The 72089-nt window shown below is 41.3% G+C and overlaps 1 protein-coding gene across 2 annotated transcripts; it reads right to left on the bottom strand.

Annotated features, from left to right (window-relative positions):
* Positions 1 to 45267: 45267 nt before the first annotated feature.
* On the bottom strand, positions 45268 to 71528 carry LOC130453556 (H-2 class II histocompatibility antigen, E-S beta chain-like). Of its 2 annotated transcripts, XM_056818238.1 has the most exons (6): positions 71236 to 71435; positions 48353 to 48622; positions 47416 to 47697; positions 46843 to 46953; positions 46372 to 46395; positions 45268 to 46202 (listed from the first exon to the last, which is right to left on the bottom strand). In XM_056818238.1, the coding sequence occupies exons 1-6, from the start codon at positions 71333 to 71335 to the stop codon at positions 46189 to 46191; spliced, it is 801 nt and encodes a 266-aa protein (XP_056674216.1). In that variant the 5' UTR covers positions 71336 to 71435; the 3' UTR covers positions 45268 to 46188. The 2 variants fall into 2 exon arrangements, 1 of the variants encoding a protein (XP_056674216.1); XR_008916549.1 differs by lacking the exon at positions 45268 to 46202 and having other exon boundaries at positions 46368 to 46395; positions 71236 to 71528.
* Positions 71529 to 72089: the final 561 nt, after the last annotated feature.

The raw sequence follows: 72089 nt of genomic DNA, 5'->3' as shown, positions 1-72089 counted from the left end.
CCAGGGAAATAATGAAAAAAAACACATATGACGGGGGCCTTGCAGTCCCTGACCTAAAACTATATTACAAAGCAGCAGTCATCAAAACAATTTGGTACTGACTAAGAAACAGAAAGGAAGATCAGTGGAATAGACTGGGGGAAAGCGACCTCAGCAAGACAGTATATGATAAACCCAAAGATCCCAGCTTTTGGGACAAAAATCCACTATTCGATAAAAACTGCTGGGAAAATTGGAAGACAGTGTGGGAGAGACTAGGAATAGATCAACACCTCACACCCTACACCAAGATAAATTCAAAATGGGTGAGTGACTTAAACATAAAGAAGGAAACCATAAGTAAATTGGGTAAACACAGAATAGTATACATGTCAGACCTTTGGGAGGGGAAAGGCTTTAAAACCAAGCAAGATATAGAAAGAATCACAAAATGTAAAATAAATAATTTTGACTACATCAAACTAAAAAGCTTTTGTACAAACAAAACCAATATAACTAAAATCAGAAGGGAAACAACAAATTGGGAAAAAATCTTCATAGAAACCTCTGACAAAGGTTTAATTACTCATATTTATAATGAGCTAAATCAATTGTACAAAAAATCAAGCCATTCTCCAATTGATAAATGGGCAAGGGAAATGGATAGGCAGTTCTCAGATAAAGAAATCAAAACTATTAACAAGCACATGAAGAAGTGTTCTAAATCTCTTATAATCAGAGAGATGCAAATCAAAACAACTCTGAGGTATCACCTCACACCTAGCAGATTGGCTAACATAACAGCAAAGGAAAGTAATGAATGCTGGAGGGGATGTGGCAAAGTAGGGACATTAATTCATTGCTGGTGGAGTTGTGAATTGATCCAACCATTCTGGAGGGCAATTTGGAACTATGCCCAAAGGGCGACAAAAGAATATCTACCCTTTGACCCAGCCATAGCACTGCTGGGTCTGTACCCCAAAGAGATAATGGACACAAAGACTTATACAAAAATATTCATAGCTGCGCTCTTTGTGGTGGCCCAAAACTGGAAAACGAGGGGATGCCCATCAATTGGGGAATGGCTGAACAAACTGTGGTATATGTTGGTGATGGAATACTATTGTGCTAAAAGGAATAATAAAGTGGAGAAGTTTCATGGAGACTGGAACAACCTCCAGGAAGTGATGCAGAGCGAGAGGAGCAGAACCAGGAGAACATTGTATACAGAGACTAATACACTGTGGTATAATCGAACGTAATGGACTTCTCCATTAGTGGCAGTGTAATCTCCCTGAACAACTTGCAGGGATCCAGGAGAAAAAAACACCATTCATAAGCAAAGGATAAACTATGGGAGTGGAAACACTGAGAAAAAGCAACTGCCTGAATACAGAGGTTATGCGGACATGACAGAGGAGAGACTCTAAATGAACACTCTAATGCAAATACTATCAACAAAGCAATGGGTTCAAATCAAGAAAACATCTAATGCCCAGTGGACTTACGCGTCGGCTATGGGGGGTGGGGGGGAGGAAAAGAAAATGATCTATGTCTTTAACGAATAATGCTTGGAAATGATCAAATAAAATATATTTTAAAAAAAAATAAAAAAAAAGTTACAATCTCTCCCTGACCTTCCTCTATAAGGTCCTGTCTAGTATTTAGTTTTTCCATTTGTTGAATATGAGAGGGAGCAATTGGTTGGTTTGACTGAGAATTGAGTTCTTCAAGGAAATACAATATTAAAATTACAACAATCAAAAACTCAAGGGAAAGTAGTATGTTGATTAGATTTTGCCATAAGTTCCATGTGATGAGCCCTTTCAGAGAAACAAGGAATTCTGTATTTATAAGATTGGTCATGGGGCTGATGAGCCAGCTGCTAAGTAAGCTGCAGACCAATGGTTGTACTAAGAAAAGAACAAAGTACTTACTGAAACTCCAGTTAACTAAGTTCTGAACTGTCTGTGACTCCATATTTCTAAAGTAAAAATGTGGGAAGCAGGCAAGGCCAAAAAGTTTCCCCAGGTTTTTCTAGTCTTAATTTAGGCAATTGCTAGCCAGGACCTTAGGGCCCTGTTGCTAAGATCTAAAACAGCTTAATTTAAGGGGAATCAAAAAGGTTTTGTACTCACCCGTTCTTGCAGCTGTAATTTGAAGTCAAGTTAAAAAAGAAAACAAAACTGACTGATAGACATGTAATAAGGCAAAGAGATAAAGGAAAGAGATTTCAGAGAAGTCCTTTGAGGGTTTCTCACCAACTTCGTAAGGTTGCCATAAACTGTGAGATTTAAAAATGGTTGAGGTCTTAAACTGTAGTGATTAAAATAGTGGAAGATATAAATTGTGATAGATATAAGAGAGGGTGAGTAAAATTGACCGCAGAAATATGTTTCACTACAGTGTCTTGGGTTTTAAAATCAAATATAAGGTGGTCGCCAGGGAAATATTCCCAATTATTCAAATACCCAAGTCAATTGGGTTTTATAGAGATTTTAATTAACAATACAATGAGTAATCAAAGAAAGAGAGAGAAAGAAAGGAATAAGTATGAAGGGCCTCAAGCCAATATGGCCTAGACCTGAGTCTTAAAAGAGAAATCAGTCAGTTTTTTAACACTCACCATAAGATCTGTCTAAGTAAGGATTTCTAATGAAACCAGGCCAGCAGCATCTCAGCTGCTTTCACCAGCTTCCTCCTCCATCTGAATGTTTCAGAATCAGTCTCCTCAGAATGAGTCTCTCCGATCTGAATGTTTCAGAATGACTTCCCAGCTCTTCCCTGAGCTCTTATTTTTAAAGGCAAAATTTCTTCTCTGTCACCTCCCCTAAGTCCTTACATCTACCAATCACTGTAGATGTTTCTAAAGGACCGCCCATTCTTAGTCCACACCTAAGAAGATGTGGATTTTTGAGTAATTCCACCAGGAAAGCTCTGAGTAAGTTTTCCAGTTCTTTGTTCCTTGTAAATTCACAAGTTGCTTGACCTTTATAGGTACTTAGCTTAAGAAAAGTATGGGTTTAAGTACTTTTCATTGTTCAGAAAAGAGTTTACAACTTTATCTTCCCCTAGGGCAGACCCAAGTAGGTAAAGTAGAATTCTCACATTCCTGCTTTAAGTAGAATTCACTGCCCAAATGGGGAATGGTCTTAATCCAATCTTATAAAGTAGGGTCTGGGAAATTTTAAGGTTTACAATAGGACAGAAATATATTTTGTCAGTATATTGTTCATAGTCCTATATATAGTTATGTATACTTTGTGAAAGAGAGGAATTGGGGAAGCATGCAAAAGGAAGAAGCAGTGACTGAATGGGGACCTGTCAATCAAACCAAAGTTCCATTTGGAATGTTACCAGGAAACAGTTGAAGGCAAAAACCAACTGCTGGCTGGACTCTGAGGTTACTTGACTTCTGCTGGCTGTCATATACCAGGGAAGGAGGAGCTGATTTATCTCTTGGACTTGGATAATATCCTTGGCTTGCTCTGTTTTATGATAGTGAGTGAACTGCCAGACCTATCAATCATTCCTCTCAAGTTGAACTCTCTCTCTCCATATCCTCGAGCTGGAGGCCAACCTGTAATCTAGGGAAACCCTTAACCCTCTTACCTCCATTCTGTATCTTTTCCTGGCTTCCCCAAATAAACCTCTTAAAGCAGACAAAGTGGCTTCATTGGAGACATCATACATTCAGCCTGATTGATTTAGAAAACCAGAAGGAGATTCACCAAAAGGGGGGAGGCATGAGGGAGGAAGAGGGAGAAAGGGAGGTATAGAGGGAGGAAGGTAGACAAAAGAAAGAAGATAACTGCCTGACCTGTTAGTTATCAATTAACAACCAAATATACCCCCTTATTATTATCTATTACAACTTGTAACATAGATGTCTTGTAATTGTGCATATATTTCTTGTATGTGTCACATTTGTAGAAAGACCATGTACAACATGGGATAAAGAATTTAGTTATAAAATTATTGTAACAAGTTAACTATAGGGTTAAGATTAATATAAAGTCTAGGGTGAGTTTGTTAAAATTGTTTCAGAGTAGAAATTTAAACTGCACTAGCAGAAAGTTTTTTCCTTAAATGAAGTTTTCTTGTGAAAACTACAGATGAAATTGTGTTTACTAGAAGATTTTACACATTGAATGTTGTTGTAATATATTAGTAGTGATAGAAAGATTTGTGTATTACTTTAGTATTATAGGAATAGTTATTATTTGCATTAGGATTAGTTATGCTTGTATTCTAATGTTCTAAGAAGCTGCAATTTGTAATCATTATGTAAACTCTACCCCTACCCTATTTCTTTCCTGTGAGAATCCAAGATATGAAACAGTAAGTTAGCAAATACCATTAAGCATAGTGTAGAGGGTTTTCTTATTTTGTGATATTAGTTAATAGAATAGAATTTAAAAGGTAAATATTAAGATTCACGACATTAAACTCTACGAGTTCAAAATCGTGAAAGGAGACAACCTGTGAAGGAAAGATTTTGGAAAGGAAAAAAGATTGCAAGCAGAGTGACATGGAGTGCAATTAAACCAGGAGAAGCAAAAGCAAACCCTTTAAGAATCTTGAGGGGAAAGGAATCCTGGGAAACCAACAGCCAGCCAGGAGAGTTGGATCTTTACTCTGGAGACAGAAACATCTCCCAAAACCCAGCTCCAACCTTCTGTTAATAGAAAATTGTTCTTTTTTTTTAAAACCCTTACCTTTCATCTTGGAGTCAATAGTATTGACTCCAAGGCAGAAGAGTTTTATGGGCTAGGAAATGGGGGTCAAGTGACTTGCCCAGGGTCACATAGCTGGGAAGTGTCTGAGGCCAGATTTGAACCTAGGACCTCCCATCTCTAGGCCTAACTCTCAATCCACTGAGCTACCCAGATGCCCCCTAGAAAATTGTTCTTAAAAGATATTTAACAATATCCTGAAGACAGTTGAAGCTCCTGACTCTGCTGTTACACTTAGAAGACCAAATCTCAAAGGGAGTTGATTGAACTGCTTAGTTTACCTTGGTAGGGGCATTACCCTCCCCTGGAGTAGATTTAATCACTCCTCATACCTGACTTCATCTTTGTTCTATCTATACTCTAGAGACTTATTCCTCTTTGGGTTTTAGCCTAGAAATAGATTAGAACAGAAGGGAAATCACTTAGACAGAGAGAGTATTATCTGCAGTCTCAGCATTGCTGAGGACCAAAGAAACTTTAAAGCAAAGTCAGACTGGTGGGTAATAAGATAGCTCTATTAGTCATAGGAAAAACTAACAAAATCACATTCCTAACCCCATCTCTAATTTACAACTTTACAACTTGTTATTTTGAAAAGCAGTCAGATTGGATACATATTGGCTTGAGTCAGTGAGCACTCATTTTTTTCACTGTCTCTGTGGAGACCACCTGACAGATTGGGTACATCATATCCCAGTCATCCATTTATAACCATCTTTACAAGAAAATCCCACATACTTAAAATATGTTAGCCAGAATTCTAACCTTCAAAAGTCACTTGGTTGCATGGGATATAGAATGTTCACACTTTCATTTTAAAATTTTCCATTATGTGCTGATTATAGGAATTTATCATTAAAGGGAAAAGCAGGAAAAGGATTATGGCAATTGTAACATTAGATTTGGAAGGTGGCCATAGCTTTTCATTTGCTCATGCAATAAAAGTTTCACTCAGAAATCTCAGAATCAGGCCTCCCCAGGCAGAAGGATACCATCCCAGGTGACATTATACTTTCAGTTTATATAAAGACCTTCACCTGTAACAATTCACATTCTTCTGAGCACCTTGTAGTTTTTCTAGTGAATGGTGGATTAATCATTAGACAGTTATATTTGAATTCCAAGCTCAATAACATGAGTGGAGATCCCAAAAGATTTTACCTTAAATGGCAAATCTCACCAATTGCAACTCAGTCTCAGTAAAATTCCATTATCTTGAAATTCTTTTAACCAAACAAGCTTTTTATTTTTACCTGACTGATTACTTTGCTCCTTCTGATGACTTCTTAATTCCTTACATGTTTACAGATAAAATGTGTTTTGCTTTATCTTCCCCATATAGTAAATATCACTCTGTATTTTCTTCATTCTTTTTGTGACTATTTTAGTCCTCACAGACTCTATAATAGACCTAACTGAAAAGATTTTATCCCCACCTATTACAATTTATTTACTTTTCTGAGAGTGCTCAGGGCCATGAAGCCTACTTTTTGTTCTTAAACATTATCCTTTTTGTAGTGAAGAAACAAGATAGTTCTTGAATTCCAATTAAAAGAATTACAAATTATATAGGAGATTCATATTCTTCACAGTAAATAAGATCCAATGCCAGATCAACCCTAAGCAATATTGATGGTTCAGTAGTTAACTTGCTTCTCAACATCAATACATTCACCCTCTTCCTTTAGTAAACTTCACTGGGTATTGAAACTGAACCAGTGCTCTTGGATACCAGGTTGATCAGAACTAATTTTATACTTCAGCTGGTGCACAGAAGGAAAAGAGGACGTTTTTGTGTACATAATATAAGAAAGTAATGCCATGTGTTCTTCTGTTTGTTAGTGGTGAGCTCATCCTTCTGGATTACTCTTGTAAGTCATTTTCAGAAGCTATTGTCATTTTAACTGGAACTTAACACATGGTGCCAGAAATATACATTGTTAAATAATTTATTTTTATAAACAATAAACTCTTTTTACTCAAGAAAAAATTAAATTAAATTTTTAAAAAATTCAATGAAAACTGTAGCATTGTTTTGTCATTCCTCAATTCACATATTTTTTCTTTTCATTATGCCAGGAAAAGGTTAGGAAATCTATAGACAGTTTTAACTTCTTAGTACCACTATCTCAAATCTGTCTTTCTATTATTTATGATGACTTCATCTCCCAGTTTTACTGCACTGGAAAATGGGAAATTATTCTTTATTGCTTCAAGTTGACAATAGTTTTAAAACAGCTCTTTTCCTTCAAAACCTCTAATAGACAACTTTTTTGTGTATTGATTCTTCACATTTCACTTTCAAATGGACTTTGAGTAAAGTTCCCTTTTTTACATATTTCACATTCTTCTTACTTTTACTTCTTTTCATCATCATTATTCAAATAAACTAAAATTAGTAGCCCCAAAGAATTCAGATTATTCTTCTTCTTAAAGATTCCCTCATTTAAACACTATATCTTAGCATTGTTTCATTTAATTCATCTCAGATATTAATTTAGTCCATAATAGAAATTCATAAATCATTTATGATTAAACAAAAATTCATATGTGCAGTTTGTATCAAGCACATGTTTACTTTTAAACAATGAAATCAATGTTACCCTAAAAGTACATATTTAAGTAGCAATCCATATAACAGTTAGCCATATTTCATAAGCATTTACCAGTATTCCAAACTACTGAAATATGTTCCATTTCAATTTACAAATTCAAAACTCTCTTTCGCAGTGCTCAAAACTCTCTTATCACTGCTCATAGCATTTTCATTTGTTTGTACAAAATCTTTGTGCTTAATCACCTCTTTCAACTACAATGCTGATTCTAAATTTTTGATACTATGTTATTGAATCATTGAATTTTATTAAACAGCCAGTAATTATTATGAGTTTGCTTCTCATCTATTTACTGTTTAGATGATTCTTGGCCTTTAAAGCAATTCTTTCTGACAAGCAGGCTGGCTACCTGTTTTCAACATTAGGAAACACATTAGTCAATTCTCAATTTAAATTTACTAAGATGAAAATCATTCATGATATGTTAAAAAGTTTAAATAATTTAACTATTTTATTCACTTTAAACATCAATGATAACAGCATGCTTTCCCTCTACTTAAATTGGTACAGAAGAACAATGCTCAAAAAATCCTATTGTAATCTATTGCAAATAGACAGTTTGCAATACTCAATCCTGAACCTTTATATTCAAAATCTGAAAGTTTACTTGGTTCAACAAGCACAATGAAGAATTAGGATGTAATTTTTCAAAACCACATATACACATATTCCAACTTTAAATAAACATCATTTAGGGAAACACAAGTGTGAGATTAAATATCTCTTTCTATCCTTTTTCCACCTTCCCTCTCCATGGCCAACAGAGAAGAAAGGTGGAGGTGCCAAACAGGGCTTTTTCCCTGCCCCCACCTTTGCCAAAACACAAGGTAAAACCTAATCAATCATTCCTTTTCACTTGTTAAGCTATCCTGGAGTTTATGAAACTCACAATTCACACATAAATTCTTTTTCACTTCTAAAATCACTGTCTTGCCCACCTAACATCCTCAAGATTCAAGAATTCAGGGAGAGTTTGAAAGAGAGAGAATTAACACATAAATCATATATACTTGTTCCAAACTTCTCTCTTGTGCACAAATGACAACACAGGTTTATATAGATAGACAACAAGCAGTTAAATAATTTTGCTTCAGGTTTCAAGCAGTCCTAGGGAATCTTCCTCCACATTCCATCTTGAATCTGCTCATTTCCAACCCCCCACTCCAAGATCTGTGGGAGGGGGAGTCAGGACTTGGGCTTTTCTTTCAATAATGGTCATTTGGTGGTACAACAGAAAAATCATTCACTTCTTTTTATATCATTCCAGTTCTCTACCTTAGGTACTTTTTATCTTAATCTCTGTTACTTGACCCTTCCTAAGGGTTTCCCCAATTTGTATCTTATTCAAAATGTCTTACAGACAAGAGCAATAGCCGGTTTACAAAAGTCAATAGACCTTAGGAAGGGGAAACTTTTAGAGATGGAGCACCAGGCCCCCCACCCTCAGTCCTCCCCAAGACTGAGTGCCTGACCACTGTGAGATTTAAAATAGTGAAGCCCATAAACTGTAGTGAGTTAAAATGGTGGAAGTTATAAATTGTGATAGATATAAGAGAGGGTGAGTAAATTTGACCACAGAAAATATGTTTCACTACAGTGTCTCGGTTTTTAAATCAAATATAAGGTGGTCGCCAGGGAAATATTCCCAATTATTCAAATATCCAAGTCAACTGGGTTTTATAGAGATTTTTAATTAATAATATAATGAGGAATTAGAGAAAGAGAGAAAGAGTAGGAAAGGAATAATTATGAAGGGCCTTAAGCCAACATGGCCTAGACCTGAGTCTTAAGAGAGAGAGATCAGTCAGTCAGTCTTTTAACACTCACCACAAGGTCTGCCTAAGCAAGGATTCTAGTGACACCAGGCCAGCATCATCTCAGCTGCTTTCACCAGCTCCCTCCTCCATCTGAATGTTTCAGAATCAGTCCTTCCTCAATCTGAATGTTTCAGAATGAGTCCTCCTCAATCTGAATGTTTCAGAATCACCTCCTCAATCTGAATGTTTCAGAATGACCTCCTCAATCTGAATGTTTCAGAATGACTTCTAGCTCTTCTCTGAGCTCTTATTTTTAAGGGCAAAATCTCCTATGTCACCTCCCCTAGTTCTTCCATCTACCAATCACTGTAGATGTTTTCCAAAAGACAGACCATTTTGAATTCACAGATGAGTAGATTAATCTCTTTAGTAAGTCAGAAAAAAAATGCTGCTGTGTCGACTAATTTCATTAAGAGAAAACCTCTGAGTAAGTTTTCACCTTTTAGGTCTAAGTAGTTTACAAGTTGCCCCACCTTTATAGGCACCTAGCATCCCATTGTATCAATTCCAAAAACAGGCATGGCTCAAAGAACTCCTTTCCTTTATAAGTATGGTTTTCAAGTACTTTCATTGTTTAGCAAGGAGTTTTCTGCCCTAAAGCAGTCTTAAGTACGGGTAGAATCAAGGTCCTCCCATAGCAAGGAGTTTTCTCCCCTAAAGCAGTCTTAAGTAGGGGTGGAGTAGGGATACTCCCATAGCAAGGAGTTTTCACATTCAAGTAGAGTTCTCACTATCTGGTAGGGAATTATTTCAAGTAGGGAATTGGAGAATTCCTCAATGTGGAGTAAAATTTTTAACATTCATAAGTCTGTGAAATTTTAAGGTTTACACCACCTCTCCCAGAGACTATGTGCCATGCCCTACTCCCTCACTAACAGCTGGGAATGTCCTTCCCTTCACAGGCAAGAGAGGAAGGGCTTCATTAGGCTTCTGGGTGGAGGGGTAGGTGAAGTGAGGAATGTCCTCAGGGAATGGAGGGAGGGTAAGAAGAGTGACCCAAGCTCACAGCTCCCTTCCTGCTCTGCTGCCTGTGAGCCACCCACCTCACCCTCTGTGTGCTCACATTGAACTGCTGGGTGGAGGGGTGGGGGGGATGGGAAAAATGTCATGAGGCAAGGTGGAGAAAGAGAGGGGAGCAGTTCCTCCCTAGTCCCTCTGCATTTCTAGTAATGAACTGAGGGTTAAGGCAAATGCTTTACTTTGAGAATCACATAATTTTTATTTCACTCTGGGAAATAAGACTTTATAAGACACAGGAGAAAGACACAGGAGAAATAACAAGATAATCTCCTCTCAGCCTTCTCCACCCTGGTATGGATGAAGTTGTGGAGACAAAGAAGACAAGAAAGAAAGGAGAATCTAGGACATTGTAAACTAGAAAGACATGAAATTTATATGTGAAATGTCATATCTTTACTATAAATTTCCAAATTGCAGTTTGACTAATTTGGTTGATACTGAAATATCTTCAGAGAGAATTGTTTAGTTTGGTGTTTGAGTATTTGGGATTTCAGTTCTCCAGGATTATGGTTATATGTAAATATCATTTAAGATCTTTTTATTGCTTTTTTCTCTGGAGATTGATAGATTCATGTCAATGTGACTGATGGGATGGGTTGACCCAAGAAAAATGAGACCAGGGTAAAGTAATATAGCAAGGCTTATTTGAAGTAACAGAGACCAACACCAGTAAAAATGGCTGCCAAATCTCACCCAAGTGGGGAAGGACATGGTATCTAATAGGGTTGAGAGGATAAGAGGGTGCAGGGGATAAAGTGACTTGGATATTGAAGTAAAGGAAAAAGGACACAGGACCTCCAACCCATCTGATAAACACATCCTCCAGCTATGTATGCTGCCTAGTTGCAAACATTTCAGCAGATAGCTGACCGTAGGGTGTTCCAGGACCGTTGCAACATTTCAGAGAAATAACTAGCCATAAAGTGCTCCAACTAGCCATAAGGTTCTCTAGGGTTTAAACAATCATCCAGGTTAAGTAATATTGTGAGGTATATATGTAGGGTCCCAACTCTGGGAGGACAGAACTCCTTTGTTGAGCTTTCCCCTAGCATGCTAGTGATAGCGTGCTAGTAATAAAGGCTTTCCCTTGCTTGAATTGCATTGTCTTCATGTGCTCCTTGGGTGGTCTGCAACTCAGACCCTAACATTTGGGGGCTCATCAGTGTGACCCCCTGAGGACCACCGTGACAAGGGAAGCTCTTTTTCCAGGTCCTGTGACAATTCTCAAGAGGTGAGACTGGGGAAGTGTGAATGGTTGTATGAATGTGTATAGGGGGATTTGGACTCTGGTTGGACATAAGGCTTAGTGGACAAGAGATCTCGTACCCCCGCATTGTAGGGGTTGTCCTATGCCAAGCCCCCAGGAAAAAGTCCTAATCCTCACTTGTTTCTGAGTGTGGACCACCGAGTATATGCATTTCCTGTTTTTTCTGAGAGGAACCAGGTCGGGAAAGGTGGGAAGTGATTGCAGTGAGAAGGGTGGGGAGAATTGTCCGGTGCCTTGAAATCTCATCTGGAACATGAGGGGGTTTGAGTCCTTCTGCCCTGACATTGTGTTGGGGGCGCCAGAGTTCAAGTCTCTGGTGGTCCAGGGTTCAAGTCCCTGAGACTGGGGTTTGAGTCCCCAACAAGGTAAGTCCCGTAGTGGACGCATTAGAGCACAGATTGGGCACAGGACAAGTAAAAGGAGGGAGTTGAAGGAGAATTTTTCATTTGTCTCTTTGTCTGTCTTGTTCTCTTTGTTTTTGAACTACAGAAAAATCCTCTGTTTGGCACTCTGCCTAACACTTCTCTGTCTTGTTCTCTTTCTCTTCTTTTTTTTTTTTTGCCCTTGCTCCTTTCCTACATCCCACTCATGGGTCAGGGGCAGTCCGTCCCCCTGGACTTGGTCCTGAGCCATTATCTGGACTTTAAAGCCCATGCCCATAAATTGGGAATGAAGGTAAGGCAGGGAATGTAGTGGCTGTTCCTCCATTTACCCCACCTGCATCTCAACGGAGTAGGTTATGGGGGAGGGGCTGTGCCTGCTCCGGCAGCAAGCTCCTAAGCAGGAGAGGGAGTCTGAATAGGAGGAGATTTAAAAGTTCCTTCCTTGAAAAAGCCAGCGAGCCTCAGGAATAGCCCACCTCCAACTCAATTTGCCAGATACTCCAAGAGCATTTTGTTCAGAAATCTCAGTCAAAAAGAGTCAGTTTTTGATAAGATCAGTTCAGAGAGAGATCGGGAACAAGAACGTCAGCTCAGCCAATCAGATGGCTTAGCTCCTCACAGCTTCCCCGAGTACGCTGAAACTGTTTTAATGAAGTTTCTCCCTGCAAATATTTTTTCCTTAAGAATGGATCCTAAAAACACCTATTTTTTTTTCTCTCAAAGCATGCTTGTCACAGGTTTGTATGTTACTGTTTATCTTTGTCTTTGTCACAGTCTCGTCTCTATGTAAAAAGGGGGGAGTTGCAAGCTTGAACTTTCCACTGTCAAAAAATCCTTAGCAGAGGACAAAAGCAAATACCTGTTCAATGATATTTCCCTCTTTCTTCCCTTGGATGGGCCCCCAAAGGAGCGAAAGAGAGAAATTCTGAGCAGAAAAGGGAGATTTTTTACTCCACAGTTAACAATTTTCATTTAAAATTAATTCTCAACTTGGGAGGATTGCTAATGATTTTGATATGGCACAAATGTAATATATTGTGATTACTGTTTGTCAGTACATGTGAAATGTTAGCCAGATTTTATTCAGAAAAAAAAAACATATGTTTTGTTAGATCTTGCAATGCATAATGGTTTCAGTGAATGTTTGAGAATTGTCCAAATGTGATTGCCTGACATAGAGAAGAAATGTTTATTCTATGAGGACAGAAATTGTATGGTTACTTTATAGATGTAAAAGTCATCCAGAAGAAACTGTTATGTTGTTGAGAAGAACTTACTCTAGAATTTAAAATTGGGAATCTTTCAAATCAGTTTTATTTTAATGCATGTGCTGTAAGAACTAGAAATCATGTAACACAAGAAGTTTTTAAAGTGGGTAATCTGTCCATAGGAATTAATATTCCCAGTACTGAACTAAACAGTATTTTCTTTGACTAAGGTTATCTGAATTGTTTTAAACATGTGCAAAATGCATAGAAAGGAATTTGTGATCTGGAGATGAACATGTATTCAGATATAAATTATGTGTGCATTTGTACTATATTTGTTCCACCTAAAAAGGTTAAAGGCTTATGATATGCAAACTGTATGTCCTTAACAAGACAAATTTAACCAGCCCTGAAATTGAGAGGGCTTGTCATGAGGATTAAATACAGTCTTGTGCCTTTCCTCTACTTACAATAATGGTAAAGAAGAGAAGCCAGAAGAAATAATGAAGTAGTCTCCCAATAAGAGAAGACAATTAAATTGAAGTAGATAAAGTAGATCTATTTCTTCCTACATTCTTCTTAGGAAACAGACCCAGTCCCCTTCCCCGCAGGAGGTCAAGCAGGTAGGCAGGCCACAGAATGGACTATCATTAGCCAAAGGATAAGAATTAGGAGGGTCCGGAAACAAAAGGAATTTCAGGAATATCAAAGAGGACAGGCTGGAATGCCGGGTAACATGCAGCTAACTAGAAGTGATTAAGTACATGTGGAAGTAACCAACCCCTGAGGACAAACCTAAGGATTGTCCACCCATCACTGACCTCTATGCATAACTATGTCTGTGATAAGTTTTGCTTGATTGCCAAGTAAGAACCTGTATGTGAAAGGAAATAACTTTATATCTTATAACCTGTCTATATAAGTTAATAACTGAAATTTGGGGTGTCTGGATTTGTTCTATGAAGTGCTCCACTTCAATAAGAGTAATGAATAGAGATACTAACTGATACTATGAATTCTGGTATGAAGTAGATATAATTGGAATAATATTGATGGAATTTAATTAGGAATGCAACAATATTTTGAGTTAAAAGAAAACTAAATTGAAGGTTCTGTTCTACGTTGGACAGGTTTGAGAGAAGTACAGGAAAATGCTTTGCACTTCAGTTTGGTTACACTGAAACATTGCTAAAGGACATAATCAGAGTTATTGGGAAGTTGTGGGGTTCAAACTGAAATCCATTGAGAGTAAATTATCATGAAAAGGGGATTGATACATTCAAACTTTTAAATTACAGTAAATTCACTGGTTAAAGAAGGATGGGACAAGGTTGCTAAGTAATAAAATCTAAATCAAGCCAAGCAGCCTTAGGATCAATTGCTCAGAAGTTATTAACCCCTTCCTTGCTCACAGGAAGGAGAAAGAAGTTCTTATAATTGTTCCACACTGATACTTAGGGACTGAAATAGGGACCTCAAAAGGTTGACAATCACTGTGTGGTAGAACTTAAAAATGAGTATATTTTAATTGTACATTTTGGAGGTTTTAAGGTGCTCCAGCAAGTAAACGTTGTCAGCCCTGTCTGACCAAGATGCTTGCTTGACGCTGTGGGATATTAATGCAAACATTCCATGTCCAGAGTGATAAAATGAGTTGGGTGATATGTAATTGATGTTACCTCACATGAGTTTTGGGGATCTGTTGGTTGATATTTTGATTACATTTTGGTTTGTATAAGGATATATGTTGCAAAAAGTAGCCAAAGAGTGGGTAGGATGTTAAAAATGACATATATGTGAAAAATGCTTGCTCAGAATTTTACAATTGTTATGGGAGTTGCTGCTAAAATATGTATTTTAAGTATTATTTGCATGTAAACAAAAGCTGATTGTAAACCTGTGCCACAGATTTTGTTCAATACTCAGTGGTTACCTCAGTTTACCAATTTGTACTATGAAATGAAATTTATAATGGATGAGCACTATGCTACAGATAGTGTTTCAATGATGTAATCCTTTAAATCAGAATTTGTTTGGGTTACCGATTAGGAATTGAAGTGATACCACCAATGTTTGTTTGATATGAGTTAGTCAGAGAAGGTGGGATAGTGTGTTGGATTTGAATTTGGAAGGAAGGGACTTTGATCTAAAGTCCATAAGGCTTTAGTATGTGGGTTTGTAAAGGAAGAAGGAAAAGAGAGAGAGAAAAAAAAGAGAGAAGGTAAAAAAACAGATAGATGTTCTGTTCTCATAATTGGATCTTTAACTTAGGGATAATTTCTAGAGTTGATGTATGTAGTTTTGTAAAATCACAAATAATTCTGAAATTTCTCTGAAAATTCCTTAGAGAGATTCCTGACTGATCTTGTCTTAGTTCCTTCAGATGGCCTAAAGTCAGGATTTGATCTAGCCCAGATTTGTATTTACTGTAGAGCTAATGAATTCCACATTCCTGTTCAGGTTTTATGACTAAATTGTGATACATTAATGATTGCCAAAATATGCAAGAATAATTGCTATGTAGACTCATAGGCTTTAGGAATCCTTAGAGAGGGCAAATGGTCAGAAAAGCTTGTCTGAGGGTTGGAGATTTGTTTCTGGACTGCTGATAAGCAGAAATTCTCTGAAGCTGTAATGGGGTCAGACTTGTCCTTTAAGGAAAACAGAAGGCTCCTGGGATCCAGTGGCAAGTGCTCTAAGGAGAGAGAAAGTCCTAGGATGGTTAGAGAAGGCATCCCAAAGCTCAGCTTGGACTGGACTTTCCTGACCATCTAGGCTGCTAATCGAGTGAAACAATAATGGCAGTGATGGCCTTGCTTGGTACACGAAGTCACTCACTGTGTCCTTTGTGACATGAGAAGATATTTTCCCTTCTGGGCCTTCTTCCTTTGTGACATTCCCATAATCAGCACATAATACAAATTGGAAAATTAAAGTTTCCATTTCCCCAAACAACCTATTAGGTTAAAAATTGAGCATTCTCAAACGTTTAGGCAACATTGAGAAGTAGGTGAAGTTTATTCATAGATGGCTTGTATTTGCAGTCTTAATTTTACCATAGTTGAAGTTTGGATCTTGAGCTTGGAAGTATAGCTCAAAGCTTTCTTGAATTTCGCCCAGAATCTGAGGTAAAGGAATACATCTTTAAAATGTTGTTACTCCAGTGTTTATAGAGGCTATAGTTAATGAGTATTTTGCAAAAGGATATTCTTTAACAGAGACATCACATACCAGCTCTGCAAACAACTCAGGAATCCAATTTCCTAAAGGAATCTCTTCCTATCAGAAGATGGTTTCTGAAGAAGTCTGTTGGCTAAGATACCCAAATGCAAATGTGTTCTATCTGGTGTTCTAGTGTTTGCCCAGATTCCCAGCTACCTAGCTGGTCGGTATGAAGCACCCCCAAAGTGGAGAGAACCCCAGGCCTCTAGCCCAAGATCTCAGTACCTCTGAGGTGTATCCAAGACCTGAGGCCTTAAGGAGATCAGCAACCACTCCAGTTTTGTCTACACCCCTGTGGAGAATGTGGAACTTGTATTTCTAACCTTGTCATCTCTCTAGTTGCGTCTAGGGTAAAAGCACTCATGGGAGTCACCCAGATGCCAGATGTCACCATAACCTCGGCAAACATCCCAGCCTGAAGCCCTGGACATGGCCTACAGTCAATACCTCTCTCTCCTAACATAGGCAGGGAATACTCTACGCCCATTCTCAGCTGTGAAGAAGTTACAGAAGTCAGAGACCGCCGTCCCTTTTCCCTTACATATTAGAAGAGGGGGAGATGATATGGGCACTGTACCCCAAGAAACTTGGGCTGACTATTGTCAGGGAAATTCCTTTGCTCCCTTACATCCTCGTGACTCCTAGCAACAGTAAATACCTTCTCCCACCGGAAGGCCCCCAATGGTTGTGTGCATCCTCAGGTTGGCCCCACCCCCACCTCCCCACACCCCTACCCCCCCCCACCCCATGTAGCTAAAGATTCCATAGACTCAGAGGTCTTAATTGGAGAGGGCTAGATCTATTCTCTGTGCTGCCCTTTGGGAGGAGTGTTGCTTCTACACAGACCATATTGGAGAGTTCCTGGCAGAACTTCAGAAGAGCCCAAGTTCTTGCAATGTGGCTCTGTCTGAATCTCAGGCGTGGTTACCAGCAAGGCTTTCAGACATCCCCCTGGCTCACTACTTTGATCTCAACACTTGTAGGCCCCCTCCTAGTACTTCTCCTCCTCTTAACCTTTGGGCCCTGTATCCTTAGCCACTTGGTTCAGTACAGCGATATCTACCCATGGCTACAGAAGAGGGTTCCCCCGTGATGAGGCCTTTCCCATGAGGAAGATTCCTCATGGTGGTCCCTGAAAAAGTGAGGAATGAAGTAAAGGAAAAAGGGCACAGGACCTCCAACCATCTGATAAACACATCCTCCAGCTATGCTGCCCAGTTGCAAACATTTCAGCAGATAGCTGACCGTAGGGTGTTCCAGGACTGTTGCAACATTTCAGAGAAATAACTAGCCATAAAGTTCTCTAGGGTTTAAACAATCATCCAGGTTAAGTAATATTGTGAGGTATATATGTTGGGTCCCAACTCTGGGAGGATGGAACTCCTTTGCTGAGCTTTCCCCTAGCATGCTAGTGATAGTGTGCTAGTAATAAAGGCTTTCCCTTGCTTGAATTGTATTGTCTTCAGGTGCTCCTTGGGTGGTCTGCAACTCAGACCCTAACAGATATATTTTACTGCTTTTTCTGGTGGTGGGAGGCTGGTGGTGCTTAGGAGTGGTAAATTCCAGGTGGGGTTCAGTCAAGATACAGTAAAGCTATGCATTTGTATTAGACCTGACAGGTTGAAGAACTGAGAGTCTTGGTGTTCTGGCATGTGGAACAGGGGTTGCTATGGTTTTCTGTCCATGGATGAGGTGGGGCAGTGTTGGGGGTTTAGATAAGTGTTGGGGGTGCCTTTCTGTCCCACAGTCTGTCATTCCTGTCTCTTTCTTTGTATAAAAAAGGAAAAATGGGGGTGGAAGATGTCAGACACCAAAAGTGGGATTGGAGGGTGTCCTCCAAAAGTGGAGGACAAGGAGTTTGAGGGTGGAGTGGGGGTGCTGGGCATGATTCCTTCTAATGAGACTGCTTCCTTCTGAGAATGGGCAACATGGATCACAGATGATTCTCTCACAGTCCTGTCTCCATTTACCATCAGGGATTGCTGATGTCTGAAAAACCTCTTTCGACTAATGTCTTGAATCTTATTCAACTACCTCTGATATTGTTTAATACTGTATACACAACAGCAGAGGTTGAGCAGAGTTTATGGCTCTGTTCAGACATGGAACCCCAGAGAAATTAAGGCATCTGCAAGAAGTGAACTGGGACTTATTGCAAATATTCCCTGGGACACTAGTGACTGTGGGAGTTACCTGCCTCTTAATATTGTTGTTTCATATGACTTTGTCTGTAAGATACTTGGTCCTTCATAAGAAGCTAAGACCATGTGTGAAACACCTCAGCTAACACCTGGCACCACTACAAAACAGTTTTTCATCTCCAACTTCTGGAATACACTTTTCTGAGCTAGCTTGTACCTACACTGCATGAACTTTATCTTTTGCTCTTCAAGACAGGAGTACAGAGGTTTACACTGAACATCTGTCTAACTGTAAGCATCCTTTGTTCTGAGGAAGATATAAGTTTAGTAGGAAAATGAAGGTTTGCAGAGGACAGATGCATAAGACCTGCAGAGAAAGTTTCTGGAATGCTGAAAGGAAGGATTAAGCTGGAACTGAGGGGCAGTTGGCTGGTTCTCTCTGGAAGTAACCCAAGGAAAGTGGCTGCCTGTCCTGAGGTTGCTGATCCTATCGTGCTTTCCTATCCTGTTGTTGTGTTCCTTGGAAGAAGAACCCTGTGATCCTAAACCAGCTGTCTGCACTGCCAGTAAGCTGAGATCTGGGTCAATTGGATCTGGGACTTACCCTGGGGTCCTGCAAAATCTGTCACAGGCCATCACCTCTAGTAGTAACCAAGAAAAGGGTTTAGTGCAGGTTATTTAGAACACAGATGAGGTTTCTAGATTAGAGAGGAGAGGGTAATAAGTGTAGTCCATTACATCTCTGAAGACCCTCCATGAGGAGGTATAGATCTGGGTTTTGTAGCTGGTGAATTAGTGACAGGGATTCCCCTTACCCTTCAACCCTCTCTCTTTCTCTCTGGAAATAAATTACACCTTCCATTTACTAAATTCAGCTCTGTGAAGGATTAAATCTCTGTGCTGGTCTTTGGGGAGCCAACAAACACCCACTGGCTGACAAAGTCACCATTTGGAAGATGGATGGCTTCTCTGTCTTCAACTTTCCTTACTAATGGACTCGTCATGATTGTTGTTTCATCCCCAATACAGGAGAAATCATATGAGAGCAAAGACTTATAGGGTTAACACACATATATCCCACCTTAAGCCCCCTAGATTATTACCCCCAAAATACTGCATTCAGAGAATTAAAATATAAAGATCACTACCCATTAACCATCCTTTCTCTCACTCAAGCAGAGATATGCTTCAAGGCCTCACAATAAATATCAGCCAAATGCTTGAGCACTATAATAAATCGTTCCTTGCAGTTATGACACTCCAATGAATTTGTTGATAAACAGAAACCAGGCAGCATTTCAAAGTAACACAAGAAAAACAGAACTTGTAAATAGAAGAAAAACCCAAATCCAGTCTGCTTTATGTCACCTTTTAACTTTGCACTTGGATATGAAAATATTTTATTTTTCATCTCCTAAGCAATTGTGATTGATAGTGAAAGCTGATCAAAAGCACAAAGATCCTCACAGCAGGTCAAGGGATACTAACCTACAAATGACTTTATTCATGTTATTCATATACATCACAGAATGTTGTAGAAACAGAGTAAATGATCACAGAATTCTTTATTGTAGTAACATCACAAGAAAGTTGATTAAGTGATTTGATAATATCCAATCAGAATGCAGAATATCACATATGTAGAAAATTGACTGTGTGCTAAAGAATTATGTACTTGCAAGTCTATATAATAAACGAACCACTGTACTATGGCAGAACACTGTGTGTGATGCCTGTGTATGTGGGTTTGGACACAGTGTGTCTCACCTCATAACTTGACTGGATGGTCACACTTACACGGAGAAAGACCTTGGACCCTCAGAGAGACCTCTGGACGGTTCTCCTTACTGGTCCCATATCAGGTTCTGGCCTGGTCAGGGCTAACTGTTAGGCCCTTCAACCCACAGAGTAGAAACCCTAATTCTGGCCCAAAGTAATTCATTGTTATCCCATCTGATCCTATCTCCAAAAAAATCCCTGTTACAACTTTAACATGTTTGGTTCCTGGACTGTAAAATCAGTAACTTTCATTTTTTTAGTAGGCTTTTTGTGATTGAGTATAAGTTGTAAAGTAAGATAACTGCTTGAATATAGTTAATCATTGTTATCATAGGCCTCAGTTTTAGCCTTAGACTTCAGAATTGCTATATCATACACTCTTAGCAGTCATGGTCTTGAACTTGCAAGTTGGCCTTCATTAACATAGAGGCTTTTGCCTCTGGTAGAAGACTGATGACACTCCTTCAATTTTGTATACAACACTTCATCATCAAACTTTTGCTCCACTTTAAGGTCTGGAACCTCTTCCTCAACCTAGTCATCTCAGTATACATCATCTTTGACATCATCAGGCTTAGAAAGTAAGGTTCAGTCTCCCCCACTCCCCCCTTGTCTGTCAAATGACTTCTACCAAGAAGAAGTATTTACCAATTACTTTAACCAGTCCATGTCTCTCTATTCTTATCACTGTCTTGGATTATTTTTGTACTGGTATAAAAGTGGTGATATTCTTTGGGGTATATAGGAATGTCTCTCACAGTGTTTAGGATATTTTGGTCTTCACCAGAAGTCCAGATTTATTGTGAGACTTGGCCCTCTTACAATAAACCTAATTCCTTTTGACTTGGGGTCTCAGTTTATCTAAATTGTATTCACATGGTTAGATATTATGCAACACCCTTACCACACCACACCACAGACATTGTTCTCTTTCTCCACCCACACCAAAAACCAAGCACCAGGAACCACAGACAAGTCAAATATAAGCATTTTCTCCCTAAGGGATATTCCCACTCAGGACAGATAAGGGAATTCAGTAAATATTAGACATAACACATCTTTTTCTCAACAAGATAGTAAGAGATTCATTGAGAAAAATTCTACCTTTGATGAGGAACTGTGAATTTTAAAACTCTTCCACCCTAATTATACCATTCTTTAGAAGATCTGATTTAGCTATTTCCTGATCAATAACAATGAAGATACTTGGAATAACAGAAACAGGTCTTGGAAACTCCACATTCTCCACCCTACTCAGTTTAACAAGATTTTGAAGGTCTGCATCAAACTCAAGATTTAATCATCTGAGGAGATGGCCTTCAACAGACATGTGCAAAAAAAAGGACAGACCTCTGGGCTGTCGTAAGTCAAGCTAAGTCCTCATTGGTACAGATGTGTGAATTTTAAAAGTCTCCATCTTGGTCTAGCACCCAAAAATTGTGCACACCCACACTACACGGGCATGTGCTAGTCAATGACAAATCAGAAATAACTAACTGCCCACCTGGGCTGTCCTAAGCCAAGCTAGAGCCAACCATTGGATTTTGTGAGACACAGGAAGTGAGGTAGGGAACAGCCTCTGGAATTCGCGCACTTCCTGTGGGGAGAGGGAGACGCCAGTTGGGGTTAGGAGGAGTTGGTGTTAGGAGCTTGGAGAGGGAGGACGCCCGCAGACAGCTTTCCTTCAGATTGGTCACGTGAGTTAAGGACTGACTCTTTCCACCTGGGCCTTTGGGCCTAAAACTCCCTCTGCCTTGGTCAGAGGTTGAGTAGCCCCTTTCCCTTTTTCTCTTCTCTCCTTCTCTCCCTATCCTTTTCCCTACTCCCAGTGTGATTAAACCTCCATAAACTTCATTCTGACTTGAGTGTTTCATTTTTAGGAATTTCATAAGTAAATTCCTTGGCGGCCATAGTTTAATATTACATAAATCCTGTAGCCACATTTTAGCCATTACTATATTATAACCTCTCCCATCTCCCCTAAATTTCCACCATTACAGTATTGGCGTAACCACGAAGGGATAAAGAACTTATCAGTCTTCTGATCTCCTTACTATCACCTGGGAGAAATCCCACCCCGGCTACCCCCTCTGGCTCTTGGCCCTGCTTTAGTGCTTCAAAGGTTTCTAGAACCTCAATAAATTTCCTGAATTTTCTTGCCTTTTCAACCCACTTATTGCTCCGTCAGTCCTTTTACCAAATACCTTAGCTTAAAGACACAGCTGCCAGAACAGGTGAGTATAAAACACCTTTTCTCTTTTCCCTTTACCCCTTAAGTTAAATTGGGGTCAACAGGATTTTTTTTTCTTCTCCCCTTTTTGTCTCTCATTTCCGCTTCCTTTTACTTTAAGGAGGTGGCTTAGTAGATTGAGAGGAATCTCAGAAGGAGCTCTTAGGAGCTCCTAGTCCGCAAAAAAGCAAAAAAACAAAAAACCAGCTGAATACAGCTAGGGAGCTAATTTAAAACCCATTTTTTTTCTGTTTCCTGGCCTTTCTAGTCTTAAAAATTTAAGTGGGCTTTGCTCAAGGAAGATAGCACATGGTCCTAGCGGTTTTAGCCTGAGGACTAAAGAAGATTGCTGGGACCCACCCATACCCACTTTGTAAAAGGAGGTTTAGTTTGGCCTTTTGTTTACGGTCTATTCACTCCTAATCAGCCCTTTCATAGCTTCTACCTTCCTGTATGAGGGTTTTTGTAACCCCTCCCAGAAGCTTGATAAGGAGAATTTACAACACAATAGGCCCTTAACCTGTATTGGGTTGTAGACTAGAAAAAAAAAAAGGTACAGGCAACCTAGCAATTGACTCAAAGAAAGAAAAAATGTGGCTACAACCAATGTCTGCTTTACTTCGAAATTGGCTTATAAGTTCAATGACCAAGTGCATTGGATTTTTAGTAGGTGTTCCTCTAGGATGGTATTTTTCAGAAACTATAAACCTCATCGTGACCATTATATTCATCTTCCTTGGGATTGTAATTGTTGTACTTACAATGATATACCTAACCTCTAAGAGAGAACACTCCCTTGTTCCTTCTATTACTAAGCAAATTAAGGAATTACACACTTTTATGGAAAACCAAATCACGGAGCAATGTAATATCACTGATCAACGTATTAGGGAACTCCACACTTTTATTGGGGAGCAACTTCAGGAACAGAATAATATTTTTACTCAAAAAGTTAGGGAACAGAATATTATAACTGATCAGAGAATTACAGAATTGCACACATTTATTGATCAGCAACATAAAGAATTGATTACTATCACTGATCAAAGAATTCGGAACCAAAATGCTTGTATTGAACAAATTAAAAAAGAAATTACTCTTATTTATCAACAATTGATGGAACGGGATGAAGTTAGGGAGGACACATGGCAAGAGATAAAAACTTCCCTGGCTGAACTTAATCAGGGAAGATGGGGAGAGATAAAAACTTCCCTGGATGAAATTAAACAGGACAAATGGGGAGAGATAAGAACCTTCCTGCAAAACATTGATAGGGAGTTAAAAACATCCCACAATAGGAGTGATTTAACTCTCCATCCCCCATCATTATCAGACTCCCTGACCAACCCTGCCCAAAACGATTTGGCTCAAATAGAAGCCCCTTCACACCAACCAACTCCTCCCCATCCTGACCACCCAGCCCCTCCCCCTGCCATTCTTGCCCCTCCCACCCTGGTTCCTCCTTCCATTCATACCTCTTACCCTGCCTCCTCAGCCCGGGATCCTCTCCCTGCCCTTCCCCCCACCCATGCTCATGCTCTAGCCCCACCCCCTGTTCCTGCCCCGGATCCTCCCCCTGCCCTTCCCCCCACCCATGCTCATGCTCCAGCCCCACCCCCTGTTCCTGCCCCAGCCCTTCCCCCTACCCTCCCCTCCACTCTTGCTCTAATCTCCAACCCCCATGCTCCAACAGCTAATAATCCTAACATTGAAAATGGAGCAAGTAGCCTAGAAACAGTAACACCAGATAGTTTAGACAGAAGTTTATTTCCATTGAGGGAAGTACCCACCTTTAATAAAGAAGGGAAATTGGTGCCTGTGAGACACTATACACCTTTTAAACCTGATGATTTAGAAAAATTCAAGCACAATGTTCAATCATTTGAGGCAGAACCAATGTTGGTTATAGAAAAATTAGAAAATATATTCAGAAACTTTGACCCTTCTTGGTTGGATGTGGAGAATTTGTTAGATACATTTCTGACAAAGAGAGAGAAAAATAATGTCATCTCTCTAGCTAATAAGAAAAGTGGTAGAGGAGCTCATCACTGGCCAACTGTAGATCCACACTGGAACCCTAATATTGTACAGGATCACACAAAACTAGCCCTGGCCAGAGAAGCATTATTAAAAGCCATGAGAGACTGCTCTGATAGCCCTGATGCATGGGAAAAATTTGAACAATCCCGGCAGGAAATTAATGAGACCCCCTCCCACTTTATGGACAGACTTATTGACGTAGGAAGTACATATATGGACCTTGATTTGTCCAGAGAAAAAGACATTAAACATATACGCAGACAATTCGTTAGGAATTGTTGTTCAGCAGTAAAAGACTACTTTGAAACCAACTGTCCCAACTGGGAGTCTATGGACCTCGAAGAACTGAGGAAAGTAGCAACATATGCCTATAAGAATCGTACAAAAAAACCTGAAACACACAATAAATCAGTGTCAGACTTAGAAAAAGAAATTGAAATTTTAAAGGAACAATTGAAAAGTAAGGGAGAGACCATGGCCCCTTTGCAGGAATCCACAGATAGATCATTAACAAACCCCTTAATATGCCTCTTCTGTGGGAAGAGAGGCCATGCAATGATAGTCTGTAGGAGCAGACTACGGGAAACAAGAAATAATAACACCTTTAGGAATAATAAATATAGGAACCACAATGCCAATCAAAATGACGATCCTCAAAATACAGAAAATGATACTACCAAAAGAAATGCCCAACAACAATATATAAGAAATGGAGCTCGACCACGCTACACTCAGGGTGAACAACCCCAACAGCGTGGAGGGTCCCAAAAAACTGCCCAAGCATCTTTATGAAGGTGTGAAGGGGGGGTGAGGGCCCTGGAATCAAAGAATGAGACCTTTGATTTTCCAGACCCTGATATTTTAATGCCAGTAATCCCTATATATTCCCCCCCGAACAGTAAGGAACCTCATGTCACTTTAAGGGTAGGAAATTCATACTATGACTGTCTTTTAGACACTGGAGCATCTAGGTCAGTTCTAGTAAGCAAACCAGATGAGAAATGTGATTCTATTGGCTCTTTAAATGTAGTAGGTGTTTCAGGAAAACCGTTAAAGGTCCCAAAACTTTCTCCTCGCATGGTACGCGTGGGACCCCTAACTGTTGAGCACTCTTTTCTTTTAATGCCTGGATCTCCCACAAATTTGCTGGGGAGAGATTTACTATGCAAATTACAAGCCACAATAATGTGTGCCCCAGATGGCTCCCTTTCTTTAGAAGTGCCCGAGGAAACCTTAAATTTACTCCCTGTCTTTCTCTCAGAGAGCCAGGAGGCAAAGGAGCCTCCCACCTTTGAAATACCTACAGATATACCAGAGTCTCTTTGGGCCACATCTTCTACTGATGTAGGCTTACTTAAATCAGCTACTCCCGTGCAAATAAAAACTAAATCCAGCCCACCTCCTTGCATTCCTCAGTATCCTCTTTCCAAGGAGGCAATGGAGGGCATTACCCCAATAATAAATTCTTTAATTGACCAAGGAATAATTTTCCCTTGTAAATCTGAATACAACACGCCCATCCTCCCCGTTAAAAAACCAAAAAGGGGACCCGATGGAAAACACCTCTATAGATTCGTACAGGATTTGAGGGCTGTGAACAATCACGTTATAAAGAGACACTCCATAGTTCCAAATATCAATACTATTATTTCTTCTATTCCTAGCACAGCTACATACTTTACAGTAGTAGACTTGTGCTCAGCCTTCTTCTCTATACCCATACATGAGAACTCGAGGCATATTTTTGCTTTCACCTGGAATGGCATACAATATTCCTGGAGTCGGCTGCCCCAGGGTTATGTAGAAAGTCCGACCTTATTTGCACAAATTTTGGGACAAGATACAGATAATATAAAATTTAAAAACAGCAAATTAATAAAATATGTAGATGACCTACTCTTGGCCTCCGTGGATGCAGAAACATGTCAGGAAGATAGTAAACACCTTCTTTTGGAATTGCACAAAAGAGGTCATAAGATCTCAAAGGATAAAGTTCAGTGGTGTCTCCCCAAAGTAGAATATTTGGGGTTCATTCTGACAGCTGGTGCACGCTCTATTTCTCCCAAGCGAATTGAGAATATTCAAAAATTGAGTGCTCCTACCACTAAAAAACAGTTAAGAGCAATTCTGGGAGCAACAGGGTTTTGCAGACAATGGATTCCTTGCTATGGGGAAATTACTAAACCTCTTATAGCACTAACAAGGGATGCAGTCCCTGAACCCCTCAAATTAGAGCCTGAACACATGTCAGCTCTATCAGAGCTAAAAAAGGCTATCTTATCTGCCCCTGCTCTAGGCATCCCAAATTACAACAAGCCATTCACTTTGTATGTACATGAGCGAAGAGGAGTAGCCTCAGCCGTTTTAACTCAGACTCTGGGGCCTTCTCAGCGTCCAGTTGCTTATTATTCAGCCCAGTTGGACCCAATAGCTTCAGGAGCACCACCATGCCTTAGAGGAGTGGCTGCTACTGCTTTACTAGTGACAAAAACCGTTGATCTAGTATTAGGATGCCCATTGACAATTATGTGTCCACATGAGGTAGAAGCATTATTGCTAAGACAGAGAACACAGGCATTTTCTGATCAGCGAATTACAAGGTATGAAATAACCTTGCTAAATAATGAAAATATTACTTTGAAACGCTGTTCAACGCTTAATCCTGCCACCTTGCTTCCAGACTTACCAACTTCAGGAGAACCTTTACACAGTTGTGAAACACTAGTGTCCATGGCAGAAAAGCCTCGAGATGATCTCTTGGACACTCCCTTAAAGAACTCAGACCTGATCTTATTTACTGATGGTTCTTCTTTCATGAGGGATGGCATACGCTACAATGGAGCTGCCGTAGTCTCAGAATTTGCCACTGAGTGGTCAGCCTCATTACCTTCTAACATTAGCGCTCAAGGAGCTGAGCTCATAGCTCTGAAACATGCCTGTATAATTGCCAAGGATAAAAAGGCAACAATTTATACGGATTCTAGATATGCTTTTGGCATTTGTCACTCAGTCGGGATGCTATGGCTCCAGAGAGGATTTTTAACCTCAGCTGGAAAATCCATAGCTAATCTAGCTGAAATTATTAATGAAGTCCTTTCTGCTCTTCAGCTGCCTGAAGCCCTAGCTGTAGTTCATTGCTCAGCCCATACAGGTGGCTCAGACCCTGTCTCTAGGGGAAATGACCGAGCAGATGCTGCTGCAAAGCTAGCAGCCATAGAAGGGCCTGAATTACTTCTAACATTAACAACTACTGATGACTCAAATTTATCACTTTCCTATGATGAGAAGGAAGTGGAAAAATGGAAACAGAAATTCAAAGCAAAACAGATCAATGGAGTCTGGGTGTCATCTGAAGGAAAACCCCTGCTCCCTAGAAGTTTCTATCACCAAATTTGCCAATCTGTTCATAATAATGGCCACTTTGGTACCCAGGGCATCGTGGACTCTGTTAAGAGAGTATGGATAGCCCCTGGTATAACTACCATAGCCTCTAAAGTGTGTTCATCCTGCTCTACCTGCCAGGCATATAACCAACATGCCTTTCGTGGTAAAGCCTTTGGTGGACGTCCTCTGGCTTACACACCTTTTGAGCACCTGCAGATAGATTTTATAACGATGCCAAAGGCTGGACAATATAAATTTTGTTTGGTCATAGTAGACCAACTGACCAGATGGCCGGAAGCATTTCCTACAGCCCGAGCCACAGCAGCTTTTGTTGCTAAGGTGCTTTTAAAAGAAATTATTCCTCGCTTTGGCCTACCAGCACGTATTGATTCCGATAGGGGGAGTCATTTTACTGATTCTGTTCTAAACCAGATATATTCTTGCTTGGGGATAACTCCCAAATTCCATGTTCCATATCATCCCCAGAGTTCAGGCCAAGTTGAGAGGATGAACAAAGAACTTAAAACTATGATTGGAAAATTATGCACTGAGACCCATTTAAAATGGCCTGAAATTCTCCCTCTGGCCCTATTTTATCTTAGAAGCAGGCCTAGAGGAGACTTACATATCTCACCATTTGAGATGCTTTTTGGACATCCGCCTATACAGGCTAAGCCTTTCTCCCCGGCTTATACATTGCTATTAGGGGGAGATACTACTATTGCTTCCTATATACAGGAATTACAGCACAAACTGCGTGAGCTACATGAATCCGGAGCTGCAGTACAAGCTGGACCACTAGACTTCTCACTTCACAACCTGAACCCAGGAGACAACGTGTATATAAAGAACTTCCAGCGTACAGGAGCAACCCAGCCTTCCTGGGAAGGACCATTCCAAATATTGTTAACTACTCCAACATCTATAAAGGTTGGAGAAAAGGACTCTTGGATTCACTGTTCTCATGTAAAGAGAGCATCTTCTGTTGAGACTGATTGACTGTATCCTATACATGCATTGGAGATAACTACCCATTGACAAGTGGAACTGTTTTATTCTGCTTTTGACACATTGAATTTCTAAATTTAATTTTTTTCCCTTTTTTCCTTTTTTTCTCTTTTCCTTATTTTATTATTATTATTTTTACATTATTTTATTTTTTCCCTTTTTCTCATTTCTATGTACTTAAGGTACATATGATCAATATTAATTTTATTCTACAATATTAGTTTAAATATATATACTTGCTGTTGTTATTAATACGCACCCAAACAGCTTTAGACTATGGGAACCTGCCATTTATTGATAATTGTTGTGGGACTATGATTAATGTTTGTGTCTGATTCTAGGAACGAGATCAAACAAGGAGCACAGAGATAACCTGGATAATGCCAAAAGAGCTCACAGGTCTAAAAATCAAAGACCAATCCAGGAAGACTTAATGCATTTCTAAGCCAATACTAAGGACTTGAACCTAGTGTGAGACTCGGGGTTGCGACACTTGACAGACGTTAAGACGTAGGCCTTCCCTGTATCCACACTCTTCGTGAAAGTACCTACAGACAAGTACCTAAGGTTGGCTACCATCCTGGCTCCATCCATCCCTGAGAACGAAGGTAAAATCAGACGAGGGAATAACACTTCCCTAGAAAAAAAAAATCTGGTCCTCTTTTTTCTCTCCTATAGTATGGCAACTTCCTGTAGCCTGGGCTGCAAATGGGGAAGTAAAATATACTGCATTCTGTCCTACAGACTTGTGGGATTAGAAATTACTTAACTGGACCCTAATACAGAGGCCTGTGGAAAAAAAAAATTTTTTTTTATTCTTGCTTTCTAAAATTTTGTATACATAGATTTTTTTTGAATTTTGATACTGATTTTGAATTCTTTAATGTAAATATGCATATATAAAGGGTCTATATTTTTTTCCCTTAATTTTTTCCCCTTTTCTTCTTTTGATTTTGATTTTATTTTCATATTGTTTTGTTTTTATTTTGAATTAACTCACACACCCCCACAACTGAAACTTGAATCCTCAGCTGGACTCAGTGTTTTTTCAACACTTTCTTCAGGGGGGATTGTATTTCATCAAATCCAAGATTTAAATTTTGTTCGAGATAAATCTTCAGAGAAGAAGCTTGCTAACTAACTGAATCCAGAGAATGAACTGTTTGCAGAAAGATATCTAAACCTTTTCACTACAGGAAGATCCAGAATGAACCTTGGGGTGTGGTTGATTGAACATTTTTTGAATGTACACTCTTATGCCAAAGGGGACTGCCCCCTAATTGGCTTTTGTCAATGCGCCCAGCAAAACATTGGTTTGCTGTCTTTCTCTCTCGTCCATTTCCCATATTTACAGCTATTATAATTTTCCTCTTAGTGGAAAATTTTTTTGTATACACTTACAGTTAGAAATTTTTGGGGTGCAGTATGCTTATGTTTAGTGATCAATTGGGGAGACTAGTCTCCCAATCATCATCAGGGGGGATTGTGAATTTTAAAAGTCTCCATCTTGGTCTAGCACCCAAAAATTGTGCACACCCACACTACACGGGCATGTGCTAGTCAATGACAAATCAGAAATAACTAACTGCCCACCTGGGCTGTCCTAAGCCAAGCTAGAGCCAACCATTGGATTTTGTGAGACACAGGAAGTGAGGTAGGGAACAGCCTCTGGAATTCGCGCACTTCCTGTGGGGAGAGGGAGACGCCAGTTGGGGTTAGGAGGAGTTGGTGTTAGGAGCTTGGAGAGGGAGGACGCCCGCAGACAGCTTTCCTTCAGATTGGTCACGTGAGTTAAGGACTGACTCTTTCCACCTGGGCCTTTGGGCCTAAAACTCCCTCTGCCTTGGTCAGAGGTTGAGTAGCCCCTTTCCCTTTTTCTCTTCTCTCCTTCTCTCCCTATCCTTTTCCCTACTCCCAGTGTGATTAAACCTCCATAAACTTCATTCTGACTTGAGTGTTTCATTTTTAGGAATTTCATAAGTAAATTCCTTGGCGGCCATAGTTTAATATTACATAAATCCTGTAGCCACATTTTAGCCATTACTATATTATAACCTCTCCCATCTCCCCTAAATTTCCACCATTACAGATGAGAAGCAGAAAAGTGATGAAAAAATGTCCATATAAGGCATGTCAGTTTCTGCCTCTTTCTCTTTCCCTGGAGAGACGACTCTGGCTGGCAGCATGCTAAGTGTTCCAACATTTTGGAGTGTTGGTTGGTGAGTTTTATCCTGGAGATGATTTCAGGTTTGGGCATCTTAGCTGAGCCTCTTTGGAGGTCAAGCTGATTCTTTCCTCCTTCACACTCAAAACCTTACTTTCTAGATCTCTCATCTTCCTGCCCAGTACTAGCCCCTTCCTTCCTCCTTCTTCTCAAAATCTTCTATATATCAATTAAATCACCATAAAATTTGGCAGCTGACTTGGGTATTTTATTATTTGGGATTTCCCTTGGCGACCACTTAAATTTAGATTTTTTTTTCAGTCTCAACTATAATTTCACCCTTTACAGTTTGGAGACCACATCAGTTGTGACAAAATACCCTCAATCTTCTTAACTTTCCTAAACCTTTTTCTACTGTGACTATTTTTATAGCTTATTTTGATCACCTGTAAAGGTCAGTAAATTTGGATTTATTTTTTTTCTCTTTTCTCCCTCTCCTTAAATTAGATAGAACACAGCTGTTTTAAATCTTAGCAACAGGGCCCTAAGGTCCTAGTTGGGAGAGCTGTTTCTAAATCTCCTTTCCGTTAGGGAACAATTGCCTAGATTAGGAGTGGAAAAAAACTGTAGAAAGTTTTGGCTTTGTCCTGCTCCCCATGTGTTTTGTGAAGGCCGTTAATATATATAAATGAATACTACATTCTTCGACATTTATATGGCAGTTGAAGAATTAGGGACATTGAGGAATACAGCATACCTCCAATTTTTTATATTAATAAGTAATGTCATTTTTGTACTCCTCAATACTGTGTTTAGAGATGCTAAAATTTTTTTTTAAAAATTGAGGATAAAATGCAATCCCAATTAGAAGATTTAAAATGTTTCTTACAGCATCAATTGGCAAACATCCATTCTACCAGAAACAGACCTGTTTATGAACATTTGAATGAGGAAATTTCATTCCCGGAAATAGAGATGGAAAACACCTTCACTATACCTCAGCTAACAGACCACTTCACTCGGCTAACAGACTGCTCCTCTCATGGTCTGCAAATTTTGGCTGAATTTAATCCCCAAAACCCTTCCCCTGCAATCCCAGTTTCTCCTGTTCCTTCTCCTACACAAAACCAAATTCCAGCCCAAATGAGATCTCATCCTCCTAAAGAAACTCGTCCTAGTCTAACTGACCCACAGGTACAAAATTCAACTAGAGGCCTGTTTCCTCTAAGAGAAGTACCTGAAATAGGACAGAATGGGGATATGGTGACTTTAAGACACAAGATACTGTGTACTCCCCAAGAAATAAATGAATTTACACGAAATATCCCCACATATGAACAAGATTCCTTTCTAGTAACAAAAAAGATGACATATTTCTTTCAGTATAATCCATCTTACAAGGACATTGAAAACTTGCTACAGGTCTTTTTAACTGAACGAGAGAAAAATAAAATAATTGCTCATGTCAACAAAACCCGGGGGTGTAATGCAGCACATTGGCCATCTTAAGATACTGAATGGGACTATAACAACCCTGAGGATTGTCTACAATTATACCATTGTAGAGAGGCCATCCTAACAGCAATGAGGGAATGTGCAAACAGTACAGATAAGTGGATGGAACTTGAAAAAAATTAAGCAAAAAAAAAAAACACCCTCCAGATTTATGGATAGAATAATAGAGTTGTGAGATATATACCTGGATTTTGACCTATCGAAAGAAAATAGCTGAAGACAAGTTAGAAGGATCTTTGTCAATAACTCTTGCAAAGTGATTAAGGATTATTATAGAACACATTGTCCAAGATGGACAGAGATGGACCTTGAAAAATTGTGAAAAACAGCCATATATGTTTTAAAGGGAAACAAAGAAAAGAAGGAAGAAAATAATGATGTCATAGAGGAAATGAAGAAATAATTGAGATGTTTAAAAGATAAGATAGCTAAAATAGAAAGTGGGCATGATAATGAACCAATGACACTTGCCCCTCTCCAGAAATCTAATTATCGATCCAGTCCCTGCACTTCTGTGAGAAGAAGGGCCACAGAATAGTAGAGTGTAGAGCTTTTCTCAAGATTATCGGAAGGAATACGCAGTTTAATAACAACTACAGAAGTGATAATTATAGAAGTAACTATAATTATGACAATGGAAACCACAACATTAGGCATGATGACTATAGGAATATATATTGGGAAAATGATAACTCAAACCAAATGACTCCACAACAATATAACATTTTTTTCCATTTGAATAAGTTTATTTAGTCAATTTAGAACATTATTCCTTGGTTACAATAATCACATTATTTCCCTCTGTCCCCTCCACCCAATCTTCCCACAGCCAGCATGCAATTTCATTGGATATTACATGTGTCCTTGATCAGAACCCATTTCCCTGTTGTTGTTTAGACTAGGATGTTCATTTAGAGTCTACATCCCCAACAATATGCCTTCAACCCATGTATTGAAGCAGTTGTATTTCTTTGGTGTTTTTACTCCCATGGTGTTTCCTCTGGATATGGATAGTGGTTTTTCTCATAGATTCCTCCAAGTTGTTCAGGATCACTGCATTGCCACTAATGGAGAAGTCCATTACATTTGATTGTACCACAGTGTATCAATTTCTGTGTACAATGTTTTCCTGGTTCTGTTCTTCTCACTCTGCATCACTTCCTGGAGGTTGTTCCAGCCCTCATGGAATTCCTCCATTTTATTATTCCTTTGAGCACAATAGTATTCCATCACTAACATATACCACAATTTATTCAGCCATTCCCCAATTGAAGGGCATCCCCTCATTTTCCAATTTTTGGCCACCACAAAGAGTGCAGCTATGAATATTCTTGTACATGTATTTTTCCTATTATCTCTTTGGGGTACAAACCCAGCAGCGCTATGGCTGGATCTTAGCGCCCTTTGGACATAGTTCCAAATTGCCCTCCAGAATGGTTGGATCAGTTCACAACTCCACCAGCAATGCATTAATGCCCCAACTTTGCCACATCCCCTCCAACGTTCATTACTTTCCTTTGCTGTCATGTTAGCCAATCTGCTAAGTGTAACGTGATACTTCACACTTGTTTTGATTTGCATGTCTCTGATTATAAGCGATTTAGAGCAATTTTTCATGTGCTTATTAATAGTTTTGATTTCTTTAACTGAAAATTGCCTATTCATATCCCTTTCCCATTTTTTCAATTGGAGAAAGGCTTGATTTTTTGTACAATTGATTTAGCTCTTTATAAATTTGAGTAATTAGACCTTTGTCGGAAGTTTTTGTAATGAAGATTGTTTCTCAATTTGTTGCTTCCCATCTAATTTTGGATGCATTACTTTTGTTTGTACAAAAACTTTTTAATTTGATATAATCAAAATTATTGATTTTGCACTTTGTGATTTTTTCTAGCTCTTGCTTGGTTTTAAAGTCTTTCCTTTCCCAAAGATCTGACATGTATACTATTCTGTGTTCGCCTAATTTGCTTATACTTTCCTTCTTTATATTCAGGTCATTCACCCATTCTGAGTTTATCTTGGTGTAGGGTGTAATCTCTCCCATATTGTCTTCCAATTTTCCAAGCAGTTTTTATCAAAAAGTGGGTTTGGGTCCCCAAAACTGGAATCTTTGGGTTTATCATAGACTGTCCTGCTGAAGTCATTTACCCCAAGTCTATTCCACTGATCCTCCTTTCTGTATCTTAGGCAGTATCAAATTCTTTTGATAACCACTACTTTATAATATAGTTTGAGATCTGGGACTGCAAGTCCTCCTTCCTTTGCATTTTTTTTAATGATTTCCCTGGATATCATTGATCTTTTGTTCTTCCAAATGAACTTTGTTATGTTTTTTTCTAATTTTGTAAAGAAGTTTTTTGGTAGTTCAATGGGTATGGCACTAAATAAGTAAATTAATTTCGGTAGGATGGTCATTTTTATTATGTTAGCTTGTCCCACCCATGAGCAATCAATGTTTTTCCCATTGTTTAGATCTAGTTTTAATTGTGTGGAGAGTATTTTATAGTTGTACTCATATAGTTCCTGTGTTTGTCTTGGCAGATAGAATCCTAAGTATTTTATATTGTCTAGGATGATTTTAGATGGAATTTCTCTTTCTAATTCTTGGGCTGAGATGGATTGGAGATATATAGAAATGCTGATGACTTATGCAGGTTTATTATGTATCCTGCTACTTTGCTAAAGTTCTTGATTATTTTGACTAGCTTTTTGGTTGATTCTCTAAGGTTCTTTAAGTATACCATCATATTATCCACAAAGAGTGATAGCTTAGTCTCCTCATTGCCAATTTTAATACCTTCAATTTTTTTCCTTCTCTAATTGCTACTGCTAGTGTTTCTAGTACAATGTTAAATAATAGGGGTGATGATGGGCATCCTTGTTTCACTCCTGATCTTATTGGGAAGGCTTCTAGTTTATTCCCATTGCAGATGATGTTTGCTGATGATTTCAGATATATACTGTTTATTATTTTTAGGAAAGACCCTTCTATTCCTATACTTTCTAGTGTTTTCAATAGGAATGGGTGTTGTATTTCATCGAAGGCTTTTTCTGCATCTATTGAGATAATCTTGTGATTTTTGTCAGTTTGCTTGTTAATATAACAAAAATACAACTTAAGTGGTGCTCATCCAAAAAATACTTGAGGTTCTAATGCCCCTCAGGGGGGTGCCTTTCAGAGAGGTGCCCAAGGAATTTCCCAAACACAATGAAGGTGTCTGGGTGGAGGGGGGACTGGGGCACAGGAATCAGAGGATACAACCTTTGATTTCCGGACCCTGATATCCTACTACCCATTGTCCTTATACACTACCTCCCCATACTAATGAACCCCATGTTACCTTAAAGGTGGGTAACGCCTATTATGATTGTCTTTTAGACAGTGGAGCTTCCTGGTCTGTATTAAAGAGAACACCTGATTTACATTGTTGGCTCAGAGAATGTAATGGGAGTATCAAGAATACCCAGAAGAGTTAAAAAACTTCCCCATAAAATGGTGTCTGTACAACCCCTAGAAGTACAACATTCCTTCCTTTTGATGCCTGACTCCCCTCTAAATTTGCTGGGGAGGGAAGTTCTATGCAAACTCAGAGCCACAATAACTTGCTCCCCAGATGGTTCCTCATCATTTGAAGTACCTGAGGAGTCTTTAAATTTACTCCCTGTATTTCACTCAGAGACTCAGGAGAAAAAAGAGCATACCACTTTTGAAATACCTGAAGATATACCGGAGTCTCTGGGCCACATCTTCTTCCAATGTAGGCTTATTTAAGTTGGCTGTTCCTGTGCAGATAAAAACTAAATCTAGCCAACCTCCTTCCATTCCTCAGTCTGCTCTCTCAAAAGAAGCAGTAGAGGGTATTACCCCAGTTATTAACTCATTAATTAAACAGGGAATAATAATCCCTTGTAAACCTGAATACAACACGCCCATCCTGACTGTTAAAAAAACAAAAAAGAGGGCCTGATGGCAAACACCTCTATAGATTCAAACAGGATTTAAGGTCTGTGAAAAATCACGTTATAAAGAGACACTCCATAATTTCCAAAATCAATACTATTATTTCTTCTATTCCTAGCACAGCTACATACCTTACAGTAGTAGACTTGTGCTCAGTCTTTTTTTTTCCATACCCATACATGAGAACTCTAGGCATATCTTTGATTTCACCTGGCAGGGCCTCAGTACTCCTGGAGTCCTCTCCCACAAGGTTTTGTAGACAGCCTGATCTTATTTGCTCAAATTTTGAGTGAAGATAAAGATGATATAAAATTTTAAAACAGTAAATTAATCAAATACGTAGATGATCTACTATTGGCTTCAACAGATGCAAAAGCATGTCAGGAAGATAGTAAACACCTTTTGGAATTGCACAAAAGAGGACATGAGATCTTGAAGGATAAGGTTCAGTGGTACCTCCCTAAAGTAGAATATTTGGGTTCATCCTGACTGTGGGTTACCACTTTATTTCTCCCAAATGAATTGAGAATATTCAAAATTTAAGCACTCCTACCACTAAGAAACAGTTGAGAGCAATTTTAGGAGCAACAGGGTTTAATAGACAATTGATTCCTTGCTATGGAGAAATTACTAAACTCCTTATAGCACTAACAGGGGATTCAGTCCCTGAGCCCTTCAAATTAGATCCAGAACACCTGTCAGTTCTATGAGATCTATAAAAGGCTACCCTGTCTGCCCCCTCTCTAGGCATCCCAGATTACAACAAGCCATTTACTTTGTATGTACATGAATGAAGAGGGATAGCTTCAGGTGTTTTAACTCAGACTTTGGTGCATTCCCAGCACCCAATTGCTTATTATTCTGCTCAACTGGACCCCGTAGCATCAGGAGCACGACCATGTCTTAGAGGAGTAGCTGCTACAGCCTTACTAGTGACAAAAACTGTTGATCTAGTTTTGGGATGCCCATTAACAATTATATGCCCACATGAGGTAGAAGTACTGTCACAAAGACATAGAACACAGGCATTTTCTGATCAGCAAATTACAAGGAATGAAATAACCTTGTTAAACAATGAAAACATTATCTTGAAGCACTGTTCAACCCTTAACCCTGCCATGTTGCTTCCAGATTTACCAACTTCAGGATATCCATTACATAGTTGTGAAACACTAGTATCCATGGCAGAAAAGCCTCAAAATGATCTTTTGGACACTTCCTTAAACAACTCAGATCTGGTCTTATTAACTGATGGTTCTTTTATGAGGGATGGCATATGCTACCCTGGAATTGCTGTATTCTCAGAATTTGCCACTGAGTGGTCAGCTTCACTGCCCTCTAACATTAGCACTCAAGGGGAGGAACTCATAGCTCTGAAGCATGCTTGTATAATTGCCAAGGGTAAAAAGGTAACAATTTATGTGGATTCTAGACATGCTTTTGGCATTTGTCACTCAGTTGGGGTGCTATGGCTCCAAAGAGGATTTTTAACCTCAACTGGAAAATCCATAGCTAATGCAGAAATTATTAATGAAGTTCTTTCTTCTCTCAAACTGTCTGAAGCCCTAGTTGTAGTTCATTGTTCTGCCCATACAGGTGGCACTGACCCTATCTCTAGGGGAAATGATGGAGCAGATACTGCTGCAAAGCTAGCAGTCATAGAATAGCCTGAATTAATTTTAACATTAACAACCACTGATGATTTAAATGTATCACTCGCCTATAATGAAAGGGAAGTGGAAACATGGAAACAAAAATGCAAACCAGAACAGATTAGAGGACTATATGTGTCATCTGAAGGGAAACCCCTGCTCCTTAGAAGTTTCTATCACCAAATTTGCCAATCTGTTCATAAAAATGGTCACTTAGGTACCCAGGGCATTGTGGACTCTGTTAAGAGAGTATAGATAGCCCCTGGTACAATTACCATAGCCTCTAAAGTTGCTCATCCTGCTCTAACTGCCAGGCATATAACCAACATGCCTTTCATGGAAAAGCCTTTTGTGGGCATCTTCTGGGTTACACATCTTTTGAGCACCTACAGATAGATTTCATAACAATGCCAAAGGCAGGACATTATAAATTTTGTCTAGTCATGGTAGATCAACTGACCAGATGGCCAGAAGCATTTCCTGTGACCTGCACCAGAGTGGCTTTTGTTGCTAAGGTGCTTTTAAAAGAAATTATTCCTCTCTTTGACCTGCCAGCACATATTGATTCAGATAGAGGAAGTCATTTTACTGATTCTGTCTTAAACCAAATATATTCTTTCTTAGGGATAGCTCCCAAATTCCATGTTCCATATCATCCCCAGAGCTCAGGACAAGTTGAAAGGATGAATAAATAACTTAAAACTATGATTGGCAAATTATGCACTGAGACCAATTTAAAATGGCCTGAAATTCTCCCTCTGGCCCCATTTTATCTTAGAAGCAGGCCTAGAGGAGACCTACACATCTCACCATTTGAGATGCTTTGTGGACATCTGCCTATACAGGCTAAGCCTTTCTCCCTGGCATATATATCACTATTAGGGGGAGATACTACTATTACTTCCTATATACAGGAATTACAGCAGAAACTGTGTTAACTCCATGAATCCAGAACTGCAGTACAAGCCAGACCACTAGACTTTTCACTTCATGACCTGAACCCAGGAGACAAGGTGTATATTAAGAATTTCCAGAGTACTTGAGCAACTCAGACTTCCTGGGAAGGACCATTCCAAATATTTTTAACTACTCCAACATGTATAAAGGTTGGAGAGAAGGACTCTTGGATTCATTGCTTACATGTAAAGAGAGCATCTTCTGTTGATACTGATTGACTGTATCCTATCACATGTATTGAAGATAATAATCCATTTACAAGTAGATGCTCTTTTTCAAGAACACATTGAATTCCTGATTTTTTTCTTCTTTTTCCCTTATTTTTTATTATTGCTTTTCTTTTATTTTGATTAGAATATTTGATTTTTCACCTTTTCCTCATTTCTTATTCTAAAGTTACATACAATTCAATACTATTTTTTGCAGTAATATAAGTTTAATATATATGTATATATATACTTGCTATGATATCAATGCATACCCCAAAGCTTTAAAGTGTGGGAATCTGCCATTTATTGATAAATTGTTATGGGACTGTGATTGATGCTTGTGTCTGATTCTAGGAAATGGGATAAAAACAAGGAGCACAGACTTAACCTGAATATTGCCAAAAGAGCACACAGGAAATATGCATGTGGACTCGAGGTTATGACGCTTGACATATGTTAACTCGTAGGGCTTCCTTGTATCTACACCCTTTGTGAAGTACTCATACAAGCACCAAAATTTGACTATCATGCTGGCTCCCTGCATCCCTGAGAATGAACAATGTCAGACCAGGGAATGATGCTTCCCTAACAAAATAGAATTCTAGTTCCTTTCCTTCTTATAGTATGGCAACTTCCTGTAGTCTTGACTGCAAATGGGTAAGTGAAATATTACTGCATTCTGTCCTATACACTTGTGGGATAGAAAACTACTTTAAATTGGACCATTATGAATTTATTCTTGATTACTCAACATTTTATATACATTTTATTTGGTATTTTGATTCTGATTTTGAAATTTTTTTCTTTTAGCCAAAACGTTAACTTTCTTCCATATTTGTTGTCTTTATATATTTTTGTTTTGTTTTTTGTTGTTTTTATTTTTTTAATTCCTTTAATAACTGACTTATACACCCCATTACTCAACAATGCATCCTGAGCTGAACTGGATGACTTTTTTAACACCCACTTCAGGGGGGGAGATTGTATTTTACTAAAAAACATCCAAGATTTTGACACTTTTTTCTTCAACAAAAATCTTCAAGGAAGAAGCTTCCTAACTCCTAAATCCAGAAAATGAACTGTTGCAGAAAGATACCAGAAAACCTACATGATATCAAGATCAAGAATGAACCTTGGGGTGTGGTTGATTGAATTGAAGGTTGATTGAACATTTATTTTGAATGTACACTCTTCTGCCAAAAGGGACTGCCCCCTAATTGGTTTTCGTCAATGCGCCTAGCAAAACATTGGTTTTTGAGCTCTCTCTCTCTCTCTCTCTCTCTCTCTCTCTCTCTCTCTCTCTCTCTCTCTCTCTCTCTCTCTCTCTCTCTCTCTCTCTCTCTCTCTCTCTCTCTCTCTCTCTCCCTCCTATTTCTCCCTTATCTATAACTATTCTAATTTCATAGCTGGTATATTTACAAGACCCATTGGAGAGACTAGTCTTCCTCGGGCCTCAGGGGGGTTGTGAATTTTAAAATGATTCCACCCTAATCAGACCATTCTTTAGAATATCTGATTTAGCTATTTCCTGATCAATAACAATGAAGATATTTGGAATAACAGAAACAGGTCTTGGTAACTCCACATTCTCCACCCTACTCAGTTTAACAAGATTTTGAAGGTCTGCATCAAACTCAAGATTTAATTATCTGAGGAGATGGCCTTCAACAGACATGTGCAAAAAAAAAGGACAGACCTCTGGGCTGTCGTAAGTCAAGCTAAGTCCTCATTGGTACAGATGAGAAGCAGAAAAGTGATGAAAAAATGTCCATATAAGGCATGTCAGTTTCTGCCTCTTTCTCTTTCCCTGGAGAGACGACTCTAGCTGGCAGCATGCTAAGTGTTTCTGACATCTTGGAGTGTTCGTTGGTGAGTTTTGCCCTGGAGATGATTTCAGGTTTGGGCATCTTAGCTGAGCCTCTTTGTAGGTCAAGCTGATTCTTTCCTCCTTCACACTCAAAACCTTACTTTCTAGATCTCCCATCTTCCTGCCCAGTACTAGCCCCTTCCTTCCTCCTTCTTCTTAAAATCTTCTCTACTATATCAATTAAATCACCATAAAATTTGGCAGCTGATTTGGGTATTTTATTATTTGGGATTTCCCTTGGCGACCACTTAAATTTAGATGTTTTGGGTCTCAACCATAATTTCACTCTTTACAGTTTCATCCCTGGCTTTTTGGTCATCCTTCTCCTTTTGGTGTGATCTTCTTTGGAGATCATATATATTCTTTGCCTCATCTTTCATCTTCTTTGCCTTATCTTTCGTGTCCTTTGCCTCATTTTCAAGCTGATTAATTTTGGCTTTCAAGGCACTGTTTTCTTTTTCCAGATGACTTATCTTGCTTTTTTAAGTTGTTTTTTTTCACAGGTGTCTTGTCTCTCTTAATTGTGTTTTGAAATGTATTTTGAGTTCGTCCAAAGTCTGTGTCCAATTCGTTGGAGTTATCTGCTTATTTGCTTGGTGTTCCTTCATCCTTCTCGGTTCCATTTGCTTTGTTCATTGCCTGGATAGAAGCTGTTGATTGTAATTTCTTTTTTCTTTTTCTACTGATATTTGCCCCAACTTTACCCCCCTGTAGTTGCCTGCACTCTTGATTCTCTCATTATATGCTGGATCTATAGTTTAAGTAAATTTTAGGATATAATAAACTAACTGAAGGGGGTTGGAACTATCATTTCTTCTGATTGTAAATACATATTGTAGCAGTCCAGCCCATCGGTATTATAAAGAGACAAGGTTTGTGAATGGGCACATGGCCATTCTGCGCATGGCAATGAACTCTTTCCCAGCATGGCTGAACTTAGGGCCCAAAACCCTGCTTCCTTTTTGTCTCACTCACCTGAGGATAAAAACTCCACCCTTCACCTTGTCGTGATTTGCAATTATCCAATGGCAATACACTATGTAACTCATCGATAGGTATTAAGGCATCATGTAACTTATCAATATGTATTGAGTTCATTTGCGTATCAAAAGACAATAAATTGGGGAGCCACAGCAAGGTCCTCCCTTTTCTTCTCCCTCTTCTTCTTCAGCTCCTCCTTCTTGGATGAGCTACAGGTTTGCTATCTCCACCTTTCTCTCTTCTCTCTATCTTCACCTGAGGCCTGGCCTTTGGCCAGGTGTCTCTCTTTCTTTTCCAATGCTAATACCTAGCATTCTCTATTTCTATTAGTCTCTATTTATTCTCCCAGCTGAGCTATATCATCCTCTGACCAGTGTAGTGTTAAACGGGATCTCTGGGCGGAAAATAGCCTTCCAGTAACATCCATTGATCAGAGCGTGGCTGTGGCTCCCAAATATTAATAATAATTGATTACTGACTCATTATTGACATCGCAAAGCTTAGCTCCTTCACGCCCTTCACGGGATCAAAAACTTCTATCCCTTTTCTATTTTCCTACCATAAAGCTTCTTGCTGGCAGGAGGCTTTACTTATGCCAAAGGGGAGTATCCTCTAGTAGGCTTTTTGTGAAAGCATCAATCATTTTTTACCTTCTTTCTTTTCCTCTTATCCCCCAAATTTTTATAATTCCCTCTGTGTAAAGTACATTATATACCTGCGGTAGAGGCATGGAGAGAGAGGATTTGTAAGCCAAGATGCAAGAAATAAGCAGGGGACTTAACCTGCCTGTCAGTCAAGAAGGTGGTTCCAAACAGAATATTCCCTGGAGTTTGCAGTTGAACTGACCAAGGGGAGGGAACTTGGAGTGACTCTCTCTGGAGGTTGAAGCTGGCTGAAAGACCCTGGTGGGGCTGACTTGGTTTTGGGGTTCTCTGATCAAGAGTAAACCTCTGTTCTCTCTGAGATTTGATTGATCAAGAGAAATGAGACAAGCAAGGCTGAAGGAGAGATTTTGGACTTTGTTTTCTCTCTTGGGGAGTTGTCTCAGACTGAAGACTGAAGGAGCCTTGGGGGGGGGGCTTCAGAAATTAAACTGAGAGACCCTCCTGCCTTTGTGGAAGAAGAGTTTAAACAGCTGTTGTCCTCCATCTCTCTGTCTTAGAATCACAGTTTGTGACTAGACTGATCTTTCAAATCCTCAATTCTCCCTCATTTTAGATTAGGGACATCCTCATCCCTCTTACCTCAGTTTCCCATCCTGTTATCCCAATAATCCCCTTCACTTGAAAAGGAAAAGGAAAGAGGATCTTTATAGTTGACTCAAGGAGGGAGGGAAGAAGACAAAGGCTTCAAGAAGAAATTGAGGGGTGGGAGGAGAGGGTGAAAGAGGGAGGGAGGGAGGGAGGGAGGAGGTGGTTAGGAAATAGATTGATCCATTAACCATCAGTAAGGATCAGTAGACAGAACCACAGAATATTCCCCAGAGCATTCCCCTTTTGGCATCATTCCCCAGTATCTATCTAGAGCAATCCCCTGTGGCAGTGTCTCATCTCTCTCCATTGCAAGTAGGCAGGTGTGCCCCCCTACATAGTAGCATCTGCTCTCTAGTCATAAGCCAGTGCATCCAGTCACTACAAAAGAAAGTTTCCAGTTTACCTTTTACCATTCCATCCTCCATTTCAAATATAACTGATATGTCACCTCCACTACTTTGAATATGATAATCTTTGTGTCCAAAAGTAATGTCAGCTCCTTTTTTCAGTTACTCTTTCCTTATCTATAACACTCAATGCTGGATAGAAAGTATCAGCTTCTGGATTCAAACTAGATAGATTTTCTAAGGGTACCTCTGCCATAAAGTTCTTGGGAGAATTAAGTAAGCTTGGTGGGACTTCATCTGTGAATGTTTTTATAGCCTTCTTATCATTATCAACGGTAACCTTTAGGGAATTGAAATTATGAGTCTCTGTATTAGTCACTAACTTTTTCTTGAGTTCTTGTGACTTATTCTTTCTTTTTCTTTTGCATAATTCAATCCCATTATCCACTCTACACTGGAAAAAGTTCTCAAGGAATTATCTGATTTCCTTTACAGACTTTTCCTGATTAGTTACTGTACAACTCATTTCAAAGTCTATCATTTCATTGACTATTTGAGATGTTATTTCCTTAATTTCTGTTTCTGATTCTTTAATCTGCCTTTCTCTTGCCTTATTGCAATGGCTATCATTCAGAGTCACTTTCTTGCACCAATTTTACACTATTTCCCAAGTTTTTTCTACTATTTTTATCTGCAGCCTTTTCCTCACAATTCCTTCTACCTCCAAGTGTCACACTATAGGCCTAGCTTCATAATTCTTGTCTAACCATTTCTGAATATTTTGGCTTAGCTCCAGTTTCTATTCCCTTTTGCATTCCCTTCAAATCAGGAGCTTGCTGTGAGGGCTTTAACTTGCAGTGTGAACAGCAAGAGGATTTCTTGTACCTACTTTCTGCATTATGTTTGTCTCTGTTGGTACTCTGTTTCTTCTTTTAAAAAAAAGTTTCTAATCAAATGTCCTTTGCATTGACAAAAGAAACACTCCCTAGTTTCTTTTCGCACTGGTCTTGCCTGGTAACTAGGTTTTTGGTAATTAGATGTTTTGAAAGTCCTGTGTTCAAATTTTTAATTTCCTCAATTTCCTTGTTTCAAATCCTTTTCAGTTCTCTCTAGCTTATCTTTCAGGTCCCGAACTTCCTTACTCTGATCTGAATTATTTTCAAATAGGTAACCTGCAGCCTCTTTCAATTCAATCAGGGAAACTGATTCATATTTAGGGAAACAGTTCTTGAAGAATGTTCTCAAATTGGGAGTGCATCCCCTCAAAAATTGTCTGTGGACGTGGCCAACTGTCTTGTCATTATCTGCTTCTAAACCTAAGATTGTATCTGCCATCTATGACAGACGGTCTATGTATGTGGCAGGATGTTCCCCTTTATCCTGCCTGACTTATCAAATTTGCACCTGAATGGCATTGTTAGAACAGAAGGAAGAACAAATATGAGACACTGGAGAAAATTTCTGAAGACTTGGAACTGATGCAAAACACTGCAAACAAAACCAGGAAATAAACATACCCAAAGACAACAATATAGAAAAAAAATGCGCCATGTTATATAATTATAATGACTGAGTTTGGTCAGAAGGGAAACAAATCCATCATGAAGGAAATAGAGACAGACTGTGAGTATGACTGTTGCATATGCTGTTGGATAGATGTGCTCAATGGGATCATTACACTGAAAACTTTTTTTATTGTTGTAATTAGAGAAGGTCTGATGGAGGATATATATAGTAAACACTGAATAAGATATAATAGCAAAAGGTATGAGTAAAAGTTTAATTTCATTCAAGTGTAGCGGAAGGGCACACAGTGGGCAAACAGAGGCTCCAGGACATCACCAGGGAAGAAAGGAGCAGAAGTGATAGCAGGAACCTCATCAGAGAGATGGAAGGCCACAATGAAGGGGGCCATCCCATAGGAAAGGGGAGGATAGATGGGCAGACAGCCTGGGAGGGCCATTGGTATCCACATAATGACAAGGAGGGCAGAGAGAGGCCCCCAGGACACTGGAATCCCTCTACAGGATTGTGGAAGGGCACAGACAGGAGACAATCAAGATAAAAAAAGGTGTGGATGGGCTGCCATCTTCCCCTCTGGAAGCATTTCACACACTGATTCTAAGGATTCCAAGGACTGAAGTCTCCTCCCTGCTCCCCCTACTTTTTCTCTGTTACCAGCTCCCAGCTGATTCTCAATCTTCTCATTTATTGGGGTGGAGGTTCAAGGGACAAAAATGGATGAAACCCTGGTGTGGGAATGAGGGAGACTGGAGGGGGGTCTTTGAACTGCAGGATTCAGGACAGAGTCAAAGGTGCAACAAAGGAGCTGTTCCAGGGAAGGGGTCAGGAGGGCTGACCTCCTGGATATCTGGGCACAAGCAGGGGGCCTCCAAATGGTGGAGGGAGGCTGAGAGGGGAGGCAAAAGTTCCAGGAGACACAGCCTCAGGGATCAGCTCAGGAGCCCTGCAGAGGACAAGAGAGAGTCAGAGAAGAGTCCAGGGTGGGACGGACCCCACAAGGAGAACCACTTCTGCCCACTAAGGGCCCCCCAAGTCTCTTTTAGCTTCAGGCTGCACTGGGCAGAGGCTGTAGCCAAGAGAACCAGGATCCCAGCTGGGGAGAAGGATCTTACCTGCAGGCTGTGAACCACGATTAGCTGGAAAAGAAGGAAGAGAGACAGACAGACAGACTTGTCAATCCCAGGAGCAAAGGGAAGCACCGTTCTGGGCACTGTGGGACAGGGGCTCCTAACACTACTAACCCAGACCTGACACCTCAGACCAGCACTTCATCCATGCTTTATCCCTCCATGGACAATGCTGGGAGGGGATGGGAGGAGGGACTGGGAGGGGGAGAGGGGCTGAGAGCTGGCCCTGAGATCCCTCCCCAGGCAGTCTCTGCTGGGGAATGTGGGGTTGGCAAAGACCCTGGGCCTGGGATCTGGCCCCTTCCCTGCTTCAGGTTCCTGGGGAGGAAGAGCTGACTCCAGAGTCAGGCCACCCCTCAGCCCTGAGCCAGGTGCAGATTTCTGCCCCATCAGGTCCCTTCTCTCCCCCGGGGAGGGCACAGAGCGGGGCTCAGGGCTCCCCCAGGGGGGTCTCACCTTTCTGACTCCTCATGTGGACAATGAGGCCACCCCCAAAGAAGATGAGGCCCAGCACGAAGCCCCCGACACCACTCAGCATCTTACTCTGGGCAGACTCTGACTGGGCACCTGGGGAGAAGAGACACCAGGATCAGGGCTGTCCCTCCAGGAGGCAGCCTGCTCTGGGGAGCCCCCGGGGCTCAGGGGGGCCTGAGAAGCTGCCTAAATCCTGTGTGAGAAAGGCAGGGAGGGAGGGGCGAAGGGCCCCCCAGGGCTCAGGAAGGGAAAGCTCCCCAGGCTCCCTGACATCAGTCTGTCTCCAAGCCCAGCTCCCCCCCGCCCAGGGGAAAGAGTCTGGAGGCTCATCCCAGACTCCCAGGGGGAGGCCAGGGAGGAGGCTCACAAGGTTCCAGCCTCCCAGAGCTCTTGGCTCAGCCCTGACATCAGGGGGCCCTGCTGGGCAAAGGGGGGGGGGGGGGCTCGGAGGACTGGTTTTGGCCAAGGGCAGAAGGAAAGAGGCCCCCCCAGAGCCCCTTCCATGGCCTGAGCAATGGGAGAGCTGCAGGGGAAGAGCTAAAAGCTCCATCTCACTCCAGGCCACCAGGACAGGCTTCTGCAGGCTGGAGTGCTCCACGTGGCAGGTGTAGACATCTCCGCGCTGGGGGGTCACCTCCAGCATCACCAGGGTCTGGAAGGTCCAGTCGCCATTGCGCATCAGGCCTGTGGACACGACCCCAGCCCTCTGCTCCTGCCCATTCACGGACCACGTGACCGCCACGGCCCCGGGGTAGAAGCCGCTCACAGAGCACACCAGCAGGTTGTGGTGGCCCACAGGAGCCGTCTTGGATGGATACACCAGGACCTCCGGCTCCACTGCAAGAAAGGAGGAGGAGCTGCAGGCAGGGAGGCAGCCCCGGGCTCCCTGGTCCAGGCTGGCCTCTGGCCTCCGGGGAGTCTGTGTACGAGGAGGAGCCGGGGAGAAAGCGGACCCCGGAGAGCCTCTGCTGAGCTCAGGGCCAGGACCCAGAGGAACCGCTTTATTCAGGTGTAGACTGCTCTGACCCAGACGCTCCAGACTCGGGGATTTCCCTCCCTTTAGCGGTGTTAGCCGGACTCCAGGGAGCCACTGACTGCAGTAGGGGAGGATTCGGGCTCGTCCATTTCTCCCGTTAGAATATCAGAACCTCCCAACTGGATGGAGGGGAGTGCGGGGTGCCGGGGGAGGGTTCCTTCCCTTCTCTGCGCCGCCCCTCTCCTCCCTCCCTCCGGAGCCCCCAGTCTCTCCCCATTCATTTTGCCCTTCCTGCTCCGCCCCTCTCCCCTCCCTGCTCCGCCCCTCTCCCCTCCCTGCTCCGCCCCTCTCCCGCTCGCTGCTCCGCCCCTCTCCCCTCCCTGCTCCGCCCCTCTCCCCTCTCTGCTCCGCCCCTCTCCCCTCTCTGCTCCGCCCCTCTCCCGCTTGCTGCTCTCTCTCCCTGGGTCCCTGCTGGGCTCCCCTGGTCCCTCCCTGCCCTCCGGGGCTCCCACTCACCGCGCCTGCGCACTAAGAAGGGCTCCAAGCCCTCGTAGTTGTGCTTGCAGTAAGTGTCCACTGCAGCCCGTGCGTACTCCAGGCGCTGCTTCAGGCTGTTCCAATACTCTGCATCGTGCCGCCCCGACTCTGTCACCGCCTGGTACACCCCCACGTTGCTGTCGAAGCGCACGGTTTCCTCTCCGTTGGTAATGTATCTCTCCACAAACTGCACCTGCTCCGTCCCGTTGATGAAGTAGCACTCCGATGTGGAATACTCTGTAAAGTGCTCTGAGGGGACACCCGGGGCCGGGTCAGCCCCGACAGACCTCTCAGCCCTCCATTCGCTGCCCCCAGCCTGAGCCTGACCCACCAAAGCAGACCCGCCCGCCTCCCGCTGGTCTTCCTGAACATGCTCCGCTCCACCCCTCCACAGCCCAGAGAGGGCAAGTGACTGCCCGGGTCACACAGCAAGTCTGGGGTGGAGGCAGGACTAGAACCCAGAACCTCAGGTTCCCAGACCAGAACTGTGTGTGCCCTGTGTCACAGCTGCCTCTCAACTACCCCAGCCTGGGCAAACACTGTGAGACCTGCCCCAACAACCACCCAGAGGCCTCCTCACAGAGTTTAACCCCCTCCCTGATGTTCATCCCTCCCTCCTGGGCTTCTCCTTATCCCCCTGCAGAGCCGGACATGGACATGGACACACCCTCCACACCCTGCCACACCCTGAGAGGCCCCACCCAGAGCACTCTGCTGGGCTGGGAGTCAGGGAGAGCTGAGTTCAAGTCCTCCCTCAGACACTTCCTAGCTGTATGACCCTGGACAAGTCACAGTCACTTAGCCCTGTCTGCCTCAGTTTCCTCATCTGTCAAATGAGCTGGAAAAGGAAATGGCAAACCTCTCAGGTATCTCTACCAAGAAAACCCCAAAAGGGGCCCTGAAGAGGCTGAAAACAGCCTCCACATGGAGGCTCTGCTCCTAGTTCCTGAGACTGTCCTCCAGGCTCCTCCCTCAGCCTCTCCCCCATTTCTTTAACTCCTCCTTCTGGAACTTCAGCTCTGAGAGGGAAGAAAAGATTCATTTTCTGTGTGTAACTAGCACAGGGCAGGGAAGGCACATACAAGGGCCGAATCCTGCTGAGTGACTGACTGACATCACCATCATCCACCTCCAGTGAGGAAATCATTGTCATCCTGTCTGACCTGGTACCTCTCCTGCTCAAGAACCTGTGCTGGCTCCCTATGACTGCAGGAGAAATGCTAAACCCTCATCCTGGCATTTGAAGCCTCCCCAGGCTGCCTCAAGCCTCCCTGAAGCCTCTCCTGCTGCTCCCTGTCCCACAAGTCCTGTGTCAGTGAAAGAGCCTCCACGCTGCTCCCCAAACTCAGCACTACACCTCCAGCCTCCAAGCCTTTGCTCTCCCTCCCTGCCTGGCCTGCCACCCCACCCTCCACCTCCAGCTGGTGAATCTCCCTCTTCCTTTACACTAACACAAGATGGACACAAGTGCCAAAGATGGCAGGCCGAGACCTCTCTGGGCACGGGCAGGCCCCTTGTTGACTGGCTGAGTCTGGCCCCTCCCCCCCCCACACACAGGGTGGGAGCACACAGTGGAGGGGGAGGGGTGAGGCAGGACCCAAAGAGGTCACCATCACTGCACTCCCCTGTCTCTGCTTCTCCCCCCACAGCTGTCCTCCCCCAGCAGTCAGTCCAGGCACCAGCATTTATTAGGGGCTTCCTGTGTGCCCTGCTGGGTGCTGAGGAGGCCAATAGAAACCCGGAACAATCCCCAGTGCTATGGGGAAGTGGGAGTGGCCAGTGTATGTGCCAGTGTAGACTCTGGGGATACCCAGGAGGAGGAGCCCGAGGCGGGGGGGGGGGGGGGGGGGGGGGGGGGGGGGCGGCCTTTGGGGAATCAGGTAAGGCTCCACCTGGAAAGAGGAGCTGGAGGCGGGGCTGACAGGACAGAGCACAGGAGGGCGTGTCCTCCCGCCATGGCAGAGAGGCAGAGAGCCACCAGGGGGCGCTGCGAGCAGTCACAGATCACAGAGAGGATCCTGAGCTACATTCCTCTGGTTTTCGGGTGCATCTAGATCTCCCCTCTGTCAGGAGGCAGCACAGCCCGTTCACACTTGCTCCCTTTGTCTGACTTTCCCCAGATTCACCGCAGAAGCTCCACACCACACGGAGGACCCACTGTAGCTCTTTTCCCGTTCTGAGACCACCCACACACTCCTCCCTCTTTCTTCCCAGCCTCACGTCCGGCTCCCTCACTGGCTCTTCCACAGACAAAGATCCTGCCGGGCTGCGCCACTTCCTTCTCCAGTCCCGCCCCAAGTCCACAGTGTGATGGACTAATTAGAATGTCATCACCTGAGCAACAGGCACTTTTCATGCCCTTTTCAGGGACCTTCAGAGGCTCAGGTTGGCCCCTTTCCTGCGAGTGTAAATTACTCACGTGATTAGCATCGATTTCATTCTCTTTATTCTTCTTTTTCCATTGGAGGATTTACTCTTCCACAGAAAGACTAACATGGAAAAATGTTTCACCTGATTACACAGATAAAATCTGCATCAGATCACTTAGCCTCTCCGGGAGGGGAGAGAACATGGAGCAAGCCTGGGCCACTATCTCCAGCAGCTGCTGGACCCTGATCACCCCCAGCTTCCCTTCTGCAGTACCACCCTGCTCCTTTGGTCTCACTGCCTTGTTGTTTATTGCTGAGGAGGATTACCCTCCGTCTCCCAGTCCCAACCAAGCCTGGAGAGGAGCCCTCTTTCCATGTTGGGCAGCTAGACATCTCCTAACATCTGCTAGGCTCTTTGCCTTGGAAGGGAGGGTCCTGGCCTGCTTTCAACCACCCCAGCCTACCTCATGGCCCTCTCCCTGTTTTAACGAATCCTGTTTACTACTATCTCTCCTCCAGAGTCATTTTGCCTTTGGGAAAAACCACAAAACCAGACCCTGCCCAATTTTGTAGTCGTGTCCTCCATTTTGATTTCTGGCAGAACCTAACAACACCTCTTGCTCCAAAGGCTACCCATAACCATGGTCCTAAGCCCTCCCTGTTGTAGTGCTACATTTTGGCCACTAGAAGTCAATATTGAGCAATAATTTTTTCATTTTAATTTTTTCCTTTTTTCCTCCTTACCTGCAGTGCCTATTTGCTTCCACCAGAGGGATGCAACAAATAAATCAATGAAATTTTTCCCTCTTAAGAATAAAAATACAACAAAATTATATGAAATGAAATAACCTACATACCCCTCCACTTACCCTATTCCCACCCCTAATAATAACAATAATCAAAAATAAATAAATAAATGTTGCAAATTATTATTTTCCCCTTTTCCTTTTCCTGTATATTCTTTTTGATCAAAATGCCAAGCAACATAAATGCTACTTTGCATGAAAGCTTTCTGTTTTTTGCCCAATTAGGGACCTTTAAGGTTCCAGATGACCTCCTTCTCCTTATGATTCCTAGGACATTTTGTTTTTCTGATCAACAGTGTTAAGATCAAAAAATGCTACTATGTGAAAGATTAAAGCAGAAATGCAGGCTGACAGGCAAATTCAACTGGCCAGTTTCAAATACTTCTTACAGGATCTAATGACAAATGAAGATCCTATTCAAAACAAGTCTGAATTTTGTAGGCCTGTTCCTCAACCACTAAGAGAGGACAATCCTATTTCTCAAGAAATGGAGATGATACACCCCTCTCCTATATACCAGATACAGACTCTACTCTCTTGCACTCTGCCACATCTCTTTCATGCTCTTCAACTCTTACCTCACCTAATCCTTCTAATCCTCTATCCTCTCCTGTCACTTCTCCCACCACACCACCAATTTCAGCCCCAAGGGAATCTCATCTGGCTACCATAACTGCTCCTACCCATATTACCTCAATATCTCCACAGTCAACTTATAAGGAATCACAGACATCAAGTGATTCCTACAAATTCTTTTCCCCTTAAATTAAGTGCCCAAAATAGAATGCAATGGAGATGTGGTAGCCCTAAAACACCATATAACATTCACTCCTCGAGATATTAGAGAATTAAAATATGATATTCCTCATTTTTAATCTGAACCTATCATTGTGACAAAGAAGATAGCCAACATTTTATGAATATGATCCTTCTCATAAGGGTGTTGAGACTTTGCTCAACACTTTTCTAACAGAATATGAGAAAAAATAAGATCATCTTAAATGTTAACAAAGTACAGGAGCATAATGCAACACACTGGCCTGCTCAGTATACTGACTGGAATTATAACAGCCCCTAGCACTGTTTGCAATTACATTGTTGTAGAGAGACCATTATAACAGCAATGCTAGAATACTCCAAAGTCATGGAAGCATGGACAAAATTTGAAAGGCTCAAACTATCTGATGATGAGAAACCCTCACAATTCATGGATAAGGTCATTGAGCTTGGGGGTTGGTACCTAGAGGTCGATATTTCTAAAGACAAAGATATTAAGCAAATAAAGCAACACATTGTCAACAACTCTTACAGGGTGGTACAGGATCATTTTAACATATTGCCCAAAATGGCCCCAGATGGACCTTGAACAGTAGAGGAAAACTACTGTTTATATCTCCAAAGGTCAAAAAGAAAAACATGAAGATTTATAATCTCACAGAAACCATGTAAAAAATCAAATCTTTAAAGTATAAGTTTGATAAACAAAAGGGATCATACTCAACCAAAGGCACTAGTCCATCTCCAAGAATGTAACTATCAGTCCCTTACCTGCCACTTCTGTCAGAGGAGGGAATACAATGATAAACTGCAGGCTTTTAATCCAGACAATAAGAAATAACACCCACTGGAGAAATTCTTATAGAAACAAGGATCACAGGAATCAGAGGATACAACCTTTAATTTTCCAGACCTTGACGTTTTACTACCTGTTGTCCCAATGCACTGCCCTCCCCATACTGATGAGCCCCATGAAAAATTAAAGATTGGTAACACCTATGATGATAGTTTTTTGGACACAGAAGCTTCCAGATCTATATTAAAGAGTACACCTGATTAAATTCCATTGGCTCAACAAATGTCAGGGTATCAGGGACTCCCCTAAGGTTCCCAAGTTTCCCCCTAGAATAGTTATCTGTAGGACACTTTAGCGTGGAACACTTTTTCCTCTTAATGCCTGGCTCCCCCACCAATTTTCTGGGGAGAGATCTTTTGTGCAAGCTTGTGGACACAATAACAGACTCTCCAGATGGCTCTATGTCACTGGAATTACCTGATAAATCCTTAACTTTATTACCTGTACATCTTTCATACTCATGAGATGAAGGAGACTCTTATTTTTGAGACCACAACTGATATACCTGAGTCTCTCTGGGCCACTTCATCTTCTGATGTTGCCTTACTTAAATAAGCTGTCCCTGTCCAAATTCAAACAAAATCTAGCCTACCTCCTTCCATTCCTTACCCTCTTTCAAAGGATGCAATTGATGGCATTAGCCCTCTAATAAACTCACTGATTGACCAAGGCATCATAATTACCTACAAGTCTGAATACAATATGCCCAACCTGCCTATTAAAAAATGAAATTAGAACCTGATGGCAAGCATCTCTATCGATTTGTCCAGAATTTGAGAGCTGGGAACAATCACATTATAAAGAGATACTCTGTAGTTTTCACCATAAATACTACTATTTCTTCTATTCCTAGCACAACTACATACATTTCAGTAGTACCATATACTTCTACTCAGTGTTCTTTACTATACCTATACATGAAAATTCCAGACACATCTTTGCTTTCACCTGGAAGGATTCCAAAAGGACCTGGGCCCGTTTGCCTCAAGGGTTCACGGACAGTCCTATGCTGTTTACACAATTCTTAATTACTTATACAGATGCCACTAAATTTAAATACAGCCATTTAATCCAATATAGGGATGATTTGCTCTTAGCTTCATCAAATGCTGAAACATGCCGAGAGGATAGCAAGCACCCTTTTATAGAGCTACATAAGAGAGGTCACAGGGTCTTCAAAGACAAAGTTCAGTGCTGTCTCCCCAAGGTACAATATTTAGGCTTCATTTTATAAATCTCCTGGGTCCCATTTAACTTCTCCTAAGCATATCAAAAGCAAACAAAAATCAAGTGCTCCTACTATTAAAAAGTAATTGAGGGTGATTCTTGGAGCAACACAATTTTATCAACAGTGGATCCCTTGCTGTGGGGAAATCAGTAAGTCACCTGTAGGACTCACAAAAAACTTGGTCCCTGAAACACTTATATTGGAAACAGAATATCAAACAGCTCTTTCAAATTTAAAACAAGCTATCCTGTCTGCTCCTGCTTTAGGCATCGAAAATTATGATACATCATTTACCTTTTACGTCCATGGACAGAAATGGGAAGTTTCAGGTGATCTAACTCAACTGTTGGGACCTACTTAATTCCCCATAGCCTATCATTCAGTGCAGCTTGACCCAATAGCTGCTGGAGAACCACCATGCCTTTGAGGTGTGGCTGCCACAGTTTTGTTGGTAACCAAATCTGCCAATATGGTTTTGGGATGCCCTCTGACCTTAATGTACCGACATGAGGTCGAGGCATTGTTATTAAGACATAGGGATGGGCAAAGTCAAGATGGAGGCATAGAGGCTGCGAAAATTCAGACCTCTGAAAACCCTTATCAATTACAAACTAAATGTTCCTAGGGGACTGAAAATCAAACCTAACAACAAGACAGAGCCAATGAACCCTCTTGCTGAACTCAACCTAAAAGTTATGCCCCCCAAAAGTCAGAATTCGAGAACATTCTGGTTTAAGGGGAAGGAAGAAGGAAGATCCCAGGACCCCTCCCTCCACATAAAACCCTAAGCCTCAGCAGCAGCTAGAACCTCTGGTCAGGCAAAGGCACTGATATGGAGGGAGTACCTTTTGGGAAAAGCTGTGCCAGGATCAGAGCATTGAACACAGGTGGTGGGGAAGCAGTTAGAGAAGGAGTGCAGAGGGGCAGCCAATTTGCAGCAGTGGAGGCCATCGATATTGCTACCCCCTTCCAGGAGGTTTTGGCCTCAGGGCACATCCAGCCAAACCTAGCTTGACCTAATCCCATCAAAATCTTCAGAGGGCAGGGAAGCTCAAGCTCCAACAACCCTCCCCCAAAGACTGTGCTGAGAGATTTTCTGACAAAACTCCAAGAGGGAAGGCTGATAGAAAAGCCCAAAATAAAAATAAATGAGAGGAGCAAGAGCACAGACAACTGCAGGTAGTAAAGAAGGGGTAAATATGAAGAAATAACAGGAAGAGAAAAAAGAAATTACAATAAACAGCTTCTGTACAGACAATGAAAAAAGAGCAAATGGAACACTGCAGGAGGAAGGAACACCAAGCAATAAAACAGAAAACCCAGCAAATTGGATACAGGCTTTGGAAAAACTCAAAATACAATTCAAAACACAATTAAGAGAGGCTGAAGACAACTGGGAAAAGAACTTAAAAAGATAAGTCATCTGAAAACAGAAAATAGTGTCTTGAAAGCCAAAATCAATCAGCTTGAAAATGAGGCAAAGCAGATGAAATATCAGGAGAAAGATGACCAAAAAGCCAGGGATAAAATCCAGTCTTTAAAATCCAGAATACAATAACTAAAAGCAAGTGACTTCACAAGGCAGCAAGACACTATAAAACAAAATCAAAAGAATGAAAAAAATGAGGAAAATATGAAGCACCTCATTCACAAAACATATTTAAAAATCGTTCCAGGACAGACAACATAAGAATCATTGGTCTACCAGAAGACCATGACAAAAGAAAAAGCCTGGACATCATATTATAGGAAATTATCCAAGAAAACTGCCCTGATGTTCTAGAACAAGAGGGAAAAGTAGAGATCAAAAGAATCAACAAATCCCCTCCTGTACTTAATTCCCAACTGACAACACCCAGCAATGTTATAGCCAAATTCAAGAATTATTAGACTAAGGAAAAAATATTACAAGCTGCTAAGAAGAAGTCAATCAGACACCATAGAACCACAGTGAGAATAACATAGGATCTGGCTGCATTGACACTGAATGACCGAAAAGGCATGGAATAGGATATTACAGAAAGCAAGGGAACTAGGTCTACAACCAAGAATCAATTACCCACCAAAACTGAATATATTCTTACAGGGGAAATTATGGTCATTCAACAAAATAGAAGAATTCCAAGCATTTGAAAAGAAAAGATCACACCTGAATAGAAAATCTGATGCCCAAGCACAGAACTTAAGAGAATCATCAACAGGTAATTAAAAAATGGGGGGTGGGGGAGGGAACAAAAAATAAACTTTTTTAAGATACCCAATAAGTTAAAATAATGTGTATCCTGAATAAGAAAAGAGGTCACTGGTAACTCTTAAAAATTGTTATTATCACCTGGACAGCTAGAAGAATCACACTTAGAAGCAACAGAGACAAACTGTATAGGATGAAATGCCAAGACATAAATATGCATATAAATACTTGGATACATGAATACATATGTATGTATTTATAAATATATGTACATATATACATATACAGCTAAGGCTAAAAAAAGAGGTTAATACTAAAATCAATGGGAAAAGAAAAAAAAAGGAGGTAAATTTATATCCCACAAATAAGCTCACAGTGGGAGGGGGAGAACATCAATACACAGGAATGGTAAAGAGGTTGGAGATAGGAAATAATCAACTCCTATGTGCATTAAAATTGACTCAAAGAGGGAAGAACAAGGAAATACATTGGGGCAGAGAATTGATTTGCACCCTATAGGGAAGTAGAAGGGTAACAAATGGTCTGGTGGGGATGGAAGAAGTACAAGGGAGGGAAAGGGTGGGGGAAGTATAAAAAGACTGTAAATAAAATAAGAGGGGAATCAGAAGGGAGGGAGAGTAGAAAGGGAAGTAAAATAAGGGCGGGAGTTACAGGGACTGATTAAAAACAAAACATTGGTGTAGAAGGAAATAGTGAACAAAGAAAAGGTAGGACTAGAGGTGAAAATCTAAATGCTGGGAAATACACAGCTGGTAATCATAACTCTAAATGTGAATGGAATGAACTCACCCATAAAATGCAAGCAAAATAGCAGAGTGGATTAGAATACAAAACCCTACCATATGATGTCTACAAGAAACAAGCATGAGGAAGGTAGACATGCTAAGGGTCAAAGTAGAGGATGGAGCCAAATCCATTGGGCATCAACTGATAAAAAGAAGGCAGGAGTTGCAATCATGATATCTGAAAAAGTCAAAGTAAAAATAGATCTAGTTAAAAGAGATAGGGAAGGTAATTACATCCTGATAAAAGGCAGTATTGACAATGAGGAAATATCAGTACTCAGCATGTATGCACCAAATGGCATAGCATCCAAATTCTAAAGAAGAAACTAGTGGAGCTCAAGGATGCAATAGATAGAAAAACTATACTAGTGGGAGACCTGAACCTTCTATCAGAACTAGATGAGTCAAGCCAAAAAGTAAATGAGAAAGATGTAAGAGAAGTGAATGAAATCTAATAAAAATTAGTTAGTAGATATGTGGAGAAAAATAGGGACAAAAAGGAATACACCTTCTTTTCAGCAGCACATGGTACATTCACAAAGATTGAGCATGTACTAGTGTAAAGATTAAAATTTAGGGGAGATGGGGAGACTGAGGCAGGTAGAAATTAGTTTCTCTCTGCAAGGAGTATTATATTTTTTAGAGGTTTATTAAAGTTAAGGATTAAAAGAAAATACAGGATAAGAAAAAACACGTGTCTAGGCCAGAGGCCTAGACCTCACCTACATTATGGAAAGAGCCGTGTCTGCTCCAAAACGGAAGTCCAAAAAGCGCCAAGAGAGCCCCTACAAAGCCTCTGAATCAGCTTAAATGCCTTTTCAATCTCGGCCCAGGTGAGATTACAAGGCATCCTGGGGAAGTGGAGCAAAGGCTCATGGGGATTGTAGTCCTGTATTCGAGTCTATTTTTTACATTTCCTCGTGTGATCATTTTTGGAAAAATTAATTTTTCCCCAAAAGGATCATAAAAACATAATAAACTTAAAAGATTACAATAGTGTGAGGATAAGAGAAAAAGAATAAAACCAATAATTGCTGAACACATTGACAAAAAGCCGTTAGGGGGCAGTCCCCTTTGGCATAAAAGTATACATACACATAAATGTTCAATCAACCGCACCCAAAGTTCAATTTTGTGCAACTTGTGGTCTGGAGGCTTCTTCATGGTGGCTTCTCCAACAGTTCAGTTCTGGATTCAGAGAGGTAGCATCTTCTTTACCTAAAATTCTTCTCAAAATGAATTTAAACTTTGCAATTTAAATAATGATTTTTTTTTTTTTTACATTCCCCCGTGTTGTGGGTGATTGAAAGATTCAGAATCGGTTAGGGATGCATGGCTGAGGTATGAGGTATATGAATCAATTGGCAAGAGATATTAAAAAGACATCAGAAAATCCAAAAGAAAAGAAAAATTTCTGGATGAAAATATAGACTATCAAAGTCTTATGTGTAAAAATTCCATGTAGAAGAAAAATAAATCTATAACAGGTCCTTCAATCAGGGCCCAATCAAAATGATCTAAGTAATGATGCATTTACCCAGTTAGTGCCAGGACTACAGAAAGGTACCACACTGTGAGAGGCAGAAAAGAAAGGGACCAGATTATAGAAGCCAAGTAGGAGCCAAGGTTTTGGGGATACTCGTCTGTGAGTATCTTCAGAGTGAGTGTGGATACAAGGAAAGCTTATGTCTTAACACATGTTAAACACAGTAACCTCGAGTCTTCACACTAGGTTCAAGACCTTTGTATTGGCCTAGAAGTGCATCAATCCATCCTGGATTGGCCTTTCTTTGGCTCTGTGAAATGGCTCTTGTGTGTATATCTTGTCCTGGAATCAGACAGAATCATTAAGCAAAGTCCCATAATTTATTTAAATAATTAGTGGCATCATTTTTATAGTCACAAGCTTTTTAGGGCATGCTCTGACAAATGTATTTCAAACTTGTAGCACTGAAAAGTCAAAAAGTTAAAGAAAATCTTAATGCTGGTGACATCCCTCTTTGCAGAAGATATAATGGTCTACTTAAAGAATCCTAGAGAATCAACTAAAAAGCTAGTGGAAATAATCAACAACTTTAGCAAAGTTGCAGGATACAAAATAAACCCACATAAGTCATCAGCATTTCTATATATCTCCAACACATCTCAGCAGCAAGAATTAGAAAAGAAATTCCATCGAAAATCACTCTAGATAATATAAAATAATTAGGAAACTATCTGCTGAGACAAACACAGGAACTATATGAACACAACTACAAAACACTCTCCACACAATTAAAACTAGATCTAAACAATTGGAAAAGCATTGATTGCTCATGGATAGGATGAGCTAACATAAAAATGGCAATCCTACCCAAATTAATTGACTTATTTAGTATCATACCCATTGAACTACCAAAAAACTTCTTTACAGAATTAGAAAAAAAATAACAAAGTTCATTTGGAAGGAAAAAGATCAAGGATATCCAAAGAAATCATGAAAAAAATGCAAAGGAAGGAGAACTTGAAGTCTCAGATTTCAAACTATACTATCAAGCAGCAGTCATCAAAACAATTTGGTACCGGCTAAGAGACAGAAAGGAGGACGAGAGAAATAAGACTTGGGATAAGTGACCTCAGCAAGACAGTCTATGATAAGCCCAAAAGAAGGTTTGGGGACCAAAATTCACAATTTCATAAAAACTGCTGTGAAAATTGGAAGACAGTATGTATGGAAGAGATTAGGTTTGGATCAATATCTCACACCCTACACCAAGATAAACTCAGAATGGGTGAATGACTTGAATATAAAGAAGGGAACTATATGCAAATTATGTGAACACAGGAGTATACATATCAAAAGTTTGGGAAAGGAAAGACTTTAAAACCAGGCAAGAGCTAGAAAAAAATTACAAAATGTAAAATGTGAGATTTAAAAGAGTGGGAAGGATAAACTGTAAGAGTTAAAATAGTTGAGATTGTAAACTGTAGTGATTAAAATAGTGGAAGACTTAAATTGTAGTAGATATAAGAGTGGGTGAGTAAATTGTGACCGTAGAAAATATGTTTTCACTACAGTGTCTTGTTTTTAAATCAAATATAAGGTTTCCCGCCAGGGAAATATTACCAATTATGAAATATGCCCAAGTCAACTGGGTTTTATAGAGAATTTAATTAATAATACAATGAGGAATCAAAGAAAAGGATAGAAAGAGAGAAAAAAGGAAATAATGAGAAAAGGATAGGCCAGCCCAGGGCAGCCTTGGCCAACCCAGGCCTAAGCCTTAAGAGAAAGATCAGTCAGTCCTTAATCACTCACCATAAGATCTGCTCAAGCAAGGATTCAGAGGGACAGAGTCTCCCCAGAGGGAGTTCCAGCCAGAGTCAGCCTCCCTTCAGAGCCTCCTTAGAGACTCCTTCTCTCAACAGCCTCCTTAGAGACTGTTTTTTTTTTCCTTAGGAGCCTGTCATCTCCTTATATAGGGAATTTTCTCCTATGTCACCTCCCCTAAGTTCTCCCATCTACCAATCACAGTAGACATTTTTCAAAGGACAGACCATTCATAGTCCACACCTAAGAAGGTGTAAATTTTTGAGTAATTCACACCAGGAAAGCTCTGAGTAAGTTTCTCAGCTCTTTGTTCCTTGTAAATTCACAAGTAGCTTGACCTTTATAGTCACTTAGCTTAAGAACTTTTTGCCTTATTATAAGTATGGATTTAAGTACTTTTCGTTGTTCAGAAAAGAGTTTACAACTTTATCTTTCCATAGGGCAGACTTAAGTAGGTGAAGTAGAATTCTCACATTCCTGATCTAAGTAGAGTTCACTGCTCAAATAGGGAATGGTCTTAATCCAATCTTATAAAGTAGGGTCTGGGAATTTCTAAGGTTCACAAAAATCAATACTTTTGATTACATCAAATTTAAAAGATTTTGTACAAATAAAACCAATGCAACCAATATTAGAAGGGAAGCAACCAAGTAGGAAACAATCTGCATAGCAAAAACTTCTGACAAAGGTCTAATTATTCAAATTTATAGAGATAAACCAAGTGTACAAAAAACCAAGCCATTCTCTAATTGATAAATGGGAAAGGGACATGAATAGGTAATTTTCAGATAAACAAATCAAAACCATTATTAAGCACATGAAAAAGTGTTCTAAATTTTTTATAATCAGAAAGATGCAAATCAAAACACCTCTGAGGTATCACCTCACACCTCGTAGATCAGCTAACATGACAGCAAAGGAAAGTAATGAATGCTGGAGGGGATGTGGCAAAGTTGGGACATTTATGCATTGCTGATGGAGTTGTGAATTAATCCAACCATTCTGGAGGACAATTTGGAACTATGCCCAAAGGGCACTAAAAGACGTCTGCCCTTTGATCCAGCCATAGCACTGCTGGATTTGTACCCCCAAAGAGATAATAAGGAAAAAGACATGTTCAAGAATATTCATAGCTGGGCTCTTTGTGGTGGGAAAAAATTGGAAAATGAGGGGATGCCCTTCAATTGGGGAATGGCTGAACAAATTGTGGTATATGTTGGTGATGGAATACTATTGTGCTCAAAGGAATAACGAAGTGGAGGAATTCCATGGGAACTGGAACAACCTCCAGGAAGTGATGCAGAGTGAGAGGAGCAGAACCAGGAGAACATTGTACACAGAGACTGAGACACTGTGGTACCATTAAATGTAATTAACTTCTCCATTAGTGGCAATGCAGTCATCTGAAGCACTTGGAGGGATCTACAAGAAAAAATATGATCCACATTCAGAGGGAAAACTGTGAGAGTAGAAACAGAAGAAAAAACAAGTCCTTGAGTATATGAGTCGGGGGGGGGATATGGATAGGGATGTAGATTCTAAATGAACATCCTAGTCCAAACACCCACAAAATGGAAATTGGTTTTGATCAAGGACATATGTAATACCCAGTGAAATTGCATGTCAGCTACAGGAAGGGAGAGAAAAGGGAGGGAGGGAAATAATATGATTCTTGTAACCAAAGAAAAATGTTCTAAATTGACTAAATAAATTAATTTAAATTTTTAAAAAATTTTTAAAAATTTAAAAAAATTTAAAAAAAAGACATAGGACACAGGAATTTACTGACCAAAGAATTACTAGGTATGAGATAACCCTATTAAATAATGAATATGTCACACTAAAATGCTGTGGAGTTCTTAATCCTGCAACCTTGCTCCCTGATTTGGCAACTTCCAGAGAGAACATTTACACAATTGTATATCTTTAATGCCCATTGATGATAAACCTCTTAATGATTTGCTAAAAACTCCTCTGGGTAATTCAGATTTAATATTATTTACAGATGATTCTTCATTTATAAGGGATTGTGTGTGCTATACGGAAGCTGCAGTTGTTACTGAATTTGATACTTTCTGGTCAGCTTTCTTACCCTCAAATGTAAGCACACAGGGTGAAGAACTCACAGATTTGAAACAAGCCTGTATAATTGCAAAGGATAAGAGTCACAATTTACACAGACTCCCACTACACCTTTGGCATATGTCAAGCTGTTAGCATGCTATGGCTTCAGAGGGGATTTTTAACATCAGCTAGAAAAGATATTCCCAATACAAATCTTATTACTGAACAACTTTCTTCTAGCCAGCTCCCCAAGGCCATTGCTATTGTTCACTGCTCTGTACACACAGGTGGCACTGATCCTGCCTTCAGGAAAAATAGCCAAGCAGATATCAATGCCAAACTAGCAGTCTTAGAAGGCCCTGAGTTAATTATGCTAACAATTACTGATCATTTAGATCTATCCCTTTCTTATAATGACAAGGAAGTGGAAAAATGGAAGAAGAAATTTAAAGCAAAACAGATGAATGCAATATAGGTATCATGAGATGGCAAATGCCTGCTCCGTAGAGCTTTCTATAACCAGATTTTTCACTCCATTCATAAACATGGTCATTTTAGCACCCAAGATATTGTAGACTCTGTTAAAAGAGTATGGATAGCACATGGAATAACTACAATTGCCTCCAAAGTATGTACAGCTTGTCCCACTAGCTAAGTCTTTAATCAACATGCCTTTCAAGGAAAAGCCTTTGGTGGACGTCCTCTCACTTACACACTGTTTAAGCATCTATAAATTGACTTTATTTCTATGCCAAAAGCTGGACGGTATAAATTTTATCTGCTCATAGTCGATCAACTTACCAGGTGGCCTGAAGTGTTTCCTACTGCTCATAACACAGTGCCAGCACGTATTGATTTAGATAAAGGAACTCACTTTACTGATTTGGGCTTATTGGAAATTTATTCATGTTTGGGGATAACTCCTAAATTTCATACACCACATAATCCCTAGAGCTCCAGACCATTAAAATGAATGGATAAAGAACATAAAACCATGATTGGCAAATTGTGCATTAAGATTCATTTAAAGTAGCCCGAAATTCTACCTCTGGCCCTATTATATCTCAGAAGCAGACCCAGAGGTGATTTACACATCTCACCATTTGAGATGCTATTTGGACATCCACCTATTCAGGCACAACCATTTACCCCTGCCTAAACCTCATTGTTAGGAGGGGATACAAGCATTGCTACATATATCAGACAATTACAAACAAAAATGCGAGAACTACACAACTATGGAGCTGCTGTTCAAGCAGGCCCCATAGATTTCTTGCTTCATGATTTAAACCTAGGTGATAGTGTGTACATAAAGAATTTGAAATGTACTGGGTTGACTCACCATTTGAGATCCTACTAACTGTTAGATTTAAAATGGTTGAAGGCCTTAAACTGTAACAGATAAAATGGTGATGTTGTAAACTGTAGTGAGTTAAAATGGTGGAAGATATAAATTGTGATAGATATAAGAGAGGGTGAGCAAATTTGACCACAGAATATATGTTTCACTACAGTGTCTTGGTTTTTAAACCAAATATAAGGTGGTCACCAGGGAAATATTCCCAATTATTCAAATACCCAAGTCAACTGGGTTTTATAGAGATTTTAATTAATACAAATGTGGAATTAAAGAGAGAAAGAGAGAAAAAGGAAATAAGTATGAAGGGCCTTAAGCCAATATGGCCTAGACCTGACTCTTAAGAGAGAGAGATTTGTCAGTCAGTCTTTTCTCACCACAAGGTCTGTCTAAGCAAGGATCCTAGTGACACCAGGCCAGCTCCATCTCAGCTGACTTCACCAGAGAGAGTTCCAGCCAGAGTCCTCCTTAAAGAGCCTTCCAGCCAGAGACTGTTCCAAAGGGCCTCCCTCCAGAGCCTCCAGAGGGACAGAGTTCCCTCAAAGGAGCTCCAGTGAGACCTCCTTAGAGATTGTCCTCTAAGAGCTTCCCTTCTCCAGAGCCTCTCTCAAGAGATTCTTCCCAAGCGATCCTCATCAGAGATCCTCCAAAAGGATTTTTTTTCAAGAGATTCTGCTTTTTCTTATATAGGGGTTTTTCTCCTATGTCACCTCCCCTAAGTCCTTATATCTACCAATCACTGTAGACGTTTTCCAAAGGACTGCCCATCTGAATTCCTGCTAAGTCGACTAATCTCTTCAGTAAGTCTGAACCAGAAAAAATGCTGCTGTGTCGACTAATCTCCTCAGTAAATCTGAACCAGTGAAAACACAGCTGAGTCAACTAATCTCATTAAGAGAAAACTTGCCCGACCTTTTTAGGTACCTAGCATCTCATTGCATCAATTCTAAAAAATAGGCATGGCTCAAAGAACTCCTTGCCATATTATAAGCATGGGTCCAAGTACTTTCATTCTTTAGCAAGGAGTTTTCTCCCCTAAAGCAGTATTAAGTACGGGTGGAGTAGAGGTCCTCCCATTTCTGATCCTGGCAAATTCTCACATCAAAATGGGGAATGTTTCCCAGTAGGGAATTTGTTCCAATAGAGGATTCCTCAATGTGGAAATTTTTAACATTCACAAGTCTGAGAAATTTCAAGATTTACATAACTACACCAACAACCATAAAAACTGGAGAGTGACTCATGGATACATTGCAGCCATGTAAAATAAGTATCTTCTGTTGATGTTAAATAATTGTTTGTATTGATTATATTTTACCATTCATTATAATAACTTTGTTTTATTGCTGGATTTATCATATTTGGATTGGACATTTTCTAGAGATTGTCTGTTCTTATGTCCATCTGATAGTAACACAGATAGACAATGAGTTGGGCACAAATTGGATGCTAACTTGATCAGGAAGAGAATAATGGTTTGCATTTCTGGCAGAAAATCTGAAAGCTCCTTCACTGACCTGATGGCTCTCAAAAAAATATAAGTTTTCTTTTTAATAATAGCATTCTCTAGGGATTGCAATATGGCAGTAAGACATGGCTTACAACTGCCTTGAAAGAATTAAGTGTGAGTATCACACACAAGACAGGGTTTAGGGTGGGTAGAATCAGGTTACCATATATTAATCTTCCAAAGAAGGGGCAGGAGAAAAAGGCATTGTCAAGGAAATACATGACAGAAAGACAAAATGGACTGCAAACATGCCAAGAAAAAAAGATACTTCATGGACAAACAGTGGGATCCACAGGTACCCTTACAATCTGAGTCAACAATAAAGATGAGTGCAATGAAATTGGGTGGACATTTTGTGGAAATTGATGGGAGAAAATGGACAAGAGTCATGTAAACTTTAAAATTTCTTAGACTTATGAATGTTGGAAATTTCCCCATTGGGAAATTTCATACTTGAAAAATTTCCTACTGATAGTAAGAACTCTATTGGAATGTGAAAATCCTTGGCATGGGAGGATCCTTCTCCTCCCTACCTAAGACTACTTTAGGACAGAAACCTTTTGCTAAACAATGAAAAGGGCTTTGACCTATGCTTAAGCATAGAACAGGAAGTTCTTTGAGTCATGATTGATTTTAGAATTGATACAATAGAGATACTTGGAATGACAGAACCAGGTGTTGAAACTACAATCTCCACCCTACTCAGAGTAAAAGGATTTAGGAAGGGCTGCAGCATAGATCAAGATTTAATTATTTGAGAATATGACCTTCAACAGACATGTGCAAAGCCACAGACCTCTGGGAGGTCCTGGGTTAAACTAAAGCCACCATTGGCACAGGGGAGACATGGACAGTGATTGGTAAATGTGAGAACTGAGGGGAGGGGACTTAGATGGTTTCCTTAAAGATGGGGGGGGGGGTGCTGAGGACAGGAGGGGGAGACTTCCAGTAAGGAGGTTTTGCTCTGAGCGAGGTGGCTCTGAAGGAGGACTGAGGAGGTTGCTCTGTGGGAGGACCAGGGGAGAAGCCTGGCTCTGAAGGAGGAGAATTCTCTGGAAACATTTCTTAAAAGGAGGCTCTCTTGAAGGTGGAGCCTGAGGTTGGCATGAGAAGCCTTACCTAGAGAGATCTTGGGTGAGTGATAAAACCAACTGACTGATTTATTCATTTTTATTCCTTTCTTACTTTCTCTCTTTTTCTATTGATTAATCAGTGTATTATAAATTAAATTTCTCTATAAAACCCAGTTGGCTTGGGCATATTCATAAATTGGGAATATATTCCCTGGCGACCATCTTATATTTATATAAAACCAAGACACAGTAGAAAACATATTTCAGCGATCATAATTGTTATATATTTCCCTTGCTCCCAAAACATTTTAATTATCACAGTCACAAAGAATGGGCAGGCATGACTGAGTTGAGATATGTACCTTGGAAAGAAGTTCTATGAATTGCTTTAAAGGAAAATCTGTAAGATCCTTGATCCATTGGAGTATGAGGACTGAAATATACACAACTACTCATTATATGGAACTGTCTTCCCTTGATTGTCTTTTCCTCTCTAGATTATGACCTATTCCTCTACTTCCTCTTTCAAACAAATTTCTCTAAATATTCATGTCAGCTTGCTTGGCAACTCCAGGAGTGGGGAGGAAAGTGATAAGGGAAACAAGAATCTTGGAAAGAGATTTTAAAATAATATAAAATAAAATTTTTTTAATTTAAATATTTATCTATATCCACAGTCCTCTCCCTCACAACTGAGTATTCCAGGTTCATAATACTATTCTTCAATGAATGAAAGAATGAATAAATTAACTTATCACTTACTATGTGCTATATTTGAGAATATGAATGGAAATGTAAAGACAGGCCCCACTTTGGAGGAGCAGGCATTCTGATAAGGGAAAGAATATACACAGGGCAGGAATAGCTCAGGAGGGACACTGGATCAAAGATAGTGGTGGAGATCCCAGGGCAGTAGTCTGACACATCTTACAGAGGAATAAAAGTAGATCAGATCACAATATTTAGCTCCAGACTTTTCTCTAAGGGTGAAGGAGTGGAGGTGTGAGAAAAAGGAAGATGCATCTCTGTGAAGAGCTTAACAAAGGGTATGGGAAGGAAGTTGCTTCAGAGAAGGGAATGAAGTGAAGCATGGCTACAGCTTTTCTGAAATAGTTCAGAGGGTTCACACCATTCAAAAAAGCAGAGCCTCAGAGCACAAGGTCCTCTAGAGTATAATTTTAGATGTGGTTAGTAAAAAGTTCGCTAAAACTTTAGAGGAAGTGCCCCCCCCCCCAATCACCTCCTTCGATAAATTACAATAATTTTGCCTCTAAACTCATCCTTCTGTCCCTGAAGCCTTTTACTCTAATGGTGACATCCCTGACATCCTGACTCCCCTGGGTATCTGTGACCCTTCACTGTCCTCCCCTTTTTCTTACTGCTCAAACTTTGCCTAAGCAGATTGCTCTTGCCCTTCTCCATCACTTCACATACTCATGACTCAGTTACTTCCCTCTCTTCTCTCTCTACTCCCTTCCTTAAGACATCTATTCCCTCCCACCCTTCACTGCTCACCTATATAGACAGCTGCCTCCTCAAGTCTTCACCATGGCTCACCCTTCCTCATAGGTTCCCTCCCTCCATTTCCAGCTCCTGCAAAACATCTCTCCCTGGATGTGGCCAGCACTTCAAAGTAAACATAGAAAAGTCATCATCACATTGTCTCTGAAATCAAATCTTCCTCCTGACTTCTTGATTTTGATCTATGGCATCACCATTCTGCCTCACACCAGCTCTAACAAGCTGCAGCATTTGGAGACTTGTGTCCCTCCTTCCCTCACCTCCCACAGACAAGTCAAGTAACCTGCCTGATTCTTCCTTTCCTGTCTTCTTTTCTCCTTTTACCTACAGAAAAGATGAACCCAGACCCAAGTGCTCTTTGGACACCCCTCAATGACTCCCTGAGCTTGCTCCAGGTTGTGGACATTGTCCTCCCAGACAGGGATTCTTTTCCTGCTACTGATAGGAAACCATCCTCCTCCCAGGCCCCCAGGCTCACAGCCAGGCTCATCCTCATTCTCATCTCTCAGACAGGAGGTCTTGATAAAACTTGGCATTTTGCCTTCATCACATCTCAGATTTATCCCCTTTTCTCCTCTGACCCTGCCTACACCTTGCTGCAGACCCTCATCCCCTTCCACCAGCATCACCCCAAGAGTCTGCTGGGTGTCTTCTTGCCTCCAGTCTCTCCCCCTCTACACTCTTCTCCATCAGATGCCAAATTGTTCTTCCTCAAGCCCAGAACTGACCAGGCCACCCACCTGCTCCATAAACTCCAGGGGCTCCCTATCCCCTCTGAGATCAAATAAAAAATCCTGTTTGGCCCTCAAAGTCCTTCACAAGCTGGTCTGCTCCTGTCCAGTCTTCTCACCCCTTACTCCTCCCTCCCCCCAAGTGCTCTGCGACCAGTGACACTGACTTCCCTGCTGTCCCTCCTGCTGGACCCTCCATCTCCTACCTCTGGGCACTGTCTCTGGGGTCCCCCCGGTCTGGAACACTCTCCCTCCTCATTGATGCCTCCTGGTTTCCTTCAAGTCCCAGCTAGAATCCTGCCTTCTTGGAAAACCTTTGCCAATCCCCTTTCTTCTGGGGCCTCCCTTCTGCTGGGGATTTACACATTAACCCCAACAGAACTTGGAGTGCCCAGACCTTTTCATGTAGTTGTCCCCATTAGCCTGTGAGGTTCTCCAGTGCCTGGACTCTGGCCTTTCTCTGTGTCCCACTGCCCTGCCCCTCAGGTAACACAGTGCCTGGCACATGGAACCTTCTTCCTGGAGGTCTGACTCACTTCTGGGCTGGGAGATGCTGAAATTCTGGGCACTTTGGGTGACTGTCCCCACAGGAGCACCAGCTGCTCCCTGCACCCAGGGCTCCTACTAGGTGTTCCTGGAGGCATTGCCTGGTGAAGCAGCCATTCCCCTGCTGATCCCCCTGCTCTTGGCTCCCCCTGGCTCAGGCCCTGGCACACTGTCTCCAGAGGGCCCCTTCTCTCTTGTCCAGGCCTGCAGGATGAGCATTATCCATGGCCTGCTCTCCCCCAGAGGCCCTGCAGGCCACAGAGCTCAAACATGGGATGGATTCATGGGGGATGGATTGAAATCAGGGAAGACCCCAAAGAGACTGGGATTGGTCTTGCCAGGTGCCAGGCCAGACAGCCAGGGAGTGACATGAACTGGGGCTTCTCTCAGGGGATGGTGTTCACCCCAAAGGGCTTCCTCCCTACCCAGAACTAGCAGTCTTTCAGCCCTGCTGGCTCCTGGGAGAGGCCCCTTGGGCCAGAGCCCAGCTACAGGAAGAGCCGCTGTGTGGAGACAGGCCTGGGGGTCAGAGGACCAGCCTTGTCCCATCCAGGAAAGGGGGGCATCAGGGAATGTGGGAGCTGAGTCTGTTCTCAGCCCATTCACAGGGGACCCGGAAGACCTGATAAGAACCAGGCTGGGCCAGTCCCCTTGTTCTCTCCAGCCCAGAGTCTGCCTCTAACCTACTTCTGACAAATGGATGGACAGAGCTTCCCCCTCCCCAGGGACATCATCCACAGAAACAAGGGGGGGATTCCCCAAGAGCCCAGTTTTCCTTAAGGACTTGCAGTCACACCTGGGAGGATAAGCCAGGAAAGGCAACTCCTTCCTGTCACAAACAATCCAAATCAAAATCTTTTTGGAAGCTTCGACAGGCTCCAGGTAGGTGTTTGGAGGGACAGAAAAGTTTGGCTGGGGATACCTTGGCAGCTCTGGCCATGTCACTCCCTCCTCAGGAAACTGCAGTGTCTGCCTCTCACCTCCAGGATCCAATATAAAACCCTCTTCTCGGCCTTCAAGGCCCTTTACAACCGGGGTTCCTCCTGCCTCTCCAGACTTCTTACACTTCATGTTCTCGGCCCCCCAATGCTCTGTTCTCCCCTGACACCCGCTTTCCTGTTCTTCCTGCCATGGATCACTCCATCTCCCTACTCTGGGGGCTCTCTGTTGCCCCCCCCCCCTTAGAATCTTCTCCCTCCTCTTTTCTGCCTCTGCCTTCCCTGACTTACCCCCAGGATTGGCTCTCACCCATCTACAGAAAGCCTTTCCTGACTCCCCTAATGCCATCGCCTTTCCTCCGCTGATCGCGTCCACTTTATCCTCTATTGATCTGGTTCGTGCCCATTGTTTGCCCGCTATCTCCCTGCCTAGACTCTGAGCTCCTCGAGGGCACGGAGTGTCTTGAGTCTGTCTTTCCTCCCTGAGCATCAGCCCAACGCCTGGCGGAGCAGGTGCTCCGTCCCTGCTTGTGGACTCACTCACTGGAGCCCTCGGCTCTCGGGGGAGCTGGAGGAAGTCCTGAACCCCGAGGAAAGGAGAGAAGGGAAGCGGGGCCAAAGGACGTGCATTGGAGGGGAACCCGAACCTTCTCCCTGACTCTCCGTCTATCTGAGGACCCTCCTGTCCCAGGACCTTCCTTTGGGCTGGGCTTACACCGGAGAGGGATCCCCCGGCCGCAGCCTCGGCTCTCTGGGGGGAGCGGCTGCTCTGTACTCACTTGGGGGGCGTCTGTCCGCAGCCACCTGGGCTGTCAGCACCAGCAGAGTCACCACCAGAACCTCCATCCAGATGCCCCCGAGAGGCTGCGCGCTCACCATTTCGGAGATAAACTGAGGAGAAAAGGCACGGCGAGATGGAAGAGGCAGGACGGTCCTCACTTCTTGGGAAGTCCCGGAGCCTCTCCCAGACTAAGGAGTTACACTCTCTTGTCTGCCTCGGGGTAGGGCAAACCCCCATCTGATGGAGCCAATCAACGTCAGGGGTGGATCGCGTCATTAATTGCCAGGCAGAGGTTCCTTTTGCAGAGTCAATTCTAAAACTTCAATGTTTTTTCTGTTGAGAAAAAAAAAAAATCCAGAAAACCCAGAATCTCAGGGAAGTGTGTGAAGTGTGAAATGAGTATGTTATTCTCAGATATCTCAGCAATAGGAATATCTCCACAAGGAGGCGCCCCGAATCCCGATAGGAGTTAGTAAACTGGTCTCTCCAAGACAGCATCCCGAGCAGGACGATTGCCCCTCCCCCTCATTCGGAATACAAAGACCTCGGATCTCCTTTGGCCTGAGTGAGGCAGAGACAGCTGAGAGCTTTACTACAGGCAGTGTTCTAGGAGGGGCCTTTTGAGTTTGTACTTTTAAAATGTTCCAAATTGTAGTCTAGTGGTTTGGAATAAGTTTTATGAAGCCGAGGCCAGGCTGACAGCCTCTTCCCTGGGCTACAGCTCCCTTCTCCAGAGTCTTTCACAAGCAACCTTTGGGGGCTTTCATTTGCATTCTTGCCCTCTTCAGCCCCTTCTTACCCAGGCTGTGCAATTTGCCCTCAAAGGGGGGCCTGCCTGAGAGAACAAGAGTG

The sequence above is a fragment of the Monodelphis domestica genome, chromosome 2 (genome assembly GCF_027887165.1).
Source record: "Monodelphis domestica isolate mMonDom1 chromosome 2, mMonDom1.pri, whole genome shotgun sequence".
NCBI classification, from domain to species: Eukaryota; Metazoa; Chordata; class Mammalia; order Didelphimorphia; family Didelphidae; genus Monodelphis; species Monodelphis domestica.
Note: the sequence above shows the minus strand (reverse complement) of the source record. Positions and strands in the feature narration are given on the sequence as shown.

Coding starts and splice junctions, on each gene's coding strand:
- LOC130453556 (XM_056818238.1), bottom strand. CDS start 71,335: ATGGTGAGCGCGCAGCCTCTCGGGGGCATCTGGATGGAGGTTCTGGTG. Junction 48,623..71,235: donor TGCGGACAGACGCCCCCCAA/GTGAGTACAGAG, acceptor GTGTCCCCTCAG/AGCACTTTACAGAGTATTCC. Junction 46,954..47,415: donor GCCTGTCCTGGTGGCCTGGA/GTGAGATGGAGC, acceptor TCTTCTCCCCAG/GTGCCCAGTCAGAGTCTGCC.